Source organism: Salminus brasiliensis, chromosome 8 (assembly GCF_030463535.1).
Source record: "Salminus brasiliensis chromosome 8, fSalBra1.hap2, whole genome shotgun sequence".
NCBI lineage: Eukaryota > Metazoa > Chordata > Actinopteri > Characiformes > Bryconidae > Salminus > Salminus brasiliensis.
The window spans coordinates 38965561-39037649 of record NC_132885.1 but is presented as its reverse complement, the minus strand read 5'-3'; positions in this window follow the sequence as shown (position 1 = coordinate 39037649).

Genomic DNA, 72089 nt, shown 5'->3' with positions numbered 1-72089 from the left:
TTAGTAGTATATAGTAATTAGATGAGACGAGACACTTGCAGATACTGTTTTGTGTTCACCACATTCCTAGTTGTAGTCTCTCTCTCTCTGTGTGTGTGTGTGTGTGTGTGTGTGTGTGTGTGTGTCAGTGTGTCAGTGTGTGTTTTTCTCCAGAGCTGCTGAGTATGGCATGAAATTGGATTACAGTAGAGGGTGAATGAAAGCCTCACCTAGGAATGTATGGGTGTGGATTTTGGTGGTGGGACCATGACCCGCTCCATTCTCCGAGCAGTAAAGGACAGGGTTCCACACACACTTGGCCTTTTGTGTGTGCCATTGTGCTCGGGCTCATACTGGCTCAACTCAAACGGTGCATGCATTAGCCCTTCACTTTGACTCGGGGGCACTTCTCTCCTCCCCCTCGTGTTATTGCTCATATAGCCCAGCAATAAAACCGTGTACATGCAGTTCAGCAGCCGGTCCGTCCTCACTGCGTTCTTAAAGGGCCTCTATCACAGGGCAGCGGACTTCACTGGCCTTTTATTCAAGTGGAAGAAGAAGAATTGGACACAGTGAAAGTTTGGTGCTGTTCAGCTCCCGGCTCATAACTGCCCACAATTCAACGTTTGTGTGATGTCATAAAACCACTGAAATTTGCATACTGTATCTCTGTCTGTTTGGCCTATACAGCCGTTATGCCTCTCACACTAATGCTGTAAGGTCGTAAGAGGGGGTCTCAGCCCAGTCTGCTTTCTTAATGAGAATGCACAATACTGGGCACAATACAGGGTAGCCAATCAGAAAAAAAAAGTTGATTTTAGGGGATAAAAAGGTAAAAAAAAAAAGACCCTTTTAAAAGATACGACCCCTTTCCACCTCATTTGCAAGAAATGCACTCAAGCTTTTCCTCTCATAGCGAACACAGCATGCAGACACCAAACTCTTAACAATTTCATTCTCCACATTAACGCTCGAGTCAGAACCGGAAACACAGTGACAGAAACGGCAGCTGTCTCTGTGGTATCTTCTGATGAACACTGGATTAATGTGGTTGGACTAAAAGAACTTGAATGACAGACGGTTTAGATGAACCTGTAAAGGTAGAGTTTGCAGAGCGTCATCAAGGCCTTCTTACTTTTAAACATATCATTCATAATTATTCTCTAAACATGCAGAGCTTAAAGGCATACCTGGAATCTGAAATCTCCAGTCAAAACATTAGCATGTGCACTGAGCTACTTGCATTGATTCATTTTGATATTATATATTTGATATTGAGTTTTCTCTAAATAAACAACAGAAAATCAGATTTCAGCTGAAATTATGAAATTAGAGCTATAGGCCAAATCATTTAATCAGAGCTAAAAACATTGCAGCAGTTCTTTTCTTTTCTAGACTCTACGACTTTGTCTTACACCCGCACTATATGGACAAAAGTATTGGGACACCTGCTCATTCATTGTTCGAGGTACTGTCCAGGGAGGAAGGCTTTGTGGATTTGATTTGCATTAGTGAGGTCAGGATGTTGGATGGTCACCATCCCACCTCATCATCCCCAAACTACTGGATGGAGCACCATCCATCATTCCAGTGAACACAGTAAAAACTACTAGAAAGAAATCTACAAAAACACACAAGCAAACAAACAGACTTGGACACAATATGCTAAAAAATTAAACACTACAAAATTTCCCCCAGATATTCGGGTATCTACAAGGATGGGAAAAACACAAAAACTGCAAAAAAAAAGAAATAAAGAATCTGATGGAAATTAAATTAGAGCAAAATGCTTAAAAACTCATAAAAGTCAAAATTTTGCTAAATTAAGTTCCTTCAGAAGCACAGAGATAAAAACGAAATAAAAAACATTTTAAAAAATCAACAAAACAAGCAAACAAACAAACATTGACTGAATTTAGTTGTATAGAACTATAAGCAAAATATTTGAGTAGCCCAAAAAATTTAGCAAGATAAGATTTTGACTCGATATTCAGTTACCAAACAAAAAAAGGGAAAAAAACAAAGGATGGTTTGCTCAAAATGTCAGTGGCCCAAAATCTGAACTTGGTGTGTTACCTCCAGGAAAAAAACAATATATGCAAAATCACACTTCAACAAAAATGAAGTACAAACGTCTAAACAGAAGAAAACATTTGAAAACAGATCAGGGGCAGGGCAACATCTCTCTGTGTTTGTTGGTGTGGCGCAACAGATAACACCACTACCTGCTGCTGAGCTACCACACTACGTGGGAGACTGGGGTTCGATTCCTGAGCTGGGTGACTATGCTGCGCTACACCAATAAGAGTCCTTGGGCAAGACTCCTAACACTACATTGGCTCTCCTCTGTAATACGAGTAAACCTGGAAGTCGCTCTGGATAAGAGCGTCAGCTAAATGACATAAATGTAAATGTAAATAAATGTTAAAAGTAAAGCAACCACAGGTCTAGTGCCTCTGCTGGCTGGTTGTAGTATAATGTGTAGCTCCGCCCATCCTCATGTGTTTTAATGACAAAACAGCCCCGCCCATTGTCCATCTGTCTTTTTTTTAACTCCAGTGTCTCCAAATTCCAACAGTTTGAGTTTCCATGTGCTAATATTGGTCCATTTTTAATGTTCAATTTTTAACCCCCTATAATCTGCTATAATGAAAGAAGGCGGGGCTACACTTAGGAATGAAGTGATTGACAGCCTTGACTGGAAGAGCTGTAGTGGAACTTCCATGAGCTGCACTTTTACTGTTGGAAGGTCCACTTACTGGACAAACTGGGAAATCTAGGGGAAAATTTGCTCTGCTTCTGCACTGTAAGCTCAGTGAAGGCGGTCTGAGACACTAAGGCTTGTCCTGGGAGGAGGGGGCTGGTCTACCAAATGAGGAGGTGGGTCTAGATCTGCATCTGGTTTCCACTGCGAAGAATTTTTGTAGAACAGAAGGGAATGGAGGCACTGGAGCTGACCAGCAAACCATTAGAAGGTGATATGAACGTATTGCCTTCTACACAACATCTTTTCTCCTCAGTGTACGATGTGCCAACATGTTGTTTTGTCTAAAAAAGACATTATTAAGGTTTCTGGACCTAGCCGGCATTAGCTAGGATGATTAGCCTAGTTATCAATAAAGCCTTGGCAACGCGGCCTCAGTGATGCTCACATATAGGCACTCGTATTTAATGCATGCTAGTGTACCTGGAGTGCAGTTATTCTTCCTAAGAAGACATTTTTTAACCACGACTAGAACAAACTCTGTTAGCCGTTAACACCCACGACAGTCACTTGGGTGTCAAGTCCAGGCGAAGTCAATGTAAATCAGTGAGTTATTGGAAAGGAGAAGTGAGAGAGCGAGTCATCAAGGACCTGGGGAAAGGTTGACCACACTGCAACCATGTGAGTTCTTGCACACATACACACACGTTTGCTGCATGACCACACGTCTTGCGACATTGCTAGTAGCACAGTTGTGTACATGAGCCGTTTGACTAGGTGAGATGGGAATGCAGAAAGACCAGACCAGAGAGAACCAGCCTATTCACTCGATTGACCTTCCAGTTGTCCTTAGCATAGCTTAGCTTCAGACTGTACTGTTCGGTAAAGCTAGCCCTTTGCAAAGGCAAGCCTTACAATGTCTACGTAATGAGAGTGTGTAGGTGTTTGTAGGGGTGGTGTTATTAATGCTACATGACTCCTACATACTGTGGCATCCGAGGGGAACTCTGGGTAGCGACCGAGTGGGGTTTTTGTGGTTTGATACATGCATTTGCAACTGTATTTCTGTTCCCACATGTACATTACAGGTTGATTGCTTCTGCTAGGTGCTGCTTGGCTGGACAAGCGCAGGGTTTGGTAGCTACCATCTCCAGGCTAAGCGAATCACTGTTCACTGAGTTGATTGCACTCTTTTGATTCACATGATGCTTTCTGACCGACTTCACAACAAAAAGCTAACAAAACAATACGTTCGAGGTCATGGAGGCTACACTTGACTTTGTCGTACACCCGCACTATATGGGCGGGAAGTATTGGGACACCTGCTCGTTCATTGTTCGAGGTACTGTCCAGGGAGGAAGGCTTTGTGGATTTGATTGCATTAGTGAGGTCAGGATGTTGGATGGTCACCACCCCACCTCATCATCCCCAAACTACTGGATGGCACCATCCAGTCCAGTGAAAACAGTTATTTCCACTGCTCCACAGCTCAATGCTAGGGGGGCTTTATTCCCCTCTAGGCCACGCCTGGCATTATTAGGAGGCATGGTGATAATAGGTTCATGGTTATCTGCTCCAGAGAGTCCTATTCTATTGGCAGTACTTCTCTACAGAGACTAGACTAGCTGTGTGTGTGCATATGCACATCAGTGTCAGCAATGGGTGCAATTTAAAGTGGCTGAATGCATTTATTAGAAGGGGTGTCCACAAACATGTGGCCTGAGAGCAATTTGAAAGCTATAGTCCACACACTCACACAATACACAAACCAGCGAAAGCTAGCGGCGGCTAAAGCGCAAGCCTAGCAGACCCTAGCTAACCATGATTCCTTATTAGCAAAAATAACAGCGACAATTTGTTAGGTTGAACGAACATTTTTGGCGATTGAGTCCAGATGGTGAATGTAATCATGATTCAATTGTCGAATTGTCGAGTGTTTTGGTGTGAAATTGTTTACTGTAGAGTAAATTACCTTGCCAGATGTATTTACAGTGGTGATGATAGGAACCAGCGGTTGCAGTATAGCCAAATAGAGCCATTTTATTCGCTACCTAAAACCACCAGCGAATCTCCAGAGCTCCAGAGCTTTATACAGCATGTTGATAAGGCTATGATAGTGGTAAATATGAAAAAGGAAGTTCAGATGAAGTGAGTGGAGATACTAGGTTTTACAAAACTTCTATAGAAGCTGAAGTATCAACTTAAGCTTTTTACCCCAGTAAAAGTGTAAAAGTACTGGTTTCAGAACCACTTCAAGTAGAAAAGTAAAAGTAATGGAAGGAAAACAAAGGCCGAAAGCTTAGGCCGCGCCACAGGGGTCTATAGTGCACTACCACCACCACCCCCCCCAAAAAAAAAAAAAACAACTTCTCTAAAAGCCATAATGAGGAGAACGTTCTATAATAATATTAATATCTGATATTCTAATGTTCTATTAAAATGTTGATGTTGCAGATCTGCCCATTGAAAATGAAGCATTTCAGTAATATCAGCTCTATTAAAGGAGCGTCTCTGTGCTCTACTGAGCATCAACATGAGCTTCATGGAGGAAAATATGAGGAGTCGTTGTCTAGAAGTTCTGTAAAGCTGCAGAAAGTCAGACTTCAGAGGCGTGTGATCAATAAGCTTTATTGGAGTGTAAATGTGGGGCTCAGTCGGGACGTTTCACTGCAGCTCTCTTGAGTCTCTGCCACGGACACAGTCTTCATACTAGACTACAGACGTCTGCTGTGAGCTCGCTGGAGAGGGACGGGACGTGTGCAGGTGTGATGGGTCGCTTATGAACCAATAGGGAGTCAGAATGGTGTCTGTTTATACTTTTCATCCAATCTGGATAGATTTATTATTATTTATTTATTTATTTTTGAAGGATGACGAGTCGGAATGAAAACAAAGGGAAATAAAATGGGAGTAACGAGGCTGTTTTTAAATTGTAAGGAGTAGAAAGTTTAGATAATTGGGTGAAAATGTAAAAAGTAGGAGTAAAAAGTCAACTGAAAAATAATAATAATTACTTTTAAAGTTTAGATAACCAACATTTCTACTTATAGAAGTATTTGTACTTCGCTACTAGACACCTCTGCTCCTAAACAACACATTTTATTATTAATATTAATAAACAATATTAATGCAGAAAGCTTGACAAGTCATTGAACTTCCCCTTTAATACTTTCCTTCAACCTTATAAGCAACAATAATACAAGTGCGCCCTACAAATCAGCCAAGCGACTGCAGCGAAGTGTGACCCAGCCCTACAACAGGTCAACAGCATGCCAGGCTTGACTCGGCCATGATAGACGCACACCTACACACACATACACACAAACACAGATATAACCCCCCCACTCCCCCAAACACACACACACACACACATACACCCTTTGTGGCCCACATGCATGATCTAATCCAGCTTCAGCGGCTGTCAACATAAACACATCGCTAATCTGAGTCGATCTATCGGCGTAATACAGGCATGAGTGGGAGAAAGAGAGAAGGAACAAGAGACGGGTGGTGGGGGGGAGGGTGGAGGTGGAGGGACGGACATGGCTAGGTCTATACCCTAATCCTGGAGGCCCTTAATTCCAAGGCCATGGAAATCTAACACTATTTTGGGGAGGGGAGGCCGAGACAGGGTTTCACCCGAAATTGAATGAATGATATTCAGGGGCATATGGTTGCTCTATCAGCTTACAACGTACAGGAGGATTTGCGCTCGTGGATGAGGATCCACGGAGGTGATTACACTGGTGTCTTGGGAGAGATTTTCTTTCAGAGAGCAATCGATGGTCGCCCCAGCTTATAGTCAAACATACATTATATATATTTATGCATATTAGATACATTATATGCATTTATATATATTTATATTTATATATTAATTCTAAAAAGCCCCCTGTTCTTGCACCTTCACAAGGTGCTGAAGGTGCGGAGGCCTTTCATTTGTCCTGCTGAAAGCACTGTTTTCACTACTGAGCCGATGTCTTAATATATATATTACTATTTATATTTCAACCTTTCAAGCGTGTTAAAGGTCTATGGATTTCTCTAAGTGAGGACTGACCTGCTGACCTGGACTCTGCCCTCTAATCTCAGCATGGTCAGGATCTCCGAGAGCCTACTGCAGCACCTCACAAAGTCAAGGCAAGCCAACCATCTCTCTCTCTATGTCTCTCTCAGCTGATTAAGGCATTGGTTTTGCCTCAGGACACGGCGTACCCTTTTACTTCTGTTCCTTCCGATTTCATTCATTCATTCATTCATTCATTCATTTATCATTTCATTTGTATTTTTCTATAACTGATATAACTGATTATTGATTTCTGCTTATGTTATATACTGCAGCTGTCATATGGAGTATCCACCGACCATGAAGGAGCACTGTGTAGCTCCAGAAGTCCAGACTGTGTCCATCTGTTTCTCTGCAGACTCTGTTATCAGCCTCCTTTCACCCTGTTTGTTCTTCAATGGTCAGGACCCCACAGGACTGACCACCACCACAGAGCAGGTAGGTATTATGTAGGTGGCGGGTCGTTCTCAGCACTGCAGTGGCACGGACTGACATGGTGGTGGCGAGTGTGTTACGAGTGGATCAGAGACAGCAGTGCTGCTGGAGTGTTTAAACACTGTGTCTGTTAGACACCTCTACTTCTAGTTGGTCAGAGACAGAAGCTCTGTATCGGCTCTCATAGTTTGTGTTGGTCCCCCTTACGCTGCCCCCCTTATGACGCTATTGGCTGGATATTTCTGGTTGGTGGGCTTTTGGGAAGGGGCACGTCAAGCTACAGCGTACAGCATATGGCATGGGGCTTGATTTGCCTTTCTTACCAGCATAGAAGTACAAGAGTCTTCAGATGAAATCCTGACCTCCACAGTTCCTTTGAGCCTTATAGCGTTCCCCTGTTTTATGGTCATCCACAAAGTCCAGATCTTTAGAGATTTGCTGGCAGCTGAGTAGAGATAAAGCTTGGAAATTTGATCCTGGTCCTAATTACAACTGGATGTCCAGATTTGTCCAGCGTTGATGCCTGTATGATTTAGCGACCGAGAAAGATGCCTCTTTATTTATAAGAGTGAACTATATGTTGTGCTGGGCCTTGTTTTCCCCCCACACAAGAACCCTACATTTGGACCCCCATTGACATCCAGATGTAGGCTCCCCCACTGTGCAGACGGAGGAGGGGGGAGACGACTGTGCCTATCCTAAGCTTAACGAGTGGTTTTACACGACCATTGCCCTTACTCTGATTAGAGTAATTCCTCCCATCCCTTCCCTCGCCATCCATCTCTCTCTAACCCCCTCTAATACATCTTCAGATTAAGGTAGACCAAATGTCACCAATCGCAGATTACCGTACCTAGCCAGCTATTAACATTTGTAGTCCGGCTTGGGATTTGTGTACCTAACCGGCTATTACAGCCTGCAGGCCGCACAGGCTGGAGGCTCGGCCGCTAATGCCTGTGGCGTGAGCGAGCGCTCAGACCGGGAACTGAAACCCCAAACTTCAGCACCTGTTCGAGAGTCTGGGGTGTTTGCCCTGGTCTCGCGCACCTGCTCTCGTCCCATCACGGGGCGATCCGCGCCAGGTGTTGACATTCTGATGCTCGCACACACACACACACACACACACACACTCACACACTACATTATCACAGCCCCATGACAGGATGCACATAAGCCCTGGCTGTAAATCCTCTCTGCAACACACCTTGGCTTGTTTTCCAGGGGATGGAGGAACGCCAAGCCACACATTTCTGGCCGCTGGCGAATGCAAAACAGTAATATACCGAAGACGTATTACAGTCGATTCTGTTTATTTTGGGGGAAATTTAAGGAGAAATATTGAAAGATATAAAAAAATTACATTGTGTTCATATTCATCGAACAGTGCAAATTAAGGACCATTGTCCAGAACTCTCCTGAGCTGCTGATCCAGACACTACGGTAATGTCCATGTCCCAAAATCTCCTCGATCTTCATAGAGGCCTTATAATGTATGGTCACTGTTGGAGCAAAGTCTTATATCTGCAAGTTTTGCAAAATTTCAAAACACCAGCTGCATTTTTTCTTTGTAGTTTTACTGTAAAATGAAAAAAAGTAAAAAAAATTAATAATAACAAAAAAAAACACAAAATTAACGTCAAATTTCCGAATTCAAATTCAGTGTAAAAAAACAACCAGTTTACAGAAATGAGCAAGTTATCATTTTTCTGTAATTCTGTGCTGGCTGGGTGCCAGCGTCCACTCTCTGGACACCACTGGTTCACTATTCAGTCAGTGTTTGGTTGATTTTGCTGCAGAACGTTTAGTGGGGTCACTTTTTCGAAGGTGTTTGATCATAATAGTTCTGGTGCTCCTGTGTGGAACCTTTCATGAACAATTCTGTACATTTTTGGTTTTTTGAATTTGAATTTGAATATTTGACTTTTTTTGTTTCATTTTTGTGATTTCTGTTTGCCAGTTTTGTTTTTGTTGTTGTTTTTTTAGTGTTGTTTATTTGTTGGGATGAAGAGGGGAGGGGTCGCCTTGTAACTGCTGTTTTTAATAGGTACCAGTAGTATTTTTAATCTGCTGTTTATTATTCCTCTCTACTAACTGACGTACTGTCATAAGATAAAGGTTTACCCATTACAGAATATACCTAATCCCAAATATAGCCTCGATAGCTTTCCTAATCTCCTGCCTGTAAAACTCAACTAATGGGCACCCCCTACCCACCCCCCCAAAAAAAATATGACAGTGGTCAGCCATCTGGGCACAGTTTAATGAGAGATTTGCTGGAGGAAGGGATCTAGGGTGGCGAAATTATTATTTTTATAAATATATTGTTAAAAACATTATGAAATAATAATGATATTAAGAAAAAATTAAATATGAGAACACCAAAATAGACTAAAAATGACTAATTCAATTAAGTATTAGCTAAATAAGAATTTTATTGTACAGTATATCTTTATCTTATATTCTTAAAATGTAAGTTTTTGTTTGTATGTAAGTTTTTTATTTATTTTTTTAACGATATAAAATAATCTTTAAAAAAAGTGTGAAAAGTTATTTAGGGCATTAGTTCTCAAACTGGCCTTCAGTACCTCCAGAAGCTCCACATTTTTGCTCGATCTCAGCTCCCAGCACACCTGAAGTAAGCCATTAAGAGCGCTAAAGAACTGGTGCGGTTCTGTTGAGAGCTGGACTGGACTGGACAATGAGCTGGACAATGAGCATTGAGAACCAATGGACGTAGTTCTTTAGCCTATGATGCCATCTCTTGCCTACGTGAGCTTTTCTTTAGAAGTACTTCAGAGTATTTAAGAGAACTGGCCGAGAACATACTCATTTAATTGGACAACATTGGTTAATCGGCACCTTGAACAAATCCTGAAGGGTCACAGAAGGTTCTTTGAAGTTCTCATTTGCCACTCAAGGAGTTGCAGTTCCTACAATCTTAAAAATAAAGGTGCCAAAAAGGGGATGCTATAGAAGAACTACTTTTGGTTCCTTAAATCAGTGGCAATCAAAGCAAAGTCCTCGGTGTCTCACCAGCTAGTCCTACCCAGCTCATTACCCTCTCATCTCTCCCAGGTATTTGGTGTTCTGAACGGTTTAGTGAATAGCTTGTACTCATGAAACTCATGATCTGGCTGTCAAGAACATTCCTAGATCAGCTCTCCTACAGCGAGAAGCTCTTTCTGCCTACAGGCTCCAGCCTGGGCCTGAGAGTGTGAGTGTGGACAGCTATGGGTAGTCCTGAGAACCAGGGCCCAAAAGAGGACGTTTAAGAGAAGGGTTCCTTTGCAGATGCTTTCGGAACGGTTCAGCAACTTACACTCTCCATCAAAACATCACAGCTAATATCTAGAACCACTGGGTAAAAGAAGTTTTCAGAGAATCGTTCTTTGAAGAACCCTTTTTTTCCAAGAACCTTTATTTCTACAGAACCTAAGCAGGGCCCAAAGTGGGCCGGTATGCACGACCTACAGTACCGGCACTGCTACATTCGGGCCTTTTTCCTGCATAGCAGGACTTCTCACAGCTGTGTTTAAGCCCCGCCTTCTCGCCATCACTATTGGTCTACATGTACATGCATCTACATCAACCACTGGTTAACCTGCTTCAAAGAGCCACATGTGTTTACCCTGGGTTATAGGAATATGCAAATTTACTCATTACGCTGCATTACTACTGGTGTTTGGGTTGTACTGGGAGGAGTTTTGAGGAACTGTGGAACGGGAAGGATTTGGATCTGGTTTAAATGTGTCTCACATCCTAAAAAATACCTGAACACCACGGTCTGTAATATGATCTGTGTTAATTATTAACAGTTATAATATTATCAGTCACATCAGGAAGACTTAACAGAGTCTAATAGTGGATTTTATTACATATATATTTTTTCATTTTATTTATAACTTTTTTTAAATTGGCTTGAAAATGTTAAAACAGCATCATCGTCTAAGACAAAGCAATTTCTGGGAGATTTTATGGTTCAGCATGTAAAGCACTAAACCTAAGGTACGTGTTAAGTAAGTTAGCCCCAAAAAACCCCCAAAAATGTAAACAGCTCTAGTTCTCACCAGCCGATCCTCTGTATCCCGCGAATCTCTCATTAAACTGTTTACAAAACCCGCCAGTAAATATTCCTTGGCAGTTGTTGACAAAACCTCTAAAAATGCAGCAGGCCTGTGATTAACAGTGTCTGCATTTTGGCGAGTGACTAATCTCTCTCCAAGCCGGCCATAAAACAACAAAGCCCAGCCCGACGGCCACAGAACTGAACCAATCGCCAGACAAAAAAGGGCAACAATGCGGCCTACGAGCAGCGCGCTACGTCCCCCTGGCCCAGAGTGTCTGAAGTGCTCGAAGGAGCTTCGCGCTCACTCATTCCAACCCAAGCACTCCACCTGAAGTGTGGGAGAGAGTCGCCACTTGACTCAGTAGCGGCGGAGCCATTGTGAGGCTGGCATTCACTTCTAGTGGGCCTTTAGGTGACTAAATCCCATTAAGAAGCAAAAGCGAGATGAGCCTGTTAGTCAACCTGAAAACGGGCAAACAGTCAACAGTGGGCTTCAAAGGTCGCATCAAGGCGAGGGTGAGAATGAAACCTCGGCTTCTGCACATTCAGCGTCTTTCTCGCCGGTGACAAAAATCAAGAAATCAAATCGTCATCGGTGAGACTGTGGGAGTTTTTTGTGTTGTTTTTTTTAGATAATGATGAACAAGCTGTGAATTTCTTTGGTATTATTTTCAATAACAATATCATAAACAAAGCACTGGACGGAATATCGGGCCTGTTAACAGCGCAGATTGATCGGCATGCCATATACAGGAAGACTTTATCTTCATAAGGGCCTTATGACACATGCCTAAGCCTAAAAATGTTCCTGCACTATAATATAAGTACTTAGAAAAACAAGTCGGGTGTTGGACAAAAGTATTGGGACACCTGCTTATTCATAGTTTCTTCCGAAATCAATTTATCCTGCTTTTGTTGGAGTAACTGTCTCTACTGTTCGGGGAATTTGGAGGAGCACTGCTGTGAGGATTTGATTGCATTCGGTGACAAGACAGATTGAATATTATGGATGAGCATATGGACCTCATCATCCCCAACTCCCCAACTCATCCCATAAGTACAGGATGGAGCACCGTCCATCATTCCAGAGAACGCAGTTAGTTCCACTGCTCCACAGCTCAATGCTGGGGGGCTTTCTACCGCTCTGGCCCACACCTGGCATTATTAGTCATGGTGCCTGTAAGTTCATAGAGTCCTATTCTATTGGCAATACTTCTCCACTACAGGGGCTAGACAAGATGTGTGGGATTGTTGCTTTCCTCCCAAAAACACAGGATAGGCAGATTAGCTACACTATGTGTGTATGTGTGTGTGTGTGTGTGTGTGTGTGTGCGGTACCCCGTGATGGACTAGGGGTATTCCTGTCCAAGGGGGGTATCCCTGCCCTGCAGCCAATGTTTCCCTCTCCGCGACCCTGACCAGGAAAAAGCCTGAACCAGTCAGCCATAACATTAAAACCACTGACAGGAGAAGTGAGTAAGATTGCATCCATGCTTCCAGTGGCACCCATCAGATCTTACGCAGGAAAAAAGGCCAAGCAATAGAATCTGAGTCTCTTTGACACAGAGTCAACTGTGGCTAGCTATGTCTAGACGACTGGGTCCGAACATCTCCAAAACATCAGGCAGGTCTTGTGGGGCGTTCCTCAGTGCACAGTGTTCAGGACATACCAAAAGAGCTCCAAGGAAAGGTCCCTCCTCACAACTTACATGGCTTGAAGTATCTCAGTGCCAGATACCACAGGGCGCCTTCATAGGCCTTGTGGAGTCCATGCCTCTGCGTCTCCTAGCTGTTTTGGTAGGCCCGATGGGGACCGACCCTGCATTAGGCAGGTGGTTTTAATGTTATGGCTAGTCAGTGTATATGTTTTCCTTGCAGTGCTCTGATATATAATTAGCAGTCCCTTTATATATAGACTATTATATGTATCCCAGCAAGTGAAAGCTGCTTGAGATCCACTATTGAGTCCACTATATAGACAAAAGTATTTGGACGCCTGCTTGTTCATTGTTGCTTTCTAAATGAAGGGTATTAAAAAAAGAGTTCATCTTGATTCAGTCTCCTCCCTCTATGGCCACGATGCTTCATAACAGCCCTATAAGCGACTGCATGCTTATGCATGTGTGAAGAAATCCCTATGCGGGCGCCCCTTAAATAAGGTGTGACCCCCTAAACCCAAGCTAGCGCTGTACCATGTTCGACCGACGGCATTATTAGGTCATGTTGAGGGTTCTGGTGTCAGTAGACTTCAGATGTCGTGCGAGGCGGCAGAACGGAAGTTCAATTTAAATATCAGAGTACAGCAACTCACTGAGATCATTACGCACAGATGGAGCGGTCCGATATGAACCTACAGTGGCGATGTCATTTTGAAGCATTTTGAAAGGGTGGAAATGTATCAGAGTTTCACTTCTGAGAGCTGTAGTTAAAGCTCCACGGTTAAAAGTGTCACATCGCTACTGTAAAGGCAAAAAACAACCGCATTATTGCAGAATATCAGAACGCTGAGTTTGCAGAAAAGCTCAGAAGCGCACTTTCAGCTTTCATGGGAAACTTCCTAAAAGTCATAATTATAGTAACCTGTTTCCAACCACAAGGGGAACAAACTGTTAAGGTTAATGTATTGTATTTCCAGCACAGTCTTTGCAAATTAGCTGGTGAGTTCGCAGATGCTCTGTCCATCAAAACATCCCGCCGCCACAGAATGCATCGATTGAGTATTTACGTTCTTGTCTGAGGTATAAATAGTCGGTGTGTGTGGCTATGGTTGGGGTAAACAAGAAAAAACAGACAGGCCTATTTTTAACCAGGCCGAGCCGCCATTGGCTTTACAGAATAGTCAATGGCATTTCAACAGTGGTGAGTTTGGGACCAAAATATCTGTTCTTTACTATGAAAAAGGTCCTAGGACATAAAATGGCATCTGTTTTGGTTCCTGTAGCATTTCATGTGACCTTGCCTGGTAAAGGACTCAAGCCTTGCCCTCAAGCCTGACCTCATATTTATTAGTTTTTAGATGTGAAGGGTCCAGGACCTTAGGAACATGGCATGTGATTTAAAAAAAACAGCTGAGCAGTAGCGATGGTGGTGAGGCCGGTAGCCGGCTGCAATAGAGAAGTCATCACCCTGGTAGCAATGCAGTTACCCTGGAAGTGATGCTTAGCCACAAAAACAATGCTAAGGCCTCATCTAGGCCGGCCCGCTAGGCAGTCCAGATAGTGCTGCTGTCCTCTCATTGTGTCCTCTCAGTGCCATGTGCTGTTAGCAAGCTGAAGAGATTGTAGCTTAGCGGTTAGCTTTTAGCCTAGCCCCCACTTGTGTCCCCGGGTTTGGCTTTCCAGTACAAAAAACATAAGCGTTAGCTTGTAGCCTAGCACGAATTCCCTGGCTTTGTGATGTAGCAGTTTTGGAGGTTTTGGAATTGGCCTGTTTTTCAGCTCTGTTATTTGGTTCTGCTGGATGTTCTTTTGAAGGAGGTGTTTGAGGTTTACGGTTTGTCACTTTGTTCTCTATATGACTTGTGATACATATAGGGGCCATTTCCAGCGAAAGCATACCATGGAGTCCCACAATGGCTGCAGCAAGACCTGAATGCTAATCAATGAGGCCCAGAGTGATGAGAGTAGCTGCTGTCAGGCTGAAGGAGAGACAGGCTGTCAGGCCAGGGGGGAAATCCAGTGACTGGGACGCTCTCGGGTGCTTCCTCATGCCTGTCACAGCTGGCCTCAGGTTGGCTGATAAAGCAGCAGGCCGGATGCTCGGGTGTCACGACAAGCCTGACAAAAGGCAAAGAACTCAGCATTGGAGTGTGTGTGTGTGTGTGTGTGAGAGAGAGAGTGTGTGTGTTAAGGCTAGGCTTTGAAAGTAACTTTGACAAATAGATTCTTAACATATGGGGCATATTATTACATAAATAGATAATATATTATATAAATATAAATAATGTATATGGCACATATTATGACATATATGCACTTTACATACTTTTTGTCCTATATTAAATACAGGATATTATTATTATTATTATTATTATTACGCATAGGAATTGGAATATATAACACATATGGGATATATTAATACTACATACAGGTTAATACATACAGTTGTGCTCAAAATGATTCAACCCTGATTGCAAATTAGGTTTATTAGCAGCAAATTCTAAAACCTTTCAGCTATTTCCAATAAACCAATCAAACAAGACCAATTTAAATATCTTAACACAACTAAAAAAAGAGTTTTCTCCAAATTTAACACTAAATACCACATTTAATGAGGACCGCAGTCTCAGAATTACTCAACCCCTTCCTCACCAGCATATTTAGTGCTTAGTAGAGCACCCTTTTGCTGTTAGGACCTGCTGTGAAACCAGCTTCTGGCAGCGTTCCTGAGGAATCGTACCCCGTTCCTCAACCTCAGTGGCCTCCAGTTCACTAACACTCTTGGTTTTGCTGCTACAACCACCTACTTCAAATTCCACCAACGATTGTTGGTGGGGTTCAAGTCAGGCCACTGTGACGGGCCACTCCAGAATCGTCCAGGGCTTCTTCTGAAAGCAAGCCTTGGTGGACTTTGAGGTATCATTGTCCTGGTGGAAGCTCAAGTGACGTTTTTTCTCTGATATCTGATTAACTCCACCTTGCCCACGGGTTTCCACTGCCAAAGAAAGCAAAGCAAAGCATCTCCAGAGCATCACCGAGCCACCGCCATGCTGCGGATAATTCATTCCTTCTCTTTTAGCCTATCTCCTGATCCGCTGATCAAAAGGCCTCATGTGTTGCTTATTTTCATCACAGAATAGAAGCGTCAAAGTCCACCGAGGCTCGGTTTCAGAAGAAGTCCTGGAAGATTCTGGAGAACTTGAACCCCAAAATCTTTGGTGGGATTAGAAGACGCCATGCGAGAATACTGTTGAACTGGAGGTCTCTGCACATGAGGAACACTACCAGAAGCTGGTGTCTGGCTGTGCAATCCATTTACAGAAGAAAAGTGCTCTACTAAGCACTGAAGACGCGTGATTAAGGGGTTGGGTAATTCTGAGTAATTCTGCAGTCGCCATTAAAACTGAAATTGGAGAAAGCACTCATTATATTAGCTGTGTTGAGATATTTAAATAGTTTGATTGGTTAATTGCAAACAATTAAATATATATGTACATACACAGGGAACACTTAATTAATATATTGGTATGTATTAAATATACATGATTCACATAGGTACTTAAACATAAACAAAAAGAAATCCAAGATATAGTACATGTATAATCCCAAATGCTCACAAGGTACAAAAACAAATGTGTGTATGTATGTATGTGTGTGTGTGAGAGAGAGAGCGATAGTGGGGGGGTGGTGGTGGTGGTGGGGGGTGGGATAGCAATTGTGTCTCTGAGCAGCAGGACAGAATGGCACAGGAAATCTGCTCCCTCCAGATGTACGCTGAAGGCCTGTGGACGCATCAGGCCAATCCCCCCTGCAGCTATAGGTGATTTAGCAGAGGAAATCAATAGCAACAGTTTTGCTGCTATAAACCACAGCGACTAAGAAGCTTTAGAAATAATAAGAAGTAATAGTGGCTCGCTAGTCTTCTGTGAGGGTGGAAGAGTGCGTGGGCCGTTTCAGCTCAGCTACCTGGTCTCTAAATGAGCAGTCGCTCAGATGTTGTGCTTGAAGTTGGTGTGACTCTAAGTGAGAATATGTGGGATTAGATTAGTGTGCATATGCTGTGCTGGACTGCACGGACACATGGGTGGTGCTTTAGGGCCACCTGATTGCGGCCACCCATGTGAAATACGCTACACTGAATTGATTGACTACTTATTGTAGTAATACTCATTAAATATATTCAAGATTTGGTTGTAAAAATGATCCTTAAACAAACAAAAGTCCGGTCATACTCTGTAAACAATTTATTTACATTTTGTAAAATTAATTTTTACAGTAAATATGTACAATAACAGCCTGAATTCAGGAATTACAGCATATTTCTGCATATTTTGCAGCTTCACACCCTCTGAAAGCCTCCAATTAACAGATTAAGAAGAAACAGGAGAAACTAAACAGACTTTTACAAGTAATGTAACTGTATATATTTTACTGTACACAGTTACTGTAAATGTTGTATGTAATTTCAGTCAGTCGATACATTTACACCAGATTGATTATTGACAGACAGACTATTGTTTAATATTATTTTTTACAAAGAAATTACTGTAAATAGACATTTACTGTACTCTTTAACTATAAACACATTGTTTATTTATTGTAGCTGTACAGGATCATACTGTTTTCTTTACAGTTATTACTGAATTGTCTAGTTCTGTAAAAATACAGTAATACAGTGAAACACTTTACATGCCATACTGTAAATGTATAGAATCATACAGACAATTTTAGTAGACAGTGACTTTTACAATTTACAAATATATATATTTTTAGTATGCTGCACTTATACGGGATCATACTGTATTTGTTACAGTTATTACTGGGATTTCTAGTCCTGTACATTTACAGTCTCATAATGTACATTTGCAATACTTTTAACTTGCAACTACAGCTGTCAGTAATTTACTGTACATTTTACAGAAAAATTTACAGCAGTTTCTTGTCAGTGATGCTTTTAAGGCCACCTGATTGTACAGCCCCAATCAGAAAGGGTTTCCGGGTACTTTTATTTTTTGTAAAATAGTTTACAAAATCGTACAGTAAATTTACAGTACGGTACAGGCAATATTAGGTGCCTATGACTTATTGTATTTTTAGTATACTGCATTTATACGGGATCATACTGTATTTGTTAGGGTTATGTAAAATGACCGTAAAATATTTTACTGTCTCATAATGTAAATTTACAATACTTTACTGGCAACTAAAAATGTCTGTAGTTTACTGTAAATTTTACAGTAAGTTTTTGTCAGTGCACTGACATATGGGTGATTCTTTAGGGCCACCTGATTAAACAGCACTAATCAGAAAGGTTGTCTGGGTACTTTTATTTAATTGTGAAATGATTTACAATACCATACTGTAAATTTACAGTATCACACTGGCAATTGTTTTTTACTTGTAATTTTACTTGTAAATTTGGTACAGTTACAGATGTTAGTGGGATTTGTAGTCCTGTAAAATTACACTAAAACAGTTTACCGTCTCACCGTAAATTTACAATACTTTACTGGCAACTTACATTGACTGTAATTTCCTGTAAATTGTACAGTATTTTTTTTATAGTGGAGCTGTGTTAGCTTAGTGCTTACGTTTCATTCGAAACACCATAGAGCAGAAGTTAGCATTATTGCAGAAGAGTTTGATGACTTAAGGCCTAGCTACAGGAGCCACCGTTTACCACAAACAATTGTGTCATGCAATGTCTGAAACCAGGTATTCAAGATTGCTTAACCTCCCTGACTCGTTAGCTACACTGCCCTGTAACTAGCCGACTGGAGAAAGCTGTGTATACTCCACTACTGGCCAAACTACCGCTTTAGGACAGGTGAGGAAATACTGGTGCATGGACAGTTAGTAGGTCTCCATGTTAAACACTGACTTGCAGCCAACAGCAAGTCCAAAGGAGCCTCCGTGCAGCCTCTTAATCGCTCCTCAGGAAACAGGAGAGCTAATCTGGAGAAGGAAACCAAGAGGTGAAGCCTGATGGGCTGGAGAGGGAAGGGGACAGGATGCAACTGCGCTTCTGATTACTGTACACGCTCCTGTCACAGCCGTCAGCACCTCCCCCGCTCCCCGGTGTGAGTGTGTGTGTGTGTGTGTGTGAGGGGGGAGATGCTGTATATGGCGAGGTATGAAGGTCATTATCAGAGGAGCCCGCTGAAGACGGAAGTGCGTTCGAGGCGTGATAGCCAAACAAAGTGGGTAACATCAGCATGGTGAGACGAGACTCAGGCAGTTTGGCCTACACACAGCGTTAGGTCCTGCTCAGGAGAGACGGGCTGGAGGGAGGGTCCTTTTTCACATTTACAAAAGTACACTATGACACTTTGAAGGCCTGGTGGCTTCGTTTACAAGCCTCCAGGCAAAAATTAGTAGATGCTGAGTAATTAATACTTATTGAATAATTAGTAGATTCTGAGTAATTAGTAGGAAAGAAAAATAGAAGATGCTCAATAATTAATACTTAATAAATAATTAATAATAATTAGGTACTCATTAATTAATACATATTGAATATGGAGTAGATACAGAGTATTTCGTTGGAGCAAAAAACAAGCAGATACTGAATAATTAATACCTATATAATAATGAGTAGACACTGAGTAATTAGTAGGTACTGATTAATGAATACTTATGCAATAATTATTAGATACTGAGTAATCAATAGCTTGTTATTCTAGGTGCTCAATAATTAATACATATATAATAATGAGCAGATGCTGAATTATGTGTTGGTACTGATCAATTAGATATGCAATCATTAGTAGATACTGCTGAGTAAATAGTAGGTATATATATATATATATATCACCACCACTAATTACCCAATATATATACACAATATAATTAATAGAAGTAAAAAAAACAACAACAATAACTTCATTTACAGATTATTTACAGATAATTGCTAATTGACCCTTAATTACACATGTTGGGGGGGGGTTGCACATTGTATTGTTACATTGAGGGACCCCTGTTCCCTTTTCATGTGTGTGTTTAAGTGTGTGTGTATGTGATCCGCTAATATATGTTAGTAATTAGTAGATACTGTATAATTAGTGGCATATATTGCATATATTAGCATATATATATATAATTAGTATGTACTGAATTGTAGGTAGACCTGCCCCCTGGTCCCCCCTGGGCAGCAAATTTTAATGGTGAATGTAGCTAACAGTTAGTGCTAGCTTACTGCATTGTTTAAACTACAGAAACCTTAAACTCAGGACTGTTGGTTATGTGGGTGTTGGTATGTTGATATGTGCCCTTTATTGTCAGTTGTGTCATTTAGCATTATTACCTTTTAGCCTCATAGCTTCAGTGCAACACTAAAGAAGCTAACCTCCAGACGCCAAACATGTCTTGGTCTGAGGAACCCACTCCCACACAGTACAGGCTTGGTATTCGTAGAGGTCTAACGCTGTTTGTAGATCAGCCGAGTCGTTTTTTTTTTTTAGACATGTTTTTTCACCTGCCCCAGCAATGTGCTAGCTGACCTGATGGCTGTGATCCAATAATGGACCGATTAGCGTCCGGCATCGCCGCAGTCACAAGGGGCGAATCGTTCACATCACCACCGGTTTGTTTCACTCCCTCGCACAGGAAGAGGACGCTTAGGTCGCGTCTGAAGCCAACAGGCTGCCACGGCGAGTAGAGGATGTGCGCTTGATCCCACTAGCCATACTGTGATGTACTGCGCATAGAGAGAGAGAAAGGGAGAGAGAGCGAGAGAGGGCCGGAGGGCAGGATTAGACGTACCTGTGAGAGGCCTGTCAGGTAGATTTAGCAGCAGGGATGATAAGTGAGGGAGTGAGTGGGAGGAGAGCGGAGGATGAATGGAGCTTTTCACGGGCCGCCCGAGGAGTAAGGCGCTATTTCTAACGCAACATCAGGTTAGTCTGTCAGACAGAGGAGTTGGGCTTGAGTTAAACGGCATGTCACGTTATCTGGGGATGTGGAGCCTGGGAGAGAGAGGGAGAAAAAAAGAGAGGGACTGAGAGAGAGAGTGGGAAAGAGATACTGCCCAGAACCAACATGGTTGGCTCTAAACTACGGGAATGGGAAACCGTATTATTAAGAATGTCACGATAGCCCAAAGCTTTTTTCATGCTTCAACAAAGATTTCCTCCTTTTACACCATTTTTATCCATATTCTATTTTCATATTCACTCATGGCTGCTTAAACAAATGCCACGTATTTATTCAGTAATACTGAGAAACTAGGAGTCCTCAAAACTACACTCTTAAACACACCGAACGGTTCTCTCAGGAACGCTCTAGATCAATCAGCTGAAGGCTTCTTCTGGCAACCCAATGTTGTCCCCTGTTTGCCCCCCCCCCCCTGTTATTTTTAAGACTTTACAGTGAAGGCAAAACTGTTAAGGCCCAGAGGTCAAGAGGTCGAATCCCGAGCCGCTTTGCCATCAGCAGCCGGAGTCTGAGAGGGCACAATTCGCTGTGCTCTCTCTGGGTGGTTAGATGTCTCTCTCTCTCTCTCTCTCTCTCTCTCTCTCTCTCTCTCTCTCCCCTCATCGCTCTTAAAACGATGTTGACCGGCACAGACGTCTATTCGCTGGTGTGGCCTAGCCAGAGACCCGGCATTTTCCTCCAAGTGTGTTGGCTGCCCCGGTAATGCCAAGAGCTGAAAAAGAGTCAAAGCAGCAGTTGGGAGTATTGCTAGTGCTAGGGGGAGCTAATTGGGTTGAGGTGGGTTAATTGGCAGAACCAAATTGGGAGAATATTTGAACACTATACCGAGTGGGAACATCGCTGGGGGGTTGGGGGGGGGGCTGTCCTGGGCATCTACTGTGAGGATTTCATGGCATTTAGCAGCAAGAGCGTTAATGAGGTCAGGATGTTGGATGATCACCACCTCACCTCATCATCAACTCCCCAACTCATCCCAAAAGTACTGGATGGAGCACCATCCATCATTCCAGAAAACACAGTTAGTTCCACTGCTCCACAGCTCAATGCTGGGGGGCTTAATACCCCCCTATAGTCCACACCTGGCATTAGGCAGCATGGTGTCCATAGGTTTGTGTTTATCTGCTCCTTCAGAGAGTCCTATTCTATAGGCAGTGCTTCTCTACAGGGCCTAGTCAAGCTGTGTGTGTGTGTGCATTTGCACCTTGTAGCTGAATGCATCCATTAAATAGGGCGTCCCCAAACATTTAAGTCCTGGATCATGAGTTATCATCAGCAGTGTAGCAACACAAACCTGGTTGGTGGTTTGTTTTTATGTATCATTTGTTTTGATGTTCTTACAAGGATCTCTTAGCTTCCGAGATATAAAAGGGAGGCAGGGGTGTTTGTCCTGGCCGTGCAGCTCGCACCTTCAGCTCCCCCGAAGGGTTTGGATGGAAATTTATGTCAACAAGTGGCTTAATACTCAACCTTCAACATCTAAACAAACTATGTAAATTGTGGTCTCGGAGCGTAACCGCAAAAATTCAGCTCTCGGTTATTTTTGGCCGTGGAGCATGATGCTGCTCGAGCTGCCCTCGGTTTGAGGAATAGGGATTTACCTGTATTTCTTTGAATTCATAGACACTCCACTTGCAGATGCAGTTTATTGTCAGAAGTAGACGTCAGAAGGCTCTTCCAGGGGTCAGAATGTGAGTAAATGTCAGTGGTAAAGAGGTCCTACATATGGTGTGATGCAAGTTACTTTCGTGCACTGTGGATTGAGCCTGCTGGGTCATTTTGCCAGGGTAGGTATTGTGTGGCCCAGTGGGTTCTTAACCCCTACGTTAATGATTCAGTTATTAAACCTAAAGCAAAAACTACCGTATAGGCGTTCAGTCGACCAGATTTTGTGGAGTGCCACAAGGTTCTATTTTAGGGCCTTTGACAGTGCTATAAATTCTAATAGTAATGAAGTGTGGGCCTGCATACAGGGTTTTAAAGGGTTAAAGAGGTCAATTAGCAGCACATGAAGAAGCCAGTTACAATAACGAACAGCAGCTGAGGAAGCCAGTCAGTCGGTTAAACAGAAATGAGTGAATAAACGTCCATTTATTATTGTCCTTACAAATTAAACAAATTCATAAATGTTTTATTTACAATAAAACACCATAAACTGTTTTTTTTCTGAGCTGCTGATATGTAACTAATAGGCTTAGCCAACATTAGCTTGCTAACTGGCTAACATTAATGTGTTATAATGTTAGTTATGTTAGTTTGCACAGTCTTACTGAACTGCCGCTTGTAACTGCAACCCTTTATATTATATTTAGAGCTTAGAGGTGTTGGCAAATGTTAGCCTCCTAGCTTATTTTGCTAACCTAGCTAGCTAATTTAACAAACCTCATTCAATTGGACTTTATAGCACTTGTCTTCTCTTAAAATTTGATACGTTTCTCTGCCATGTTGGAAAAAACTGGTCAAGGTAGTTGAACTGGTTGACCAGCCCTTGACCAGCATACCGAATGTCTTCATTGAGTCTAATGAGTTTGATGACTTAGCTGCTTAGCTCTACCAACTTGAACAACCTGAACAAGCTTGTCAACCAGCTAGTAACCAACATATCAAGCTGGTCGACCATCATGCCCAGCGTGGCCACGGTGGTTGACCAGTATGACCAGCATGACCAAGCTAGTCGACCACTGACATGTTGGAAGCATGAAAGATGGGCAAGCGTAAGAATCTGGGACACTCACGGCCGACTTGTGATTGTGACGACTGGGTTGTACGACTGGGCCAGAGCATCTCCAAAACATCAGGCAGATCATGGGGTGGGGTGTTCCTGGTATAGAGTGGTCAGTTAATGCTGGGTCAGAGCTGCTGTGGTAGCAGGAGGGAGGCCTACACAATATTAGGCAGGTGGTTTTAATGTTATGGCTGATCTGTGGCTGGCTTCGATGGCCGGCTTCGTGTGTGTTTGTGTCCTCAGGAACAGAACGTTCTCACCGGTCATGTTAATATGCTTTCTTTTGTCAGAGCTACTTACATAAACCGGCATCTTCTCAGAATCCTCCACCTCGTCTCTTTTGTGAGATCGGCTTCAGAAGTCTCTGGTTTCAGTGCCTTTCTTTTTTTTTGTTTTTATTAGACCACAGATCATTTTCCCTGTCACCTAAATCCAGAGCAGTGTACTGAAGGCTGCTTTTGATGGCTCGTAAAAATGACCAACTTTGTCTAAAAACATCTAAATCAACAGATAGATAGTTCCTGGACATCAACAAGAACTGTCACATACGTCATACGTATTTAAAGGGATGGATCACGTCTTTTTGGTGGACACACTCTTAATAAGAAAGGTGCCAATTTAACGAACCTGGTTCCAATGGACTTTATAACACTTGTTTTCTCTTAATATTTGATACGTTTCTCTGCCATGTTGGAAAAACTGGTCAAGGTAGTTGAACTGGTTGACCAGCCCTTGACCAGCATACCGTATGTCTTCATTGAATCTAATGAGTTTGATGACTTAGCTGCTTAGCTCTACCAACTTGAACAACCTGACCAAGCTTGTCAACCAGCTAGTAACCAACATGACCGTGCCAAAAGAGTTCCTTGCGCAAAAGCCAGAAGAACCTCATTTGGTTCCCTGATCAACCCTTCAATGGCTAGTTCCTGAGAGAACCAGTTTAGTAAATGAGACGAATGAGATGCGTGATACACTGCATCTGCCCAGAACCCGGATAACTACTAGACCAGCAGTGAAAGCAGTAACCTTGGTCTTTCTCAGGGGTTTCCCAGAGAGAGCTACATTACAGGCTATCCCAGGTCAGGTGTTCCGTTTGAACTCCCAAGCCCCACTGTCTGAGCCAAAGTTAACCAGAGTTGAAATGGGCAAGAGCCAGGACAGCTACGGCGGGAGGCGACGGGAGGCCAAAGGACCCCCTTTACGACTGTTTTTCTAGATCCGTATCCCTTACCTTATATTACTTACCTTTAAAGAGAGCTCCTTTCCACCAGGGACCCATCCAGTCTCCAGCCCAAGTGTTAAGGCTATTGTGTTAACACACAGCTGGAAACCATGGCTGCTTCTGTCAACAGTCTCGGCTACAAAATGTGTTTGTGTCTGCGACTGCCGTCCAATATATTTTAAAGAAGCATTTAGCTCTCCCATCCTGCCAGAAGATCTACTGTTGCTCCATCGTTGCAGCCGTGAAACGCTTCTCCATGTCCTGGTGCCATGACCCGATATCAATCAGTGTTTTCTGTACTGAGGTTTATATTGCGAGGAGATCCATTACAATTGTATACCATCCACTGAAGCTCAAACTAAACAAGTTACCATTCAAATGCATCTTCTGGATTCCAACCATCATATAGAACAAAGGCCTTCTTGATCGTTATCTTAAACCGGAACGTATGTCTCTGAAAGACAAACCCACCAGAATCATTGTCAGAGACATTGTCATACAATAAGATCAAACACTTAGAAGATCATCGAACGTTCAGAGGAACACCGATTTCAATCTCAGACCAGGGTTTAACCGAAACCTTTATATTTGCGTGGCGAATGAGATTTAGATTGCTCTCCTTGCCCAGACTGTTTATGCAGAAATTGGAGTTGGGATAAGCCATGCTATCAGGGTCGGATTCTCTCTGCTGTGTTGTTCTTGGATGCACTCCTGCAGAGGCCTCTCTTTATAGCTCCCAGCCCTGTGTCCTGGCTATGTAAGAAGGCCACATGGTCGCCAGGGCCGGTGCCAAGCAATGCCAGGTGTAAATTCACACTGCTGATGGACTGGCTATAAACAATGTAGAGTGACATGGAGAAGTCGCAAGGCCAAAAAAAAAGTAAGAAGGGAAAGTGCCAGAAACTCATGTTGCCCATGTTGTTGCTGATTTACCATTTTCGCTATTTTTTTTAATGCTAATGTCACCATCAGCATTCTGTGGGATTTCTCAGTTGCGTTAAAAAAGGAAGTGGGCTTAGCGTTGGACAACAACTCAACTCTCAAGCTCAACAATCTAATGATACCTCACAAGCTCCTCTCAGTGTTGAGGATGAGGGAATGCCAACCAGCTTTGTTAGGAATATTGGCCTTTTGCCTTTTTGATTTGTTGGACAACCTGCAAGGCTTCTGTCAGCAGGGCAAGGTAACCTCTCCCAGGACTTGTAGGCGTAACTGTATCTACTCCCCGTCAGGGTCATGTGTTTGTGTTTCCTCACATTTCTATGGAGACACTATTCTTAGTGGCCTTTTTTCTTCTCCAAAAGGAGAAGAGAAGTAAGGCGGAATGCTAGCCAGCTTCCAGACAGTTGGCATGTGAGGTGGAGGGGTGGGCGAAAGGAGTGGGCCGACGAGTGGTGGGGTGCAGAAGCTTGTCGAATGATGGTGGTTTTTCTTGGCTGCGAGGATCAAAAAAGGGAGAGAGTCTCGGAGGTGCCAGGTTGCTGGGACAACAAATCAAAGCCGGCATGGTGGCTGCGTTTGTCTCTCTCCTCATCCCTCACGGCCCGGGTCTTCTACAGAGGAGGGAATGCCTGAGCTGGGCTGAGCAAGCAGCCACCTCACCTCCTGCCTTGGCTGTCTTGCTTTAACAGATGATGTTGACGGAGTGGCCAGCAGCCGCTTCGAAACGGTACACCGAGCATCTGTGGGAAAAGGTAGAGGCTTTCGGTCTATGAGCGAATGTGTTTGGCTTGGGCCTGAGCCTCTTCGGTACGGTGGATTTAGTGAGCGACGTGTGATAGTGGGAACGGTCCCTTTGTTATTCTTCTCCCCTGTAAGAGACGCCATCACCACTGGTGGCTAATGGAGTCGGGCGCTGCAAGTGGGGTCACAGTTTGGGATCAAATTTGTAAGGGAAGGAAATCGGAGACCTTCTTGGGAGGAGATCTTTAATAGCCATTATCTCAAGGTCAGCATATCAGCCTTATTCGTTATAGGGTGGTGGTTTTCAACAGTGGTCATTGGAGGACCACCTGTCCTAGATATTTTAGTGGTTGGCTTAGTGGAAGGGCTTGGAAATTAGCTGATTATCTGATTAGCTGGATCAGGTGTGCTGGAAGCAGGGTAAATACTAAACGCTAAATTGTGCAGGGTATGGCACCATTCGTAAAGGCTACATGAGAACTACATAAGCCTCTCATGATAACTCCCATAATGTCCTACTGTACAAAGATGTCTATAAAGGCTTATTCCTATGAGGATCAGTTTCCAGAACACTTTATAAAGTTCAGGTCAGCATATCAGCCTTATTCCTTATGGTAAAGCGAGAGGTGTTCTTGAGCAAACTATGGGGGCTCATTGAGGTCTATGGACACAACAACAAAGTTGCAAGCCCTTGTGCACTTCACAGTGTGATGATCAATCTGCTTGCTTTTTAGTGTGGTTCCAAGGGTCACTTGGTCATCTTGGCATTAGTCACAAAGCAACACCTGGAATCCATCCCAGCATCACCATTTCAGGGACATTAAAAGTAAGGTATTGCGCCATTTGGCATGAAGCATTCCACAGGAAGCTTCTCCACAAGATACAAGGCAGCTCCTCTTTGTCTCTTCAGTTTCCTTTGGCAAAACATAGGGAAGGAATGCCTAACCAGCCCCCGATTTACAGCGACGGATCACATCAAACGCAAACCCTGACAGTAATGGGGCAGCTATTTCCCTTCACTCAAAGAGAGCATATTTTAGGCAACAATTATGGCTGCGAACAACCCGCCACACAGGGAGGCGCCTTGACTTTGTGCCAGGGCCGTCCTTTCTATTTGGAAAGTCCGCTTTGGGCCCGGAGCCCGCCCGCCTGCCCGCCCGCCTGAGCAGTCGCCGAGTGGTCGGAAAGGGGAAACTATTACTGTTGTTTTCTTTCTGGGAGATGAAAGTGATAAAGGCGGAAGTAGTCATCATAAATTCTTTGTTTCATAGGTGTTTCTCTGGTGCCTAGACTCCTTTAATCTTGGCCAGAGAGAACTTTCATCTCCGCCTTTTGGTTGTTGTTTCTCTTTGACGTTCAGAAAGAGCAAAAGGATCAACAGGGCGTCTGAAAAAGAAAAGAATTCAAGCAGAAAAAAGAAAAGCAGTGGAAGGAGCGCCTGATTAAACAGAACAGGAAATAATAAAATGCACATGGACGAGTGTGTGCGGTGTGCAAAGCTCTTGGCTGATCACTAGCCCTGTTCCCACTCTATGACTTTAGCACTGAGATCAGGGTCATAGGAAATATACTCTCAACACAAGGTGGGCGTTTTAAATTTCCTATCACGGTATGTCTTCATTCGGCCTGAGATTGTATCGTATCAGATTGTAAGGGCACGGCATGAATCTACTGCTATTTTAGTTACTGTTCCTACTTCTATTATTTCTAAAATACATCTATTATTATTGAGCATTCTTGAGGATTATTGTCATTTCTTCAGAAACCCTATTCTGTAGGGCGGTGGTTTTCAACAGTGGTCATTGGAGGACCACCTGTCCTAGATATTTTAGTGGTTGGGTTAGTGGGAGGGCTTGCAAATGATCTGATTAGCTGGATCAGGTCTGCTGGAAGCAGGGTAAATACTAAAGGCTAGATTGTGCAGGGTAGGGCACCATTCGTAAAGGCTACATAAGAACTACATAAGCCTCTCATGATAACTCCCATAATGTTCTACTGTACAAATACGTCTATAAAGGCTTATTCCTATGAGGGTCAGTTGCCAGAACACTTTCTAAAGTTCAGTGACGTCCGAATGGACAAATGTAGTCTTCAAGACAACGGACACTTGTTGGATAAATCTTTACCTTTTAGTGTTTATGCAGGTTTTGCATGTCAGTTGTCATGAAGGCGTTTGTCCTACAGTGCTCTACAGTGAGTGTCTACAGTGAGTGCAGCTATATGATTTATTGCTTTACTAAATTGGTCCCAGTCTTTAAAAAATGTAAATGTCTACGAAATTGTTCTCATATCATGTTGTCTGTCTGCATGCAATGATTCAGGTGTGGTTTGCTAAAACAGGAACTGTGAAATTGCAGTTTGAATTACAGCCTAACCTTGTTTGGCCTCTGAGGCGAGATCTCAGACATGATGCACATGGATTCACATAGATTCAAAAGGGCTGTAAACTGTGGTCAAATAACCCCACCCTGCCTCTCAGCCGAAACCTCACCCTTTTCCCTGACTGTCAAGATTGAACCTTTTGTTCAAAACCCGGGAAACTGTGGTTTATCCTGGATGGGCAGAAAGGCAGGAACGTTTTCTCCGATTTACGAGTTTGTGAAAGCGTCTTATCCAACATTACTAACCTGCAAAGCAATGTGCTTTTGGAAACCAATCAAGGTCCTGGTACTGATTTTCTCAAGGATGAGTGACTGGGCGTCTCCGGAGATGTACAAAAGGGATGCAGGTTCTGCTGTTCTGCTGTGCACCAGGCCAGAGTACATGGGTCTTGCTGTATGTAGTGTGCGACTGTGGAAGATCATAATCACAAGTTTGCCCACTTTAGAAAGAAGAATAAATCTTCTGTAATGGGCATATTATAGACAGTATCATCGCAGTTTAGCCACGCTTGAAAGAATGTAATCATTTTTGATAAAATCATCTGTGGAGCGTGTTTGGTGGGATGTTATCTGTAGGTGATATTTTTAGTAAGAAGTAAATGATATTTTTAGAAAAGAAGTAGGTGATGTTTTGGTAAGAAGTAAGTGATATTTTTAGTAAGAAGTATGTGATGTTTTGGTAAGAAGTATGTGATATTGTAGAAAAGAAGTATGTGATGTTTTGGTAAGAAGTATGTGATATTGTAGAAAAGAAGTAGGTGATGTTTTGGTAAGAAGTATGTGATATTGTAGAAAAGAAGTAGGTGATGTTTTGGTAAGACGTATGTGATATTGTAGAAAAGAAGTAGGTGATGTTTTGGTAAGAAGTATGTGATATTGTAGAAAAGAAGTAGGTGATGTTTTGGTAAGAAGTATGTGATATTGTAGAAAAGAAGTAGGTGATGTTTTGGTAAGAAGTATGTGATATTGTAGAAAAGAAGTAGGTGATGTTTTGGTAAGAAGTAAGTGATATTTTTAGTAAGAAGTAGGTGATGTTTTGGTAAGAAGTAGGTGATATTTTGGTAAGACGTATGTGATATTGTAGAAAAGAAGTAGGTGATATTTTGGTAAGACGTATGTGATATTGTAGAAAAGAAGTAGGTGATATTTTGGTAAGACGTATGTGATATTGTAGAAAAGAAGTAGGTGATATTTTGGTAAGACGTATGTGATATTGTAGAAAAGAAGTAGGTGATGTTTTGGTAGGAAGTAGGTGATATTTCTGGTAAGATGCATGTTAGTAAGAAGTAGTTGATATTTTAATAAGAATTAGGTGACTTTTTCTGGCAAGACAGGTGATATTTTTGGTAAGACCTAGGTGATATTTTAAATAGGAAATAGGTAACATTTGGTAAAGACGTAGGTGAAATATTTTTTTTAAGAATTAGGTAGGTGATATTTTAGTAAGAGGTAGTAGATATTTTGAATAAGAAATAGGTGATATTTTAGTAAGAGGTAGGTGATGTTTTGGTTAGAAGTAGGTACTAATTTTAATAAGGTATATGTGACTTTATCTGGCAAGACATATGTGATTTCCTCTGGTAGGAAGTAGGTGATATTTTGGTAAGAGGTAGGTAATTTTCTTTATAAAAAAATAAGTTATATTTATAATAAGAAATAGTTGATTTTTTTCTGGTAAGAAGTAGGTGATTTTTTGTGTAAGAAGTAGGTAATACTTTGGTAAGAAGTAGGTGATATTTAGTTTTTTATATCAAACCTTTTGTGCAAATATACAAAAGGATCATCAGGGCGTCTGAAAACAACAGAAGCAGTCGACGGAGCACCTGATTAAAAAAAACTACACCAACTACTATACTCTGGTTTCCTCCCACCTCCCAACAAACACACAGTAGATGAACTGGTCATGCTAAATTACCCCTAGTGTGTGAGTGTATGGGTATGACTCGAGTTACACAGCGTTATGCTCTATACTGGCTCTATTAAAGCTCCACAGTGCAGTAGCAGCGTTCCGGCCTGGAGTGGGACTGTTATAGTCAGTGTACCATCAAATGCTATTGAAGCTGTTATTTCACAGCAAACTTCCTGCATAATGTTGCTTTAATGCATCTTTAAATGGCATCAAGTTTGTTCATTTAGAGCTTCAAGCTTCAAGCTGACCTCCTGCTTGACCTCCAGTCACCAGGCCCAGCTGTGTTTCCTATGTACTTGTACTGGAAACGGCAAGATCGCCTGATCACCTTTGTCACACACACAAGGTTGTTGATTTAAAAAGAGACAGAGCACTGCAAGAGCTCTTAACTCAACAGGACGTTGCCCCACAGATGACCACATGTAAAAGTGGGTGACTGCAGGTTGTGTATTCCCAGGTGTGGTTTGCTAAAAACAGGAACTTGTTTGGGTAAATAACTGCACTGAAACACAGTGCAAACGCTACCTTCAGAGAAGCAACATCCTTTGGTGAGCAACGGTAGTAGCCACACTCTTTCTGAGTAAAGACTGCAGCCTCTGTCTACAGTAAGAGAAATGCTGGGGGTCTAACGGTTCACAAAATTCATAATTCATAACTGGATTTGTTACAGTAGTGTCTCAATGTAATAACCTTTCATACCTTATAAATAGGAGGAAGCTCAAAATATGATTTATATATATAAATCATATTAAATATATATCTAAAATATGATTTATATATTATATAAATCATATATTTATATTATTTATATGCTAATATAATCATTTACAAATTTTTCAGTTTAGAATAGCTTTTGGTTTTATACTTTTTAAGGGTTCTTCAGGCTGCAGAGTTCTATCTAGAACCAAAAATAATAATTTGAATGTTTAAAGAGTCTTTTCACAGGTTAAATGGTTCTTAATATAATCTAATGCTCTATTAAGCTAACATGTTAGCCCCTAGCTAACATACTAACAGACTAACCATGAACTAACATGCTAGTCAATGTACAGTTATACGATATGCGGTGGTGGAGTTCAGTACACCAGGTTACGTTAGGCCTTTATGGTTACAGCAAAAAGTAACTATGCAATTAATACATTTAATAAACATGCTAGCAGGGAGGCTTAAATGAATATTCTATCTGTTTCAAAAAATTATGCATAAATAACACAATAATTTGTATTATACAAAGTGGATGGATATAAAAGATATAAAATGCCAATTTCTAGAGAAATGGACATAGAACCAGACATCTGAAGAGTCTAATGCTTCTCAAACCTCCCTTGCAGAAAGCTACAACATTAAAATGGTAATACATATAAAACTCCTGATGTGTGAGACTTTGTTTTATGCTAGTTCTCAAAAGGTGAAAATGCATTTTCATGAAGCCATTCAAGTGCTTGAAGCTTGCAAAGATCATGTGGAGAACAGTGAAGCATGGCAGCAATGCTATGTGGCAGAAATCCTTGAAAATTTCTGTGAGAACGCTGAAGCTTGGGCGTGATTGGACCTTGCAACAGGACAATGATCCCAAGCATACTTCAAAGTCCACCAATGCTCGGTTTCAGAAGAAGTCCTGGAAGATTCTGGAGTGGTAGTCAGAGTTGCCTGACTTGAACACCATAGAAATTTTTTGAAGCAGCGAACTCAGCAGCGAGTATTAGTGAAGTGGAGGCCACTGCCCATGGATGGATGGGCTATGATTCCTCAGGTTCGCTGCCAGAGGCTGGAGCAACGGTGCTCTTCTAAGTGCTAAAGACGCTTGTGATGAAAAGGTTGAGTAATTCGGAGACTGCAGTGCTTATTAAAAGTGGAGACTTTTAGCCGTGTTTTGGCGAAAAGTGGCAAAATTAGCCATGTTGAGATATTTAAATTGGTCTGGTCGGTTCGGTTTATTGCAAACAGCTGAACGTTTGTACTGTATTTTGCTGCTAATAAACCTAATTTGCAATCAGGCACTCTGAATGACTTTGTTTGCATCTCAACCATTCCTGGTTCAATCCTACAGCAATTAGCAATACACAAAACATACCATGCTAATGCCTGGCCCCTATTGCAGCTTTCACTCACTTGTAGTGGCCTTAGCATTTCTGGCTAACCTTTAACCACCCAGACAGCCCATTCAGTTTCACTACCCGTCAACCTATCCATCTTAATCAGCTGGACTTTGAGTGATCTGATGCCCGCTGTCACAGAGCCACAGCGTTTGACCCTGTTCTTTACCTCAGCGTTCAGCACTTCTCTTGCACCTCGTCCCCCCCTCCCCGGCCCGGTCACATCACCTCGCTGCGCCTACTGTTCACTGACTCATCACACTGTCCAGCTCCAGCAACCAAACAATAGAGCTTTAAACTCATTAACAGACTTCCCAATGACCCTCTAATGGGGCACGTAGAGGACGTATCAAGGCTGATTAGAGGGCCTGCTTGTGACGGGCCCCTTCCGCGACGGGTTAGGGGGAGGTTGGGGTCACAACATGGCCTCGGTAACCTCGGCTGAAGGGGCGAGTGGACAGGGACATCAGAGTTACATCAGAGTGTCTGCAGGTTGGCGACGGCGATGAGGTCCGGAGGTTAACGCTTCAATTACAGGCCTACAAATCGAATGGCTGATTACTCACTAATTTGGCTTATTAACTACTGTGAATTATTATTGCTAGTAAAACTAATATGTGAGACTAATGTGAGGCACTGTGCATAGTTATGAAAGCGAGGAATGTTAGTCTGATCCTGACTAGTCCTTATTGTTGGACCCTTGTAGCGGCCTCCATATGGCAATTAATCCACTGATGCAATTAATGATGCAATTAATCCACACAATTATGCAATTAATCATGAATTGTCGTTATTAACTGCACAAAATAATGCAATTAATCATGAATTGTTGTGATTAAGTGCACAAATTAATGCAATTAATCATGAATTGTCGTTATTAACTGCACAAAACAATGCAATTAATCATGAATTGTTGTGATTAACTGCACAAATTAATGCAATTAATCATGAATTGTTGTGATTAAATGCACAAAACAATGCAATTAATCATGCATTGTTGTGATTAACTGTATAAAGTAATGCAATTAATCATGAATTGTCGTTATTAACTGCACAAATTAATGCAATTAATCATGAATTGTTGTGATTAGGTGCACAAAATAATGCAATTAATCATGAATTGTTGTGATTAAGTGCACAAAATAATGCAACTAATCATGAATTGTTGTGATTAAATGCACAAAATAATGCAACTAATCATGCATTGTTGTGATTAACTGTACAAAATGATGCAATTAATGATGAATTGTTGTGATTAAATGCACAAAACAATGCAACTAATCATGCATTGTTGTGATTAACTGCACAAAATGATGCAACTAATCATGCATTGTTGTGATTAACTGTACAAAATGATGCAATTAATCCACAAAATGATACAGTTAATCATGAATTGTTGTGATTAACTGTACAAAATGATGCAATTAATCCACAAAATGATGCAATTAATCATTAATTGTTGTGATTAATTGCACAAAATGATGCAATTAATCATGAATTGTCATTATTAACTGCACAAAACAATGCAATTAATCATGAATTGCCATGATTAAGTGCACAGAATAATGCAATTAATCCACAAAATGATGCAATTAATCATGAATTGTTGTGATTAACTGTACAAAATTATGCAATTAATCCACAAAATAATGCAGTAACTGCACAAAATGATATTAATCACAATTAACTGCACAAAATTGTGATTAATCGTAAGGGTAGCATCAGAAATCATGACATTCTTAAGAGATTCTGAGAGACTACATAGAGACAGTATAACCTAACAACTATAACATTTTTGATTTTAACCATTTATAATAATTTGATCAGAGGGATTTTTACGAAAGCTATGAAACTTATTAAAGTACTTCTGAGATTCAGACTTCATACAAGTTCCAGAAAGGCAAATCTGAGTAGGTTTGATGTTTGTTTTGTTTACAGCAGCGTTGCCCCTGGTGCCATCAAGCAGTTTAGGCACCCGGCAACAAAGATGGATGTGTTTTGGTAGTCCATTACAGCTAGGATCACTCTGAAACGTCCCCTTTTTCCCCCCCGACACACAAAAAGGCTGTTTTCTGCCAAACAGATGACTCCACTGAAATGTGCTGTGAATAGAGACGCCTGTGTGTTATCTGAATCTGGAGCTTCGACTTTCTTTCTCTTCCTGTCTCTCTCTCTGTCTCTCTCTCTCTCTCTCTCTCTCTACTCTCTTGCTGCTTAACTTTGGGTTCATAAAGTACATTGTCTGAGCAGCAGAGTGGGTCTGATGTACCAGCCAGATAAACTAAGGTCATTTAACTCAAAATCCAAATATGCATCTTGAGGGGGAGGGCCTGGGGGTGTGTGTGTGTGGGGGGGGGGGGGTCTGAATGAGCCACTAAAAGTAAATGATGAACCAAAACAACCCCTAAAAAAAATTTGCAGACGCACTTGAAGAGGAATTTCACAATTTTTATTTATTTATTTATTTATTTATTATGTTTAGTAAAAAAAACACATCGTCATTCAGAGTGGGTTTGGTGTGAACCGCTCTGTTCCAGAGAAACAGGCCCAGTCTCAGAGCGACCATATTGTGATTCACAGGGTAAAATTGGTTTACTGTAGAATTCACCTGCTACTGAATTTTGACCATTTTCAGAATTTTCAGATTCAGACTTGAATTTTGAAGCTTTACAGTATTCAGGTTCTACATTAGGAATTTGTTCGTTGTACCGTAGTAATGCTGTGAAAACTACAGGAATCTGTTACAGTGATGTCAACATACTGGAATAGCACGATTTGGAAGCTAGACAGCATTTATGTACTAGATTATCACGATTCTTTTATTTCCAACAAAGTGAGGAAATTCCAGTATATCATTCATATACAGTATAATCTAAAGGTTTAATACACTCACATCATCATCTCTGTCGTGCAAATCCACAAAATGATGCAATTAATCATGAACTGTTGTGATTAACTGCACGAAATGATGCAATTAATTGTGAATTGTTGTGAAGAACTGTAGAAAATGATGCAATTAATCCATAAAAAAGCAATTAATCGTGAATTGTTGCGATTATCTCTACAAAATGATGCAATTAATCCACAAAATGATGCAATTAATCATGAATTGTTGTGATTAACTGTACACAATGTGACCAATCACGCAACTGCACAAAATCAAGCAAGTAATCATGATTATTGATTGATAATGATAATGACAAAATAATAAGAATAATTGTGATTAATTGCGATTAATCGTAAGGTTAGCATCAGTAATCGTGACATTCTTAAGAGATTCTGAAGAGACCTCATCATCTCTGTCATGCAAAATCCTTGTATCTCCAGTTTTTCCTGTTTTGTTTTTCACTTTTTGACACAATATGAATCTGACAGTTGTTCTTTACACTGTTACCGAATTCATTACATTACATGGATGGTGATTTAACCCCTTAAACAGCCTCAGTGGGCCGAAAGTATTACTACAAGCTTCTATTACCAAAGTATAGCCCCATCAGTTTGCACAGAAGCAATACACCTTAGTGTGTACTAAGCCTTTCTGCATTAAGGGGTTAAACTTCACGACGTTTCTCCAAACTCATGCATCTTGTATTCAGAAAAGTAGGTTCTTTATGGCACCAGAGGAGGCTTTTCAAAGGAATTGCTTAAAGGAATATATGCTATATGGACAAAAGTAATGGGACACCTGCTCATTTATTGTAGCTCAAAGCTGGCGGCTTTATACCCCTCTAGCCCACGCATGGTGCTTGAGGCATGGTGCCAATAGGTTCATGTTTATCTGACTCACCTAGTCTCAACCAGAAACTACAATATGCTAATGATCTTTACAGTGATCTGGGCACCACTTGTACCAGAAGCCAGACTTAGAAAAACTGATGAATCATCTCATACTCTTTTGTTCTCCATGCAGTCAACCTTTTCTTTCAAAAGAGCCAAAGGAAGTGCTCACCCATGACTTCCAGTTTGACCGTGGGTGAGCTGTTCTGTTCTGGAAGTACGGTCAGATCCCACCTCCTCCACCAACTTGGGGAGCATAGTTCACCTGTGATCACGGTTTCCTGAAATAGCATATGTGATTCAGGACTTGTGGTTTAGGACTTGATCGTTGGCTAATCTCGTGACTCAGAAGTGCTCAGAAAAAAAAACATGGTACAGTGCAGATAGGCTTCTGGGACCAGAGTTGGGAAACATGGACCCAGAAATTGTTCAAGACATGAGTAATAGCTCATGATGGAGTGTTCAACTGCTGGAATACGCAAGGCTAAGGTTTCAGCAATGGGAAAGAACTGCCTAGAATATTAGCAAACTGCTGAGTAGGTCTGCTAGAGTAGGTCGCAACTCGACCAGATGCTTTTGGTGGCCTCCGACAAGCTTCTGGCATAAACCAGGCAAGCTTAGTTTTGCCGGATCGCTATTGGCTGCATCATCAATGGAATTTCAGCCGGTGGCTGGTGTGGCAATGATACTAATGCCGCCATAGCGATGCTATGCTGAGGTAGTGCGGCTAACACCATGGTAGCACTGCTAACGCCGCAATAGTAATGCAGATGTTGTGATAGTAATGCTAATGCCACAATAGAGATGCTAGGCAATGGTCGCATCCAGCGTGCTGCTAATGCTGTGGTGCTGATGTTCAGTCTACATGCTATCGCTATGGACTTATATATTCAAGCAAGGAGACCCAACCTCTGCTTGGCTAAGATTACAGCTTCTCATATACTTGTTAGCTTTGTGGGAAACTGTAGTCCTCAGAAGGTCAGGACCAGAAAACTGTCTTTTCTAGGCAATTCCATCACTCAGCCACTCAGGAAGGGAAACTGCTTCCTATTGGCCGGTCGGCCTACCGGCCCTTGGCATTGAGGCTGCACCTCAATCTTTGTCTCATTTGACCATCAAACTGTCCTTCAGAAGGCCTTGTCTTCTTTTTCTTTGACCATGTGGTCCAGCTGCAAACTTTAGACCAGCTTGAAAAAGCAGATATTAGAGCATGAGCTTCTTTCTTGGATTTCAGTGTTTTAGACTGTAGATAGTGACCCTGGTGTTCCAGCAGCTTCCAGGTCATGACAGGCCTGTCTCTTGGTGGTCCTCAAGATGTTCCTGACCATTCAAACCAGGGTCTTGCGCACAGTTTGGTAATAGTCCTGCAGCTTGGTGGTTGGTGTGGTGCAACAGATAACACCACTACCTGCCAGTGAGCTACCACACCAGGTGGGAGTCTGGGGTTCAATTCCTGGTCTGGGTGACTGGGCCGCACTACGCCAATAAGAGTCCTTGGGCAAGACTCCTAACACTACATTGGCCTGCCTCTGTAATACGAGTAGCCCTGTACATCGCTCTGGGTCAGAGCGTCCGCTAAATGCTATAAATGTAAAGGTAAGCTTCAGAATCTGAATCAGAATCAGAATCTGATATTCCTGGATAATGTGCATCTTTCCAATCTAGTCTCTTGCAACATTCAACTTTTTTGGAATATCACAGTCCTTAAAAGAATGCGTATGATGGCTAAAACCGTAAGTCCACTGGTGATGGTCCTCCACCAACAATCACACCATTGATAAGACCGCAGCAGTGACAGAATTCGAGCCATCACAGTTTGGCCCTGGTACATATATGAAGTTTTGCGCATCTCCTTCCTCAGGCCACATTAAGTATGGAAGCAGGCAGACGTTTGTTTTGCATTTCACACTATGTCTCTCACTTCACTCTGGCGAATCTCGCAAAAGCTTGGCCCCTGGGAGGCTATTTAACACTGCTCAAAACTCCACGCACACTTACAGCGCAAGCCAATTAACACAATGCTACAATTCAGCAGCGGACATCACTGCATAAAACATCTCAGACGGCATAAATCAGTCCGCTCCTCCTTTCCGAAATCCCCTTAGCCCCAATAAAATAAGCATGTCGATAATGCGAATGAGAGGAATGAGCTATTGTGCTAAACACTTGCTTCTGCTGCAAATAAATGAAGTTGCTGATGAAGCAGCCCCTTTTTTTTTAGCAACCGTCATGATATCTGTTCATTTACGACGGGACGGGGAAGTTATATCAAAGTTGTCTTATATCATAAATTTGATGCCCTGATAAGCAAACCGCAGCAAAGGCTACCTGTAGATCCCTTAAGGTCTGCTCTGCTCTTGGGCTGAACTTGTTAGGCTGGCCTGATCTGGCCATGTCGGCAGTCGTTGTATATGTTCAAGACGGCTGCCCAGACTCAGATTTTGGGCCCCGTAAAACAGATAACACACTGGGCCCCACAGTGCACCAGAATACTCAGTTACTACATGTTTTAGGGCCTCTGTCAGTCACCCCTGCTCATCTGCATCTACAGCCTATTTCTAAAGACCTCAGAGAGCTCTTTGGATCTGGCCATGCTGATCTTCACCACTCACTTCGACCATCAATCAAGAGCAAACCAGACTAAACGTCTGAGGTTTAAATAAGACAGACTCCTCCAGAATAATCCTCTCTAATCATGTTCAAACATATGGACAAAGTGTGGACAAAAGTATTGGGACATGTTCATTCATTGTTTCTTTCAAGGGTATTTTAAAAAGTGCTGATCCTGCTTTTGCTGGAATAACTGTCTCTACTGTCCAGGAAAAAAAATCTAATAGATTACTATATAGAGTATTGGTGTGAGGATTTGATTGCATTCAGCGACAAGAGCATTAGTAAGGTCAGGATGTTGGATCGCAAGAAATATTGGATGGAGCACCATCCATCATTCCAGAGAACACAGTTAGTTCCACAGCTCAGTGCTGTGGGGGCTTTATACCCCTTTAGCCCACACCTGGATTTATGCAGCATGGTGCCAATAGGTTCATGTTTATATGCTCCAGAGAGTCCTAATTTATTGGTAGTACCTTTTTATAGGGACTAGACAACGGGTGCAACTGAAAGTAACATTTGGACATATATGTATATATATGTAAATATATATATATATATATATATATATATATATATATATATATATATATATATATATATAGAGAGAGAGAGAGAGATAGATAGATATATACATATATACATATACACACATACACACACACACACACACACAAAGTTGGATATATAGAGTTGAAGGTAATCCTTCAATTGAAGAGGACATTTATAACACATTAGCAGTATACATATAACATCATGACCGTACATGACATCCATTAGCAAACAACTCCCTCTTTCTAATAGTTTCAGTGACAGGCAGGCTAATAAATTACACCATGCGTGGAACGTTACATTTCACGCTTCTGCCAAACATTAAAGCACTTGTGTTTTTCGGGGCCGGGTGAGTAAGCGGGTGAGGTGAGACGGAGGAAATTTGCTGACTTAAATTGTGGCAAAGGTGACCCGGGCTACACAAGCATTGACAGCTTTATGGGCTGTGGGCCTGGGAGAGCGGGGCAGGAACGCGGGGCCTGGCTAAACTCCCAGACTCACACAGGTACTAACAGAAACAAGCTGGACACCCACCAGCGCACCTCAGGCCTGCCCTGTTCCTTCTGCTCCACACTGATACTGGGGCCAGCTAGCAGTATGACTGCATTCTGCGGTATACAGTATAGACGCCAATCAGCCTTATCATTAAAACCACCTGCTAAATATTGTGTAGGTCCCTCTTGCGCTGCCAGAACAGCTCTGACCTGTCGAAGCTTGGACTCCACAGGACTTCTGAAGGTGTCCTGTGGTATCTCGCACCATGACTAACCTAGGTGAGGCCTCCATGGGCATCAATGAGCCTTGGGTGCCAATGACCCTGTCGACAGTTCACCGGTTGTCCTTCCTCAGAGCACTTTTGGTAGGTATTGACTGGCCACCGTATGTCAGGAACACCCCCACAAGACCTGTCTGATGTTTTGGAGCCACTGGACCCAGACCATCAATGTTATTCCCTTAGACTGTCTGTGGTTTTAATGTTATGGCTGATCTGAGTATAGCATAGTTCTATGAGTGGGTCCCATATAAGGTGAAACATCTTTAGGCCTTCCAAAAACAACCCCCTTCAGACATGTAGGCAACCCTCTACGCTGCGTGGATGTTAACACACGACTGGCAGAGCTCATTAAACAGCATGGTCGCTCTGCACGAAGGGCTCACACAGTTTGTTTTTGCTGTCAGTCACTGCGAAACTGGGCAAGCCGCTGCAAAACCGCGCCCTCGGACGGTTTCATCAGCAGCGTCTTCCTCTCGGGACGCTCTGTGGCATGAGGTAAGAGGGCCGGCCGCAGCTGCAGGCAGTCCCACCTTTAGCTAATGGAAACCTGGAGGCCGAGGCTGGCCTTCAAACTTATGAGTGGTGTCTTTGACAAAAGGAAAACATACTTCTCATCGTCATGGGAGTAAGCAGTTTGGTATGTTTCGACACATTCATATTAGGAGGCAAATATGGCAGGGCTGGTCTGGCAAACCACAATGATGTCAAGGTGGACCAAGCAGAAATGTCCCATTACTAGCATTACTAGCACTAGGAAGGTCATGTTAGTCAGGCCTCAAAGATCTAATGCATTTTCGTTGCTTAGCATAGTGGCTACATGACTGACTGGCTGTCCAGATACATTGATTAAAGGTGCTCTAGAATGTCAAACTGTTTATGGTGGAATAATAAGAGCTCAGTAAATATACACTGACATACCATCAATCTCAAACACTGCTGTTCCTCCTTCAAAAGAACATCCAACAGAACCAAAACAGCTGCAAAACAGGATAATTTCAAAACTCTTAAACTGTTTCATCACAGTTTTGACTTGTATTATATTTACACCCGCAGAATTTACATAACCCCCTCCCACTCGCGAAAGCTCTAGTCAAAGCTGGTGAAATGCTAAAACCCAGGAGAAAATGGAGTTGTTGAAACTGGAGAGCAGCTTGTCACCTCCAGACTCTGCTAGTTATGGAAATACAGGCTGCAGACCTTGTGACCTTGAGGCAGAAGGGGAGCTCAAACCGGGCAAGCTGATGGTAGCATACGAGGAGGAGCAACGCTCAAGTATATAACAATGCTAGCCTCTAACACGATGCCTTATCTGCATTATCTGCTCCCTCAGAAACTAACTGGACCCCCTCCGCTGAACCAAACTGGAGATAAACACACATCAGAAGTGAAAGTACTGGACTAACTGTAAGACTAGAGAAAGCCAAACCAGGGAGGGAAATAGGGGTAAGGCTAAAAGCTAACCGGCTACAATCTCATCCACTTACTTAAAGCACATTCAGTCACCGGTGAATCTGTGAACCGGCCACAAGGTCATTGGTGCCCAAGGCTCACTGATGGTCATAGAAGCCACATCTCACAGCTTAAGGAAAGAGTGATCTGCTGCTTATGCTAGTCTTGGTGGCTCATGTTTTTAATAGTAAGACCAAAAAAAGACCTGGGGGAAGCGAGTAGGGGCAAGGCTAAAAGCTGCTGTTTGATTGCTAAAATAGCTAGTGGATAGCCAGTGGAACACAACTGGCTACCAACTCGCTACTGGGAAATGCAGTCTTTCTCAATCTTTCCCAGTGTTTGACAGTAGCGTAGCAGACAGACTGCATTTCCCAGTAGCAAGCTGGTAGCTTTTGTGTTCCACCAGCTATTTCAGCAATCAAATAGCAGTGTTTCATTAAATATGGATGTAGATTTTAGTCAAACAGGTCATTTATTCTCATGTATCATTTTTCGTGACTCTTCGCAAAGCACCACATTCGAACCAAGCATGCCAACTGAGCTTTCACTGACAGTAGAGGCTTATCAACATAACATTCCTTGTTATTGTCGGAGTCATTTATTCACATATTCAGAGAAGGGTACACTAAAGGTCTTCAGAAGCAATTTGAAGACCACATGTTCTTCAAAATGACAACCTAGCAACTGTTGTCAGAGAAGGTTATGCCTGAAGGCCACAAATAGCAGCTAAAATCAGAGAAACCACAGCGAGTAGCACTGGAAATAAGAGCGCTGTATTGTTCCCGTATTGGAGGTTAGACCCGTATCTGTACCTTACATTCAGAGCTAACTGTTTTAATAGCAAGTCATTAAAATCACAGTTATCCTCAGAGACAACAGTATGAGGTACTTCTGTCTGCCCTGTAGCTAGCAGTGGAGCATTTCCTTGAAGGGTAACTATCATGATGCTCAGCTCTAGCCTTTGTGGAGTGGTCATTTCACAAATTGAAAAGAAAAGGGTGGCTTGTCTTTGACATACAGGACGTGGCCCCTGGTCATGGCGCTAATTAGAAGTAAGTATAAATGATAACCCTAGATTACATCACTCAGTCTCTCCAGATAACTGGAACAACAGCTTCTTTGTTCATCCATATCCTGAATGTGTAGTCTATCAGAGGCCTGTGTTAGACCAAGCGTTGATTCTGCTCTTCATATGGGTACAAGCCTAAGACTTTATGGCGTAACTGTGGGGAGCTGTCTATAAACCTTTATAAATATCATTTGCCAAAACACATAACGTCGGTTCCTTCAACCAAAAAGTAGTTCTGCAATGGTAACAATTACAAAACACCAGGACTGACTAAGTGGAGGTTGGCTAAGATACCTGTTGAGCCCTGTATGCAGTCCAAGAGAACTGCTGATACTACAAGGCTCACTTTTTGTGGTCTGGACAGAGCCTCAGAACTGTCGTTGCTTCAAGTTTACATTGACATTTACAGCATTTAGCAGACTTACTTTTCCAGAGCGACTTACAAAAGTACTTTGCTATTTACATAAGAAAAACCTCAGCTAGTTAGAATAGACTAATAATTCAAAGATTCCTCTAAGTTTAGACTCTACTAAACACAAGTCAGTAAGGTGACCATAGTACTCTTCTCTTAACCTGAGTACTCTCAGAAGAGGAGGGTCTTCAGTCTGGGTTTGAAGACAGTGAGTGTTGGACTCTGTTGTTCGGACACCCAGGGGAAGCTCGTTCCACCACTTCGGTGCAGTACAGAAAAAAGTCTGGACGCTCGTCATCCGTGGATTTTGAGGGATGGTGGGTCGAGCCGAGCCGTACTTGAAGCTGGAAGGGCTCTTGGTGCGGATCGGCTTTTGACCATTTCCATCAAGTACGGAGGGGCTGGCTGGTCCAGTCTTGGCTTTGTAGACCAGCGTCAGGGGTCTGAATCTGATGACCTGGGCAGCAGCTACAGGAAGCCAGTGAAGAGAGAACGCAGCAGAGGAGAGACATGGCTGAATTTAGGAACATTGAAGACGACCCATGCTGCTGCATTCTGAATAAGCTGCAGGGGCCCGATTGTGCGCAGAGGAAAGCCCACTTATTGTGGAGATCTGTACAAGTGCAGTAGTCAGAAAAGGCCGAAAACTAGGTGCATTATTGAGCCAAACGCTACAAACTATTTGTGAGGTTTATGGTTCAGTTTTGAGTAGTTCAGTAGTTCTCCTTATTCATAGCAGAGGGAGCCTGGTCTTGTGTGACTGGAAAGTACTACACAGCAGTGTTGCAAAGATGGCCGCTGAGTGAACTTTTACTTGCCTATAAGGACTTTGGTTCAGTTCAAGTGTGATAAAGCCGGTGCTGTTATCACAAATCTCAGCTCAGTTAGAATGACTGTGAGGTCCAGGCTCATAATGTAAAATGTATGTATATGCATAAAATATGGTAATACTTCTTAGGCATATCCGTGACAAATCAAGGAAACCAAAATGAGGCTCCCTGCTTCCAACTCTGGAAGCATCCAACTCTGATCTTCTGTGGAGCCTCTTATACAGTTACTAGACCCCTATGCTGTTACGCTTTGTTAAATATGGCTTTTTGCAGGGCAATGCTAAACAAAAAAAAACATTCAGCAGAAGTTTAAGTCATAAGCGGAAAACTATTAGATTGCTGCTGATCAAAAGTATGAAATCATTATTTAAAAGTGTGGAATCAACATTCAAACTATTTGAATTCCAAAATTTGAACATCCAATAAATGTAATAAAAAAATTGGAATCACTGTTTAAAGGTTTTGAAATATTGTTTATATATATATATATATATATATATAAATAAATATAAAAGTTCAAACATTTTATTAAAATGTTATTAAACTATTTTTTTTAGTTCAAAAGAATTAACTTAAATGTTAAATCTTTCAGAACCAATTAAAGTCTTTAGGCAATTTCATACTACCACACAAATTGCTGACTTAAATTGATTTAATAGTAAAATGTGGAGAAATTCTTACAACCTGCATGTGGAGTCCAAAGTTGAAGGGTGAATGCTAACCTTTTAGACAAGACAGATTTCCTTATTTAAAAGTTCGAAGATTTCATATTTTCTTATTATTTTAAAGTTTTTTTAAAATTCTAAATCACTTTAAGAGTTTTGAATTATTGTTTAAAAGTCTGGAATGATTCAGATATGTATAATCACTGTTCAAATGTTAGGTCTCACTGATCAAAAATTTGAATTTCCAAAATTAGCTTTTTGTAACAATTTAAAAAATGTATTCTTTAGATGTTTGAAAAAGATTAAATTGTTCAGGAATTTAAAATCATTGTTCAAAAGTTTGAAATCTTTGAGCAATTCAATACTACCACCACACAAATAGCAAAATTCAGTTTATTTAATATCAAAACTAAATGTGGAGAAATTACTGCAAACTGTATGTTAAATCAAAAGATGGGGGAATGCAAACCTGCAAGACCTTCTTGAAGACATGTGTGACCAATACTTTACGGTGCCTGTACAATGAATGGAAAAAGGAAATCAGAGCTTTGGGACATCCATGATGTCTTTTCCTTCTCTTCTCTGTGTGCCCTCACTTACTCCAAGCAATGGCTTATTCATATGGGAGAAGGAGGCCTGAAATCCTAATACAGCATGGTGTTCATCCAAACAATGTCCTGTTGTGTGAGCCCACCGTCTTTTCCATGGTGAACTGTTCAGGAATCAAAAGGCCCATTGCAAAAGGATCCCAACACGTCATAATAACATTCAGGGTTATATGGACTGGGTGGTGTGGAGACCCAATGCAGTTGCTTTATAAATTAGCCCAGGGGTCCCCAATTCTGTTGAACCAGGTATGTTTGTGCAGGAAAGTCAGCCCTATGTACTTCTGGGGTGTGGTAGACACTTTTACATATCACAGTCAAAATCGCTCATGGCCTTTTCCAAACTGCCCAGAACCCAGAATTTCATTAACCGCTTCCAATGCACTATATATACTTTGAATTATGGCTATAATAATGTCCCAAACTAAGTTAGACCTCTTGGGAATATGATTAGGTTTTGAAGCCATGGCAGAACTTCAGAAATTCCAGAGTGTGTGGCTGATGCCAGAGATTAACGGCTGAGTAGAAAAGCTTATACTAAAAGGGGGAGTTTTTTAACCTGGCTTTTTGCAGGGCAGTGCTGGGCAAAAACAAACCATGTTCAAGTCAAAAGCAGAAAACTATCAGATTGCTGCTGTTTAAAAGTTTAAAACTCATTATTTAGAAGTGTGGAATCACAGTTCCAATGACTTAAATTTGAACATCCAAAAAATGTGGAATCACTGTTCAAAGTTTAGGAATCGTTGTTTAAAAGTTTGCAACTATTCAAATATAATTATCCACATAATCACTGTTTAGAAGTTTGGTCTGGTTGTTCAAAAATTTTAATTACGTGTTAAAAGTGCAAACATTTTATATATATATATATATATATATATATATATATATATATATATATATATATATATATATATATATATATATATATATATATATATATATAAAAAAAGCAACATTTTTGAAATATTGAAAGTTCATTGAAAATTCACTTCAAATACTTAGTATCACTGTTAAAAAAGTTTGGATTCATTTAAAAAAACCGTTAAAACACTTTAAATGATTTTGAATCATTGTTCAAAATTGTTTAAGGGTTTATAAAGATTTAATTATTAGAAACACAGTTGAAGAATTTGCAGTTATTAAAAAAAAAAAAAAAAAAAATTAAACCACAGTTTAAAAGTTGGACTTTTCAAGGTTTGAAAGTTCGAATTTGATAAAACGTATCATGTTTGGTTGCTCATAAATATGCGTGTGCGTGTATATATATATATATATATATATATATATATATATATATATATATATATATATATATATATATAAAAAACTTTAATAGGTTTGCCTTTTAAAACATTAAATGTCAAGTGTTCAGAATAATAAACAAAACTGTAGATGTGTCATAAATGATTTACAAATCTCTAACATCTTGAATTGAAAATCAATTATAAAATAATTTGTGTAAAATTATTGATATAGGTCATTATGTACAGTGGATATAAAAAGTCTACACACCCCTGTTCAAATGCCAGGTTTTTGTGACGTTTATAAAAAAAATAAATAAATAAAAAATAAATAAAAAAAAGCCCGCAAGATAAATAATTTCACAACTTTTTCCACCTTTAATGTGACCTTTAACCTGTACAATGCAATTGAAAAACAAACAAACCTTTACAGTGAAAAATATCAAATAAAAACTTAAAATAACCTGGTTGCATAAATATGCCTAACACCCTTAAACTAATACTTTGTTGCAGCACTTTTGGCTTTTATTACAGCACTCAGTCTTTCAGGGCTAGACTCTGGCTGGGCCATTCCAAAGCATTAATCTTATTCCGGTGAAGCCATTCTTTTGTTGATTTAGATGTGTGCTTTGGGTCATTGTCGTGCTGAAAGATGAAGTTCCTCTTCATCTTCAGCTTCAGCTTTCTAACAGATGGAACTGTTCATAATTCCATCCACCCTGACTAAGGCTCCAGTTCCAGCTGAAGAAAAACAGCCCCAAAGAATGATGCTGCCACCACCATGCTTCACTGTAGGTATGGTGTTCTTTTGGTGATGAGCAGTGTTGTTTTGCGCCAAATATACCTTTTGGAATTATGTCCAAAAAGTTTAACCTTGGTTTCATCAGACCAGAACACATTGTCCCACATGCATTCAGCAGATTTCAGATGTCTTTTTGCAAAATTAAGCCGGGCTTGGATGTTTTTCCTTTGAAAGATAAGGCTTCCGTCTTGCCACCCTACCCCATAGCCCAGACATATGAAGAAGACGGGAGATTCTTGTCACATGTACTGCACAGCCAGTACTTGCCAGAAATTCTTGCAGCTCCTTTAGTGTTGCTGTTGGCCTCTTGGCAGCCTCCCTGACCAGTTTTCTTCTTGTCTTATCATCAAATTTGGACGGACGTCCTGTTCTTGGTAATGTCACTGTTGTGCCATGTTTTCTCCACTTGATGATGACAGTCTTCACGGTGCTCAATGGAATATTTAATGACTTAGAAATTCTTTTGTAGCCTTCACCTGACTGATATCTTTGAATAATGGGATCCCTCTGATGCTCTGGCAGCTCTTTGTGGACCATGGCTTGTAACTACAAAAATGTCAGGACAAGCCTACTAGAACAGCTGAACTTTATTTGGGGTTGATCAGAGGCACTTTAATTGGTGACAGGTGTGTGCTGACTCCAACTGAACATGAGTTTGAATGTAATTGGTTAAATCTGAACACAGCCACACCCCCAGTTAAAAAGGGTGTGCATATTTGTGCAACCACCATATCTCAGTTGTTTATTTTTACTTCACCTCCCTGGAAAGTTTTTTGTTTGTTTTTCAATTGCATTGTAAAAGTTATGGGTCACATTAAAGGTGGAAAAAGTTGTGAAATTATTTGTCTTGCTGTCATTTTTTTACATCACAAAAACCTGGCATTTGAACAGGGGTGTGTAGACTTCTTATATAGTAAATGTACTAAATGACAACTAAAACAACACATTTTAGTGTGTAGTTTATATTTAAATCTATGTTATATAATATTAGTATTGAATATAAAATAATCTAGTTTCTTCTACACCTTTGAATGGCAGTGCACATCCCTAACCTTCCAAGGTTCTTGAATGCTTCTGCAGTAATGTTAATGGCTCTATTCATTTAGAATTGTGAGCACTCAAAGAAACATGTGACTGCATGGTCACCTGGTTCTTCTCTATAAAGGAAACACTGTTGTAAAAGAAATGCTGGAAAAAAACAGCCTGGCCAGCTCAAGCTGGTTAAGATGGTTAATCTGGTTGACCAGCTTAGCACTTGACCAGTATAGAGTATGTTTTCATTTGAGTTTGATGGTTTACAAGCAATATCAACCTGACCCAGCTAAACAGCCAGGATAACAAACTTAACCAGCATGACTAGCATGACCAAGCTGGACAAACAGTATGACCAGCATGACTAAGTTGGTTGACGAGAATGACCAGCAAGATCAAGCTGGTTTACCAGCATGACCAGCCTGACTAATGTGGTCAACCAGCATGACCAGCATCACCAAACTGGACGACTACGTTGATTCACCAGATGGTTTAACTGGTCTACAGGCAATATCAACTTGACCCAGCTAAACAGCCAGGATAACAAACTTAACCAGCATGACTAGCATGACCAAGCTGGATGACCAGCATGACTGAACTAGTTGACCAGCATGACCAAGCTGGTCAACCAGTATGACCAGCATAACTAAGTTGGTTGATGAAAATGATCAGCAAGACCAAGCTGGATGACTATGTTGATTCACCAGATGGTTTAACTGGTCTACAAGCAATATCAACTTGACCCAGCTAAACAGCCAGGATAACAAACTTAACCAGCATGACTAGCATGACTAAGCTGGATGACCAGTATGACCAAGCTGGCTAACCAGTATGACCAGCATGACTAATGTGGTCGACCAGCATGACCAGCATCACCAAACTGGACAACCAACATGACTAAGCTTGTCAACCAGCATGACCAAAATCAAATGCAACATACACTATGCTGGTCAAGAGCTGGTCAACCAGCTATATTACCAGCATAGGGTATATGTTCTACTAGATGACCAGCTCTTCAACCACCTTGACCATCAAAGACCAGCTTTTGGCCTGAAACCAGCTCCCAGCACTAGCTTGAGCCAGTTTTTACATGAATGCAGTGGATCAGCGTTACCTCACACACTACAGTATAATTAGTGTCGTATGACTCCTGCTAAACGCTATGTCATACTCAGCGACCTCTTGACCTGTTCAAATGTTTGAACAGCTTTTTTTTTTTAAACTATAGCTTTAAGGCTGAGCCCATCCTGAGAAAATATACTGGGACAATACGTCCCACTGAGTTCAATTATGTGCCTGGAGTGCAAGCTAGGAGACAGTACATCATTTAAGAATGGGTTGAGGAAAGGTCTGTAAGCACTCATTCATTCATTTACTAATACAGAAATACACACACACACACACACATACACACACTCTCTGTTGAATAGAATAGTTTGAAAGTAAAAGTAGTGATAAATACATGCCTTAAGCTCGGGCTACGGCTAGTTCACAATCATCATCATTGGGGAAGGCCAGGTCATCCCGTGGGCTCTTCTAAGCAGCTGCCTAGCACAGTTTATATAACTGATGGCCAAAAAGGTAGGGGGAAGCTCTAAGAAGACCTGGTAGCCTACAGTTAGCAAGAAGAGAAGAGGTCAAATTAAGGGGTAAAAAAAGTCTTTCCAAGAGGCCAATCAAAACACCTGCAGAAGATCTTCAGGAAGATTTAGCAGGCTCTGGAGTGGCGGAGCACTGTTTTACTGTGCAGCGAGCGACACCTACACCTATATGGCCTTCATGGAAAAGTCATCAGAAGGAGACTCTAGATATTCAAAGCCTGATGCATTTTGGGAACAGGTCTGTGGACTGATGAAGTTGCACTAGACCTTTCTGGCCACAATGAGTAAAGATATTTGGAAGATATAAGGATGCGAAATTCTCTGAAAAGAACACCTTTCCAACTGTTAAGCAGGGGGTGGATTGATCATGCCTTGGGTTTGTGCAGCAGCCAGTGGCACAGGGAACTTTTTACAGGTAGAGGTCAGGCTGGACCTGAAACACACCTCCCAATCCACAGTACCTTCCTGACTACCTCAGGAAGCACTGGCTGAAGGTTTTGCCATGGTTCTCAGAGTCTCACAACCTGAACATCATTGAAAATCTATGGAGACTCGAGACTAAACTCAGAGAGACTCATGAGTCGACTCCGAATCCAGACACCTCAGAGATTCAAGACTCACTTATTTACTCATATATACACACTCTCCATACACACTCATTCACACACTCATTCATTCACTTACATATACTTGCTCTCTCAGTCATTCTCCCGCACGCATGCATGTACACTCTGTTTCCTCCCCAGCACCGGGGGCAACTACTCATCACAGGAATTCTTGGGGAATTTCTGCGCTACCTCGCAGGCAAATAAAATTAGCGGAGATTGTGGCGACAGAGTGTCCATTGTGGCGATCACACAATGTACCGTTTCATGCCTGTCTCCCTGCTGCTTCTGCTGGAAAGTCCTGTGCCGAAGCCTGCCTTCACTCGCCTGGAGGGATGCGCTCGTCCCTCCCTAAGACACGGTGGGACGGGGGCCAAGCAGCAACGATTAAACCGATTACAAGGAACACAGTGGTTATTCCCCCACTACAAATATAAGAACTTCTACTCATAGTCACCTGATGCTCATGTTGTTGTTTTTGTCTCTCTCATTGGCCAGTGCAGCCCAGGAGCTTTCTTTTTTTTTCCTACTTTATTGGGGTTCAAAGTGTTCATCTGGATGAACTCAATAATCAGGAGAGAGGCCGTATAAAAGTACTCTTTGTAATTCATTAAAAAAGAACCGTCTTTTGTGGTGTCCCACAAGGCTCAATTCCGGGACCGTTCCTATTGTCTTTCTGCATGTTACTTGTAGGTAATACCTTCAGGCAACATGAGACCAGTTATCAAAGCCATGCCTATGATTAAAGACACATGTATCCTTTTGAAAATCGAATTGTCTCTACATTAAGTCATGTATTTTTGTTGCTAACATGCCTTGAGAGCAACTAGACCTCACAGGGGTCAAAATCTGGATCTGAAGTACAAAATCTGGCTGTATTTTTAGATTCTGAGCTAGGTTGTTGCAGCTCTTATGTAACTGGCCTAGCTGGAATAGCTTGATTTACACTTTTCATAGAAATATTTATAAAAAATGAAATGCAATTTAGCATTTAATTAAAATTCTGCCTTTTGTTTTTTATCTATTTCATTTATTAATGTATTTAATTTAATAATTTATGCAGCTATGTCTCTGTAACTTTTTTCTTAATGTCAACCAGTATGGTAAAGTACTGTAAACGTCTTAGCATAAAAACTACCCTGCTACTGGACTGTGCCGCTTACCCATAATGCATTTTTGAGCTGCCTTCATAATTCGATGAACCACTTTTGGATCCATAAAGAACCAGAAAGAGTCTTGAAAAATGGTTTAAAGACCCTCTTCACACTCAAACATCTCCGAAAATCTTCCAAACATAGTCTTTATGGAGACAAAATTGGTACTTTTATAGCATTGCTCAATAGCATAGCATTTATTTTGAAGAGTATATTACTTTAGCTCTCAAACTGACCAAAAAGCAAGAAGATAGCCTTTAGCAGTGCTGCCTCAGACGTCCACCCCCCTTCTCCCCTTTCTTCAGTTTTTTTGCACTCAAGGTAGCACCCCGTTCCAAAAGATGTTCCAATGGCACGTCCATGTTTCATAATTGAGAACAAAGACAAGCTCACATTTGGTGGCTTAGCAACTCGTGGGCAGATGAATTCTCATTATCAGGACAGTATTCTAAAAATATGAGCTGAACTGTCAGCCATTAGAGGAGCTCTTTGTGGATGGCAGTTTGTCATACATTCCTCCGCACAATTACACGTCGCCTCATGCTCGGAGAAACAGAGGTGGCATTATGGCCGCGGCCACCGCTGCACTGGAGAGCGTAGAGTCGGAGCTTACAAATTTAGTTCGGACGACAAATGGAGATATCACAGTAATGTTGATCATCGGAGCCGACCTTACAACTCACACACCAGCGAGTAAGTCTAGATAAGTCTACATGCTTAGGCCCTCTTTTTTTTTTTAGCTGTAATTTGTTATTTTTCTCAGTTAGAAAATTCCCCCCCTGGCAAAGAGTGGCAAGTTGTTTTCGGTGTGAAGAAACACTGCCTTTGTCTGGCCGTCTTCTAGCATTCTTTCGCCTGAGGGGTCAATTTGCCTCCTGTTTCTAGCCTTTATTGAGGTCTGGACAGACATGCATACATAGGCATCTGAAGGGCCCTCCTTGTACTCGCTTTGCTCCTTGCAGCCGAAGAAATGTTGGCGATTGACCGTAACTGTTCTGCAGATACACAAATCCCCTCTCTTGCTCCCACCTGATTACTATTCAGCACATGATTTTAAGGAACACTTCTTATTTCTCGCAACAGTTTGGCGTAGATAGATAGACAGATAGATAAATATACAGTTGAATAGATTGATCGATAGATAGATAGACAGACAGGTAAATAAACAGATAGATAGACAGATAGATAGATAGACAGACAGATAGACAGACAGACAGACAGACAGACAGATAGATAGATAGATAGATAGATAGATAGATAGACAGACAGACAGACAGACAGATAGATATATAGATAGATATACAGTTTAATGGATTGATAGATAGATAGATAGACAGACAGACAGACAGATAGATATATAGATAGATATATAGATAGATAGATAGATATACAGTTTAATAGATTGATCGATAGATAGATAGACAGACAGACAAATAAACAGATAGATATATAGACAGACAGACAGACAGACAGGTAGATAGATAGACAGACAGACAGACAGACAGGTAGATAGATAGATAGATAGATAGATAGACAGACAGATAGACAGACAGACAGACAGATAGACAGACAGACAGACAGGTAGATAGATAGATAGATAGATAGATAGATAGACAGACAGACAGACAGAGAGATAGATAGATAGTGATAATGGGCTCATCATACAGAAAAATCACACAGGCTCCCTGTGGCTCAGCAATGTAATGTGCTACCACTAAGGCCGGGGTCTTGCGAGTGCGACTCCTAAGCCATGCCACTTTGCCATCAGCAGCAGGAGTCTGAAAGAGCACAATTGGCTGTGCTCTCTCCGGGTGGGTTAATGCGCTCTCTCCCCTCATTACTTTTAAGCAATGTCGGCCGGCACAGGTGTCTGTTAGCTAGTGCAGTGGAGCTGGAGAAATACATTGTATTTCTCTATTTCTCTCAGATTCGTGCACTGGCCCATTTGTCTGGTTCCAACACATCACCTTCAAGAACTGACTGTTCATTTGCTGACAGACGCCACTGTAGAAAAGATAATCAATGTTTTTTACCTAATGGTATTAATGTTATGACTGATCGGCTTTTATTAAGGAATCCTTGAAGAGTCATTTCTTATATGAATGCTTGGAGGATCATACCAGTATCGGATGTATATGGGTTTATAAGGATTACTTGGAAAATCATTCTTCCACTGATTTTCCAAGTCAAGTGGTACGAAACACAACCTGGGAAATTGTCTTCATTCTCAAAACATCTAAAACATCAGAAGAAACACAATGTGAACCTCTAGTTGCAGAACACACACCATCAAAACACCCACGCCACACATGTATGAAGCTTTATTATATATGCATTATGAATGTTGAATATGTATTATATGCACTGAGACACATTAATGATGCTTGTTTTTGGTGGAAATTGTGGTTGGCAATGTAAAATGTAGCTGGCGTGGGATTTGGGGGTAAAACTAACACTTGGGGAGTAAAACAGTGTTCTTTGACTCTTGTTGATAGCGGAACCTTTTTTTTTTTTGGTGCCATATAGAACTATTTGTTCCAAGGTCTACACTGAAGCATCACCAAAAGGTTTTCCACCAACCCATAGAACATTTTACCCAGGGAAAGCACCATTCAAGCATCTAAATGGTTCATTGCTTTGTCATGGTTCTATGCAGCACCATTGCCTTTACTAAAGAAACTGTGAAGAACCCTGATTTTTAGGCATTTCTGGTAAAAAAGGTTCTTCACCATGGTTCTTCTTCAATTCGGAACCAGTTTTCCCCCTTACTGTATTAACTTCTGAACAGCTCAGCCAGTTAGCATTGCTTTGCATGTAGTTAGCGATTAGTAATCCTTAGACTGCAAAAGGCCATGGTGCCTGAGGGGTTAAATGGTTCTTTGACTGGTTAAATGGATGTTTACCATGATTGTTATAGGTGAAGGAACCTTTTTCAGTATTTAATAGAACTGTTTTATGCATTCAAGTAGTGCTTTGAGTGTTTATGGCATATATTTTGTATTGTGTGTATATTTAACAAGTGCTTTACCGAAAGAACCCTTAAAGAACCTTTTCTTATGTGAATGCTTGACCCCTTAGACCCTGTATGTAAGCCCATACTCTCTTCAATTTCATATCTACATTACTGCCTTGATTACCATCAATTTCATAGGCCCTAAAATTGAGCCCTGTGGGACTCACAAGCCCTGCGGAATTACCAATGACCAATACAGTCTCTGCATTAGGTTTAACTAGTGAATAATGAACCTAGGCTACATTAAATGGATGTTTACCATGATTGTTATAGGTGAAGGAACCTTTTTCAGTATTTAATAGAACTGTTTTATGCATTCAAGTAGTGCTTTGAGTGTTTATGGCGTATATTTTGTATTGTGTGTATATTTAACAAGTGCTTTACCGAAAGAACCCTTGAAGAACCTTTTCTGATGTTAATGCTTGACCCCTTAGACTCTGTATGTAAGCAAATACTCTCTTTAATTTCATATCTACATTACTGCCTTGATTACCATCAGTTTCATAGGCCCTAAAATTGAGCCCTGTGGGACTCACAAGCCCTGTTTTTACAATTAACAAAACAGTCTCTGCATTAGGTTTAACTAGTGAATAATCTGGAACCTAGGCTTGATTGTTCTTCACTATAATCGAGAACATGTTGTATATGGTTTAAAAAAGAACCTTTTAGTAAATTGCCTTCAGTGAAGAACCCAACAAAGAGCTCAAAAACTTCGTCTTCGGCTGACGTCTCAATGCTGACCTTGGTGTGCTGATTAAAAGGCATGTGTTGACTCTCACTATCTGCTCTGCAGGCTCAAAACCGCCTCCTGTGCAACGTTGGTTGGAAAGTCCCCTTTGGTGTTGAGAACTTGCAGCATGCAGCTTGACATCAGACTGCACAACGCCGCCATGCGGGGCAGAAGCTGGAGGAGAACCAAGAGAAAACACCCCGATAACAAAGACCAGATCAGTTCGTTTTCATCACTTCTTCCGTATTGATCTAATTACGTGCGAATCGAATGGAAACACTACCTTCTTTCTTCCCCTCCTCTGCTCGCGGTGTATGTCATTTGAGGGACTGCTTCCAAGTATGTCACATAAAACTCCATACAGTGACCTCTCTCGCGTGGTAAGGGCTGTAAAAGTTTCTAATCTCATTTCACTGGACCACAGCAGCTCACTCGCCAGTTATTTACAGGCTCTCATGCCGCTAATTGCCATCAGGCCATCCTGAGCTTAAACGTGGCAGCAACCGAGAGCGTGAACTCCTCACTGGAGCTGACACTTTGTTTACTACTGTGAGAAGAACCAGCGGTTCGGCTTTTACTGAGTGCTTTGAGATCCTAAGAGCAGTTCTGAGCTCAAGGAACCTGTGCTCGTTCTCCACTTAGTGGTTAGAATTAGAGGAATTAACAGCTGAAGCTTTGAGCATGAATTATGGTCAAAAACGATTAAGCGCTGGAAAATATCCGTGTGGGTTTCCTCCGGGTACTCCGGTTTCCTCCCAGCACCCAAAAAACACACATGGTAGGTGAACTGCCCATGCTAAATTGCCTCTGGTTGCGAGTGTGTGAGTGAATGGAAGTGTGTGTGTGTGTGTGTGTGTGTGTGTGGTACCCTGAGATGGACTGGAGCCCTGTCCAGGGGGTATTCCTTCCTCGCGCCCAGTGATTCCAGCTTCGGATTCAAGCTCCAGATCCACCACAATCCTGACCAGGAGGAAGTGGAAAAAATAAAAGGGCCAAAAAAGGTTCTTTGCACAACACCATACAAGAACCACTGTTGGTTCCACAGGAAGCGTTGCAGTGGATTGGTTCTTTGGAGAACTATTTTGTCAATCTGATGTGTAGAACTTTTCTATAAACCTTTAAAAAGTCTCTTTTTCAAATATGGTTCCTCAGAGAAAGTTGGTTCCTTTATGGCATGGCACAAAGAACCCTTGGGGAGTTGTATACTGGTTTTACACCAGTTCTACACTAATTCATGGGTTCATCCCAGATTTCCAGGTAAAGACTAAACAATGTTCTTCACACCCAAAGAAATATCCATTAAAAGTAGTTCTTCTGCAGCATTGTGCAAAGAACCTTATTACCAGCTTTATTTTTAAGAATAACAGCATTTTGTAACAGTAGTGGAACCATAAAAAAAGTCTGTAAATAACCAAGTACATCAGATAATCCATCACAGAGGAGAACCAGTTAACCATGCCCTTTGCAGAACTATTTTTAATTAGAGAACAAGCACAAATGGGATCTTCAATGGCAGTGATTCTCAAATCGGTTTGTTCCATGAATTTGTTCCAGTTTGCAGAATCCACAGCGATAGATCAAAAATGTGGACTGTCTGAAGGTTCTTGGCGACTGGTTTGAGAACTACTGTTCAATGGCATCATTCAGAGGACCCTTTTTGGCACCTTTTTTATGGAGTGTTCAAGGATACTCTCAACTGGTTTCCTAGTGTATATGTTTTCTTTGGTCCTCAATGATCTGAATGCGTCTGAGATTTGTCCTGGACCCTGAGATCCATTTCTTTAGGATGAAGATCTTCAAAATCTTCTAGATCGGTCCAGGATTCTTCTTCACGTCAATGCTGTTAAAAGTATAATCCTTAAGGAACTTTTGGAGGTTCTTCAATTTGGAAATGTGGAGGAACCCTCCTCTGGCGGAAATTTCCTGAAACCATTTAGAGGAACAAGGACCTCCACTGGTGCCCTCTCAGCAAGTTCGACCAGCTGTAACTCCAGAGTTGTGGTACAGCTATGCTGTGAAAAGTAGAAGATTCTTGAGGAACATTTGGAGATTCTTTGGAATTTAAAAATGTTCTGGAACCTTTTCCTCAAAGCACCTTAAGAGGTTCCTCCACATTTTCAAACTCCAAAGAACCTCCAAAAGGTCCTCAAGGATCTTCGACTTTCCACAGTGTAGCTGTACCACAACTCTCTAGAGTTACAGTAAGTCCAGTGTGAACCTTCATTCTTCAGTCTTTTACCAGCTGGTCGTACTGGCTGAGAGGGCACCAGTTGAGCTCCTCGTTCCTCTAAACGGTTTCCTCTGGCGGAAATTTCCACATCCTCACTGGATCCCTTCACCTTTTTTTGTTGCTCCTTTTTTTGGTTGCCCACCCACAGCTCTGCACCGCCGAACGTAAAAGATTAAATGAAGACATTCTTGAGCGTCATCCAGACGAAAGGCACTGCTCTGATTCCACTGATGAGCGGATCTCTAACTAGAGGCAGCCTCCCATCTGGCTTCAATATGGCTTTTGTCACATCTTTACCCAAAAAGCTGAGACCTCAGCTCCTTTTGATTTGACGTATCAAAGGCTGGTGAACATCTTTCATTTCTACCTAAATTAGTTGCGTTAGAGGTATTTGAGCGAAATGGCCTGATTTAAATTCTCGCTCTCTCCCCGCCTCTCTCTCTCTCTCTCTCTCTCTCTCTCTCTCTAGCAGCTAACCCCATAGAGTGGTCGCTTCATGTTGAAGTGGATTAGCCTGGAAAAGGCCATTGTCTTCAACGCCGAATCAAGATTAAGGATTCAGGGCTGCCTCCCATCCCAACATACTGCTCTCTCTTACTCTATCTGTCTCTCTCTTTGTCTATCTCTCTGTCTTGGAAACATGCCAAATATTCACATTCATCCCTAAGCGATTCGTTTACGGGAAGGTTTAATCCAGTGTATTTAGTCGTGATGGATTTTCCTTGGAATACTGAACACTGTCAATACCTCTCTTTCATTGTAGGCTGCCATTAGGTTCCACATCGGAGTATCTTGGGTCATGTCTGTTAGGGGAAAAATCGACTAAGTCAAAGAAAATCGATGACCAAATTAGTCTGCAGCTAATTTAACAGTCGATTAGCTGGTGGCGTCATCATGCGTTTCTCTGGCTGAGCAGGAATGGCTGTGGATGTATGTTAACCACGGATTAAAAGCCAAAGTTTATCCATAACATTGTGGAATGCAGTTTTACTGCTGCTGTAACGTCTTACAGTAATAACTTCATCAATCTGGACTAAAACCGCTACAGAGCCAGAAGGCAACACAGATACGCATCTGCAGGGAAATAAGGTTCTGGACAAATGTCCTCCTTGGAACTATACATTATATGGAGGTGTTTTAAACCCTAAAAACGTTCCTCGCATCTCATGTACACAAAAAAGTGGTTCTCCAAAGAACTATACATTGAAAGAACTTCTACCCAAAAAGCTAATACTACAAACAACCCTGGACCACCTGCATCAATTTTCACAAGGTTCTTAAAGGAACTGTATTGAAGAGGTTTCCAATCATAGAGAAGAACCATTTCCACATGCATTCCCACTGCATTCCTAAAAAACCCCGGAAAACCCTGTTCTTTGTGAGGGTGTAAGGCTTCATCAAGTGCTGTGAATTCTCTTCCTGTGCTTCCAGACTGTTTTATGCTCAGTGCTTCACTATTACAGCTCCCCCAGTGGTGGGCAAACTGTCCTGCCTTGGGCAACCCACTTGAGCTGACCCCCACATGGACGCACAGCACAGTCAGTCTACTTACAGTGATTGCTACATACGTACGCAAGCCTCGGCTAGTTCACGCTGCGAGCACTTGCACGTGCACGTGGCCATCGGAAGCCATATGGATGAACGTAACACGAGCAGAGTGCCCAAGTCGAAGATCCGCACAAGCTGTGCACCTAGCCTGGGTTAATGGACGGTGGTTTCAGATGCCTGTCTAAGTTTCAGATTGGATTTGGGGCAGTAAATGGGGGCAGGGAGGGGGCAGCGAGCAGCTGTTAATGCCCCCCAGGTGAATGGGACTCCCCGTGGCTTAATGCTGTCTGAGATAGCCTTTGTCAGCAGTAGAGACACAGCCTGGCCCACTTCTCCACCCATTGTCTCCGTGTCCTACCAGGAAGGCTTCAGTGATTCATCTTAGAACCTGCGCTTTGGACGCCTTTCTGAAAGTGGGCCTTTCATTCCAGCTTCCGCCTCACGCTCCTGGTTGTAAATGTTTTGGAAACGTGGCTACAGTGCTGTCCAGTGTGCTGGAGAGCAGCTCCAGGCCTGGTCACTGAGTCCTGTTAAAAACAGAAAAGCTCACAATGTTTAATGGCAAGCTAAGTAAGAAAGGTCAATGTTAGAATGAGAAAGGTCAAGTAAAGTCAAATTTGGGTTATAGGCCAGGTTTACATCCATGGTGTTTGGTCCTTATAGTTCACCGGGTTAACCTGTATTATTGGTATAAATGTAGGTATCTGTTGTGGTCAGTCTCTGACCAGCTTCTGTATTAAGAATGGCTTAAAAGGCCTTCGTGTTGAAGCCACAGATTTCTTACAAATAGTAGAAATTTGTTTAGTTTATTAAAACAAAAAATTCTTTAAAGGTTTCATTCTATTGTTGAGTGATAGGCCAGTTTCCCAGACACAGAGCTTAAGTCTAAACCTAAACTAAAAAACATTCTTAGTGGTGATTTACAATTTACTCCTAAGCTTAATCAGTGTCCAGAAAACCAGCCCTTCAAGTTCTATTAACAAAAAATATTGTGTTAAATAAAAAAGTGAAACACCTTTTTATTTAATATTATTCTTTATTATTTATTTTTTTATTTTATAATTGTCACATATATTTAGTTATTTTGTTTTTAGTTTTGTATATATAAAGTTTTGGCACATAATTGTATAAAAGTATAAATAAGTGAATAAATAACATCTTAAATATAAATACAAATCTAAAATATAAACATTTTATGCTTTCAATTTTTTTGTTTTTACATATTTCGTATGTTTATTCTTTTCCCGAACAAAAGTATAGCATGACAAAAAAAGAAACAATAATTCATAAAATAATAAAAGATAAGCACTACTTAAATTTAGCCAAAGTTGAGCCACATTGGTTTTAAGTGTTTTGTTTATGCCCAATGAAAGAGTCCACAGCTTTAGGCTATAAAGACCAAAGGCAGTGTCACTGCTTTGATGACCTGACAGCAGGAGCACCCCCCCCCCCCCTCTCTCTTTTCCTCATTCTTTATGCTCAGTGTGTGTGCATTTGTTCTGTACACGGCCTTCAGTGCCCTGGCATGTCACCACCACCACCTCAACCGAAGGAAATACAGAAAACTCTCATGGTAATTCAGTATGAAATATGATTACATGGTAATATAAACTAAGATAGGCACAATGATTTAAAGCTATGCACCCAAACCTCCACATTTGAGCATTGTTTTATGACTAATGATTTTTTAAAATAAGCCTTTATTAAAAGAGTCTGTAAACTAGGTATATACTCAGTGTAGTGTATAAACAGCTCTCAATATATGAATGGTTTGGAATGTGCAGGGCCTTCTGTTAGTGTTTACATACAGTAAGTTGTTAGAAACTACCTCCACCATGTTTGGAAGCTGTGCTATATATATATATATATATATATATATATATATATATATATATATATATATATATAAATAGTGAATTCTGTGACTCCAACATATTTCTGATATGATATCTTGTATGATATGATATATGATATATAAGAGTTGTATCCATCCTACCATTGCTGTTAAACTTCTCAGATGCTGCTATGAGAACTCCATGAGAACAGTCTATGGCTTAACGCGATGTTGGCCGGCACAGGCCTCTGTTAGCTGGTGTGGTGAAGTTGGGGACCCGGTGCTTTCCTCTGAGGGTGTAAGCTGTTGAGAGAAAAAAAGGGGACAGATTGAAAAAAAGAAAAGAGCCCAAAAACCACGGCCTAGCAAAGCCTAGCTCAACTGCGTTATTATTGGGAGATGGCATCACTAGCATTGCTGTAGGACTGGTCTCAGAAGTTAGAAGGGAGCACAACACATTCATGAGCTAATTTCTAACCAAGTTATGAAGCTTTTCAATCGTCCCACTGCTGCCGTTAATTACTACCAGGTGGGTGCAGGCACTGACAATGGCTGTATGGGAGCAGAGAGGCCCGGCTGAAGGGACTGTCCATGGTTACCTTTTGTGTTTGGAAGCGATCTCTATCTTGTTGACAAAGACGGGCGCAGGAACAGGTGACAGAGGCTTCCCAAACGGCCTCTCCCGGCGATGGTCGCCCCTGTGGGCAAAGCAGATGGCAACAGGCCCGTTGCTAGGCGTAAGGCCTGAGGAATCCATTTTTTAATTCCACATTATTTGCCTCAGAACCACAAGCAATATCCCGAGCGCTCCCGAGGCCAAAAGGGGAGGAGGGCCACACTAAAAGAAGACACAGAAAGACATAGCAGCTTTGTCAGTGCTGGCCTCAGAGGTTGAGAAGAAGGGGTGGAGGGAGAGGGGAGGGTCTCAGAGAAGTACTAGCTCAGGCCCAGGCGCCAAGACATGTAGCGTTGAAAGAACCAAGTCAGCCGATTAGCACAACGCTTGTATGCCTCAAAAAGAAGAAGTCAGCGACAACAGCGGAGCAGGTTTTCCTTTGAGTTTTGACGGGGGCGCCGTGTCGTGGCTGTAGGCTCTGCTAATTCGGGTAAACATGTTCTACCTTCTTTCTCTGGGGGTTCTTGGTTTGAAAAAATAACCAGAGCCCTGGATACACACACAAACGCTGGACGTAGAGGGCGGGCAGCCAAGAAGGAAGTGTTGGTGGTCTCCCAACGCGTTTGATCGAGGAGCTCGGCGGCCGCTGCCGAAGTTTGTTTTCATCTCAATAGTCGCCTTTAATGGGATCACATAACAAAACTGATTTTTCCTGGAGAGGAAAAAAAAAACAACAAAAAAAACACCTCCATGCAGACAAACTTGTCAGGAATTGCGGCCGCTTTGATACTCGGATCCAAAAAATAACGGTGCCAAAAAGGAATTAGCAAGCAACCCGTGAAAGTGAATCATTCAAGCGATTTGTTACAAATTCCTGAAATATCATTAAAACACCTGCCACAATAATTTACATAATAATCACCATGAAAGAGATTTTTTTTTTAAATCAACAGATTTTTAGCTTTGGACATTTTCTAAAATCCATAAATCCATCCATCTGATGTTCATAAATGAGCAGTCCCAAGCATCATTCCGAGAATCCATCATATAATATGTTTTAAGAATTTGCATGGATGGAAATTCCATGGAACATTTCCCTTGCGTGTCCTTTATAGCAGTGATGAGCTCACCTAATTTCTGGGATCTTCTGGGATGTTTCCCAGTGACTCAAATGCACCAATGAATTCTAGGAATTCTGACAAAGGCAGTTTGCAAAGAAAAAGCTACTAGAACCAAGCTCAGCCCTCCTCACCCACCACCCACCCCACACTCCCCCCAACTCTAATGTCAACCATGTGCTCAACCAAATGATCTGAGCTCGTTCATTCACAACTGTCAGATCAGGTAGGTGTAGCATATGTTGCAACACAGCTGCACATTAACACACTGACCTTACGCCACACGTTGGCCTTAGATGGCTTTCTGTTGCTCTTGGCTTTCTAAGGCCTCCTCAGGAAGTATCTAGAACTTAAAGCCCATCTTAAAATGCTCAGTCTTCCTTGTAACTTCAGTTGCTTAAAACAAGCAAGAACCTAAATTTCAGTTGAGTTAGACAAAGCTGCAGCAGATATAAAATATTGTATATATCAGGTTAAAAATATAAGTACACCCACATGACTCAACTAACATTTGCAGCTGAACCATATTCTGGAGAAAAGTTTATGGTCAAATGAGACCATGAGATTAGGTTACTTGGCCACAATGACCAAATGTAGGTATATTTGAAGCACTATAAGTGAGGCCTTCAACCCAACGAATACTGTACCAACTGTTAAGTGTGATGGTGGTGGGAGCATCAGGCTCTGAGCCTGTTTTGCTGCCAGTGGAATGGTTGGAACAATGACTGAAGAAGGACTACCTCAGAATTCTTCAGCATAATCGATAGCTAGATGGTTGAAACTTGGATGCAATTGGGTATTGCAACAGGACGATGACCCTAAACTTCCTAAATCTGCAGGTGTATGGAAGCGTATGGTCGTGCGGGTCTCCCAGCAGTGGCAGAAATCTCAGTCGACAGGCTGAAAGACGAAACTGACAGACAGGAAGCGCCGACGGGTTCACCTTTGATGTAAGAACTGCTTTTAGAAGTCAGCACATGTTCTTCACAGGGAACTGCAGACTGCAGACAAGAGGCCTTTGCTGACTTCTGCTCAAGGTTGATGAGAATGAGGAGAATTTCCTGCAGGCTGGGATTTCTGCCACTGCTGGTAGACCCTTATGACTGTATGCTTCGATACACCTGCAGATTCAGTTACTTCCCTCACACTATGGCCTTTGGTAGGCCCAAATGCAGTCCCTTCTTTTAGCCAATCATTAACCGCTTCTGCTTTACGCCCCATTTTCCACACATCCAACAAAACTGTACTGCACTATTGTCAAAGTCTGAGTCCCGTCACACAGCTTGGAGGAATTTATAGCCTGATCATTACTACCATCTTGAACATGCAAGGGAAGTAATTTGTTGCCCTTTTCTACGTTGTGACCTCTTTTTTTTTTGGAATGCTCTTTGGTCTTCATTGTCACAGCTTTGCTTCAGATTCATGGTCGGAGCAATGGTACTAATTTGTATCCAGAAAAGGTAAACTACCTATAGGGCAACTTTGAGCTAGTGGAGTAAACAGAATGCATTGCACTGGACTTAACTGGACTGTTATGTTGCATGAAAGTTTGACTGTGTAAAGACGACCTTCCAGCTCCAGTTTGCAGAGTCGTCGGTGAACTGCTGTGCAAGTGAGCCATTGCTCACTTTGATAGCAGCTTAATGTAACAGAGTTAGCAGGAGATTGACTGTGAGAGCCCTTCATTAGTGAGAAATGGCCTTTGTTATGTTGCAATCTTGAACTTCCCCAGCGGATCCGAATGCAGAACGCACTCCACCTGTTTCCTGAACAGCGCCAGTGACATCATGCTCGCCCGTCCTGACTCGCACAGCGGTGGCAGTGCCATGCAAACAGAGCTCGGACGGAGTATTTGCGCGAGGCGTCGCGCAGTCTGCTGAAAGACCCTTTCGTCATCTTACATTTCCTCCCTCTCTCTGTCTGTCTTTCTATCTGCACCCCCCCCCACCTCCTCTCTCTCTCGCGCTCTCACTCTCCCCCTGGTCTTCCTCGCAGCTCATTCCCGGTCTCCTTCACATCCTGATTATAAAGCGCTTATCTCATTAAAAGCTTTACTGATGTACGAAAAGGCTGGATCTGAGGTTTTGCATTACACGCCCAGGTTCACCGCATCTTTCTTAGGTAGTTATCTTCTCGTTGCTTTGGGTGGTGCTGCAATCTGCGGCGAAGTGTCTATCATGCCAAATGCAGTAAAAGTGGGGGTCTGGCTTGTGTCCGACTGATGGATTTTGTACAACATCTTCCTGTTGTGTGTGTATGGATTGCCTTACGAGTGCACTACATCTCCTTCCATCTTGAGAAAGAGCTAAAGGAGCATGACATGTGGTCGTAGTTCATCTCGCTGCAACAGTTTCTAAATTGTTCCATGAAAAAGAAAGAAGTGGGACTGAGGGTTTCTTCTGACTATGGCGGCGTTTGAGTACTTTTTGAGAGGCCTAGAAGTCTCCAAAAAGCCATGACCACCTTCTTCAGTGTACTGGAAGAGTCATTTCACTGGTTTTGACAAAGGGCTTGCTACACTGTTAAGAGTGTAAGATCCTTGAGGAACCTTGAGGAAGTTCTTTAGTTTGAACCCTGAAGGAACCCTTTTAAGGTGCTTTGAGGAACCCTTAAGGTTCTTTCAACCGTTATCTTCAACAACCAAAAAAAAACAAAACCTTTTCTTGCAGGTTCCTCAAATCAGCGTAAGAGGTTCCTCCACACATATATGAATTCATTTCATGTTTCATAAATATATGTTATATATATAATATATATTTAAAAAAATATATTTAACAGATACATTTGTGATCATTTTCATTAAGTGCAAAAATGTATTTTTTAATATATTATTTTTTAATAATATAATCTTTTAAAACATATAATATATAATTATTTAATATATAGATTTGCAATAAATTATATATATATATATATATACAGCTCAGACATTTTATTCCAGGCATTTCATCAAACAAAGCTGAGTTACCTGAGTTTGCAGACTATGAATGTCATAAAGTCCCAACAGCAATGTGAAAGACTGGTAGAGAGCCTGCTAAGACGTGAGAGCTGTAATGGACAGTCAAGGTTATTTCACAATATGAATAACCGTGATTTCTGAAAACTCTCAAAGTTCAGATATTAGTGCTGTGTTGTTTAAATTGCAATAATAACTTCTTTGCATTATAATTATCATAATCATTTCTTTACATTATCTGAGCAGTAGTTTTTGAGCAGTTGCCATTTCTGCAAATAAATAAATGCTCTAAATAGCAAATATTTATATTAGGAATTTTGGTAAATTTAGGGGAAATGTTGTCCATGGTTTATGAAACACAACGCAATTGTTAATTTCCCTTAAAACATTGCCTATAAATAGTCAAACCAGAGAAACTGATAATGTAGGGTGGTCTCTTCATTTTTTCGCGGAGCTGAAGAACCTTCAAACATTCATCAATGATCTTTTTTCATAGTGTAGGTAGCCCTTACTGTGTGAAAAATAGTAAAGACCAGTGAAATTAATCTTTCAGTGCACTAAAGAAGGTTTATATGAATGCATATATATTTATGTGAATATATAATTTTCTTTTTTATTGATAAAGGAACATACACTCTTGCTTCATCATCCAGGAAGACTGTTCCACTGTCCAGAAAGGGCTGCTACTAACTTGATACTGCAGATGTATTTATGGTAACTGTCAAATACAGGCTCCTTGGTGGCTTCAAGAAGACAAGATGTTGCCCGGCCTCGTTTTCTCCACTGTAAATCATTTCAGTCGTGTAAATCAACCGTCTCTCTTAAATGCCACAGTTATCAGAGTGGCTAACTCCCAAAACCAGCGCTGGGAATCAGGCCAGGTTTGGTTTTCCGAAGATCTTTCAGGCCAGCAGTTTCACAAAGCTTCCACGTCCATTTACCTGCACCAGATGCACCATCCATCTGCCTGGTTGACCTTTTTTGGACGGTTCTCCGCACAGCGTGAGAGTGTGAAACTGAGATTTTACACACATTTACACTCCCTGACCACTTTACGATAACGTCCACCTACCTTACAGGTCTGCTATATATGTGTACACAGTTACAGACTGTTGCCTGTCGGCCGGCTTTTTCTGCACAATAGATCTCCTCCCCTGTCTGCACCATTCATCACTGGTCAGTTTCTGACCAAAGGACTGTTCTTGACACAACTGACACTTGGCTGGTGGGCCGTTCTCAGCTTAGCCGCGACTCTGTAGTGACACTGTAGTGCTCACGGTAGTGTGAGTGGTGCTGGTACGAGTGTATCAGACTGAGGTTCCTGGAGTTTTTACACGTGTCAGTGTCTACAGCTAGGCAAGACCACCACCCAGACCTATCCAGCCAAAAGCTCTGTGGCTCTGTGGTCAGGAACTGACCACTGATGAAGGGCTTAGGGGGTGGCTATCACAAACTGCACCAACAGAGGAGCTACAGGCTACATGGTGGAGGTATATGACCCATATGAGAATCTGGAAATAGACGACAGAAACAGCCATAACATTAGTACCAGTACAGTTAAAGTGAAATATGTATGTTTGTAAGTAATGAAGTACAAATACTTAAGTAGAAATTTAGATTATCTATACTTTACTGGAGTAATTATTTACCCTATCCAGATAAATCTCTCCATCCGGAAAGTGTGAGTCTGATCGTGATTGGATGGGAAGTATAAACATCTACCATTTTGACTCCCTATTGGTTCATAAGAGATCCATCACACCTGCACACGTCCCGTCACTCTCCAGTGAGCTCACAGCAGACGTCTGTAGTCTAGTATGAAGACTGTGTCCGTGGCAGAGACTCAAGAGAGCTGCAGTGAAACGTCCCGACTGAGCCCCACATTTACATTCCAATAAAGCTTATTGATCACACGCCTCTGAAGTCTGACTTTCTGCAGCTTTACAGAACTTCTAGACAACGACTCCTCATATTTTCCTCCATGAAGCTCATGTTGATGCTCAGTAGAGCACAGAGACGCTCCTTTAATAGAGCTGATATTACTGAAATGCTTCATTTTCAATGGGCAGATCTGCAGCTGAAACATGAGCCTAGTGCAGCCCAACATTTTTAATATCAACATTTTAATAGATCATTCTCCTCATTATGACTTTTAGAGAAATGTTTTTTTTTTTGGGGGGGGTGGGGTGGGGTAGGTAAGTGCACTATAGACCCCTGTGGCGCGGCCTAAGCTTTCGGTCTTTGTTTTCCTTCCATTACTTTTACTTTTCTACTTGAAGTGGTTCTGAAACCAGTACTTTTCCACTTTTACTGGAGTAAAAAGCTTCAGTTGATACTTCAGCTTCTATAGAAGTCTTTTAAACCCTCGTATCTCCACTCACTTCTACCTGAGGAATAAATGGGAATACTTTTCACACTTTTGATTGTAGCTGGCCTACTGGAGTCATTGTCTGGAGGTTCTTCCATTCGAGTGCTCCTCTCACGCCGCTGACTCTGAAGGGCTGCAGTGTGAGATCCTGCAGTATCTGACTCACCGAAGAGGGGAAGGAGTGGAGTGAACTCTGAAGCAGTTCGCTCTTCATTCTGCTGCTTGTTTTAATCTCACGTTGGGAGCGCACCCCGGCGACGGCTGTGTGCTCGTATGTCTCTCGCTGTTTCCCTCTCTGCCGAGGTTTTTATGGGGATTAGGTTTTGAAAATCCTGATGAAAACATGGGGATTACCAGCTCGGGAAAAAAATGCCAATATGTGCGTGGTTTTTTAACACTTCTACTTTTAACTGTTTAAATGTGTGTGTGTGTGTGTGTGTGTGTGTGTGTGTGTGTGTGTGTGTGGGAGGGGGGGCATGTTCTGAATAAACTGTCAGTAATGTCATGTAGTGAGATGTTATAAAACATGTTGTTATGCAACAGCTGTGACTTATGTGGACTCTGTGTTTATGTGACCACTATTACACAACTGCAGTGTGTATGTGTGTGTGTGTGTGTGTGTGTGTGTGTGTGTAAAAACACACTTTATTTATTTATGTTATTTATACATTATATAATTACGTTTTACTAAATGTATGTTTTATATGTCTATGCATTTTCTATTCTAATGTCCAAATATGTCATCTTATTTATATTTGATATATATTTTATATCCTATTAAATATATGTAATCATATATTTTCTTGAGGCCTTAATTATTCCAGTGTTACATTTTAATAATAAAATAAGATAAAAACTGTTAAAAATGCTAAACCTTCTGTAAAGATATTAATAATAAATGTGTGTATTATGTAATATATAAAATATGTACACTGAAGTGTTGTTGTTGTTAAGTGTTATTTAAAAATAAGTATTCTGTACATTAGTAATAATAGTAACAACAACAATAATAATAATAGTAACAATAATAGTTATTGTTAGTATTACAATATTGTATAATAATAATAATAATAATAATAATATATGGTATTAAATGTTATTATTATTACTGTTTACAATAGTAGTAGTAATAATAATCATTATTATCATAATATAAACAAAGCAGTAGTAGCGCACTAATCCCTGTGTGTCTGTGTGTAAGTGTGTGTGTGTGTGTGTGTGTAAGTGTGTGTGTGTAAGTGTGTGTGTGGTGGGGGCAGTGGGCGGTTCTTTGGTGAACTGGTCACTTTATTAGAACCCCCTACCTTGTCCGTCTTACTAGTGTACACTTAAAGACAGCATCTGTTGATGTCCAGTGTGTGTTAGTCACCCCCTAACCCTTCATCAGTGGTCAGTTTCTAACCCACTGGCGAAAACCTAGCTATTTCTGTTTAACCTGCGGTCAGAAACTGACCAATAACACAGTGTGTGTGTGTGGGGGGGGGGGGGGGGGGGGGGTGCTATAACCTCTGAAGAACCCTTGGCACTTTCGACTCTTCTTAGTTCTTAGTGTAGCTGTTCTAGGTCTGGCTGGAGTGAGAGAGGGAGAAAGCAGGGGGAAGGGTGGGGTGTGGTGGGTGGGGGAGCTCCGAGCCCTGAACAGAACAGAACAGAACAGCAGCTGTTCAGTGACTTCAGAGCCGGAGCAGCAAACCATGTTTGACAGAAAGCGAGGTGCGGTCAGGCTTGGCTGTTTGAGGGGCGTCCCGAGCAGCCAGTGGCGTAAGAGTGCTGGAGGGAGTCAGGCAGAGCGGGAGCGGCCCCCCCTGGCAAGGCTCCCTCTTAAAGCAGCAGCACTTCAACCAGCCGCAGTGAGAGCGGCCCCGGTCCCGCCAAGGGTGGCCTGGACAGCACATCCAGGCCAGACGAGCTGGCATGAGCGGGCATTCCAGAAACATGGGCATTCCCCGTTTACACAGAGAGAGAGAGAGAGAGAGAGAGAGAGAGAGAGAGAGAGAAAGAGAGAGAAAAGGAGAAGAAGAAGAAGAAAAAAGGGAATTCAAAACCATCAAAGAGAAAAGAATAATGAAAGTAAGAGAGAGAGAGAGAGAGAGAGAGAGAAAGAGAGAGAGAGAGAGAGAGAGAGAGAGAGAGAGAGAGAAAGAGAGAGAGAGAGAGAGAGAGAGAGAAGGAAAAAAGATGAGAGAGAGCAAACGAAAAAGACAGGGGAGAGAGAGAACAGAGGAAAAGAAGTACAGAGAGAGCGAAGAAAGTGAGAGAGGGGGAGGAAAGCAATAGAAAGATGAGAGAGAGAGAAGTGAGGAAGGAAGAGAGAGAGGCAGGAGACAAAAGAGGAAAAAAGAACGAGAGAGCTAAAGGAAGGGGTAGAACAACCGAGAGAAAGAGAGAGAGAGAGAGAGAGAGAGAGAAGAGAGAGAGAGAAAGAAGAGAAAGTGGGAGTGATGAGAGAGAGAGAAAAAGACAGGGTAGAGAGAGAACGGAGGAAAAAGGAGTAGAGAGAGAGAGAGGAAGGGTGAGAAAGGTGAGTAAGAGCGATGAGAGAGAGAAAGACAGGAGAGAGAGAGCATAGAGGAAAGAGGAGTACAAAGAGAGAGAGAGAGAGACAGAGAAAGCGAAAGAGGGAGAGGAAAGCAATAGAAAGATGAGAGAGAGAGAGAGCGAGAGAGAGAGAGAGAGAGAGAGAGAGAGAGAGAAAGAGGCAGGAGACTAAAGAGGGAAAAAGGAGAGCCAAAGGAAGGGGTAGAACAGAGAGAGAGAGAGGGAAAGAGAGAGAGAGAGATGAGGAAGGAAGAGAGAGAGGCAGGAGACAAACGAGGAAAAAAGAACGAGAGAGCTAAAGGAAGGGGTAGAACAACAGAGAGAGAGAGAGAGAGAGAGAGAGAGAGAGAGAGGTGTTCCTGCAGACGCTGGAGCCCAGCTATGCTGCTCTTGGCCGGTTTGGTGGATTCTGAGGCGTCACGGCGCCTTAAAGAACGTTCCGGCGTGGCCGCTCACTCCCAGCACATGGCATTCATTTTGGGGGGAGGTGGGAGGTGGATGGGACACGGCCTGCTCGTCTCCCCTCACAAAGCCCAGCGGTGCCTGGGCAATTAGGAGTCCACAATTACCCTGGGGAAGGATCTTCTCCAGAGTCGGCCCGCTCCGAAGCCTCTGACGGAAGAATCCGCGTTAGAGCTGATTTACTGTCCCGGGCGTCGCGGAGAAATGGCACTTTGTTGTGGCCTCAGAAAGAAGGCGACACAAACACGTCTGAGGCCGGCCTTGCGGCGGCGATGGGGGTAATTAAAAATGTGTGTCGGCCACATCCTTTGTGATTCTCACCAAATGCGCTGGCGTGAGATCTCCTCTGCTCTGGCGACAAGGCCTGAAATGTTGCCCTTGCCCAGGCCCCTGCTGCCCTGCTGACGGCGGATACGTGTCCCAACACCAGAGGCGCTTCCCTCGCTCCCTTCGCGCTCCCTGCAGAGTTAACAGCTTAATATATTCCTGTGATTCGGTCATTCTACTGATCCTGATCCATCTAGGAGGTCCAGGGACGCATGTGGCCTTGACTTACGGGCGTTTCTCCTGAGCCGATTTCACCACAAACCGTAACTGAGGTCGTTTCAGGGGAAAGGGGAGCACACGTCCGTACACTTTGTCCA